The following is a 72089-nucleotide window of genomic DNA, read 5'->3' as shown; positions in this document are numbered from 1 at the left end:
ATGACAGTGAGGGCATCACACAGTTCAGTTCTGTGAATACATAAATAAGGCTGGGTGGGTACACTTAAAAAGGATCAAAACATCTTTTTTTGACTACATCTGAATGTCTAGAAGCACAAGTGAAGGCAGAAGAAGCCTTGAGAAGGCAGTCAAATGGCTGTAGGGTTACAGACAGCTACTCTACAAAATATTAAACATACTTAATTCAAAACTGGCCTTCTATGGTGCTCCCCATTATCTACATGTGACTTTCACCACTGTGTGCTTTTGCTATTATGGAGATTCAGGCTAGATCCAGAAGTGAGCCTTAGCACATCCTACACCAAGAGGGAGAGTGACAATATGGAGATAATTAGGAGCAATGCAATTGTTTGAAGGGGTTCTCATGGAGACAGAGAGCTGATTAGCCTACTCTGGTTAAACTGTATGTTTCACATTCCATTTTCATTGAATCCTGCACCCTTCACATTTGTATAAGTCATACTTACCAACGTTTGTACACGCTGGGAGATGCATACTCACCAAAAGGAAGACACGAGGAGAAGCAGATGCATGTATTCATATAAACACAACACAACACACGCACACACATTCATAGCTGCCTCTACCAATTCAGTGACACAAGTTTCATGGACTTCCGCCCAGTGTTTCTTAGCAGTGGCAAGTTAACTTGTAACTTACTCACCTCTTCTTAGACTAAAATATAACACACCAAAAAAAGCAAGCCATGATAACTAATGCACACTCCACCACAATGATTTAAATCCGCCCTCTTTGTTCCTTTTACTGTCCTACATTTTTTTGCTGTATTGCCATCCTGTATAAGTTTATTTCTTGCACCACATATGCCCCATTCTAATGAGGAGTGCGTTCATCAGCTGAAGGTGCGTGAAGTGTGTTAGATAATGAGAAGTGGAACACGAGCAAAGAATTGACTGAAGGACATGGAGGCAAACAGGTGAGTATGGGCTTATAGAGATCTGGGGTATATATACTCAGCAAAAAAAGAAACGTCCCTTTTTCAGGACTGTGTATTTCAACAATAATGTTTTAAAAATCCAAATAACTTTACAGATCTTCATTGTAAAGGGTTTAAACAATGTTTTCCATGCATGTTCAATTAACCATAATCAATTAATTAACATGCACCTGTGGAATGGTCGTTAAGACCTTAACAGCTTACAGAAAGTAGGCATTTAAGGTCACAGTTCTAAAAACGCAGGACACTAAAGAGACTTGTCTACCGACTGTGAAAAACACCCAAAGAAAGATGCCCAGGGTCCCTGCTCATCTGCATGAACGTGCATTAGGCATGCTGCAGGGAGGCATGAGGACTGCTGATGTGGCTAGGGCAATAAATTGCCATGTCCACACTGTGAGACGCCTAAGACAGCGCTACAGGGAGACAGGAAGGACAGCTGATCATCCTCGCAGTGGAAGAGCCCGGATCTCAATCCCATTGAGCACGTCTGGGACCTGTTGGATCGCAGGGTGAGGGCTAGGACCATTCCCCCCAGAATTGTCCAGGAACTTGCAGGTGCCTTGGTGGAAGAGTGGGGTAACATCTCACAACAAGAACTGACAAATCTGGTCCAGTCCATGAGGAGGAGATGCACTGCAGTACTTCAAGCAGCTGGTGGCCACAGCAGATACTGACTGGTACTTTTGATTTTGAGCCACCCTTCATTCAGGGACACATTGTGAAACATTTTTAGTTCATGTCTTATGGTGTTGACTCTTTTACTGTTACACATTTTACACATTAAGTTTACTGAAAGTAAAAACAGTTGAAAGTCAGAGGACGTTTCTTTTTTGCTGAGTATATATACCTGGATGTAATGTGGGGAGTAATGGTCGTAAGGAACAATGTAGCCAGGGGCATAACAAAGACATCTAATTCACCTCCTGGACACATGCAGTACCTACTAGTTTTTGTTTCTAGCAGTCATTGAATACCTTTAATTCAAGTCCTTATGTAATTTTGCTTCTTAGTCCAAGTCTTGCTATTACTATTATTATACTTATCATCATCAATAACAGCAACAACAACAGCAATAATAATAATAATTAGTTGATAAAGCATTAAGCAGCCCTTTGTAAAGCACTGATCATCATGAAGCTCAAATGCACATATACATTCAACTAGGTATCACAAACTAGTTGTCAAAAAATGAAAATATTTTCTTACTGGCTGCTACAGGTCTTCTTCTGTTTGGAGTGGCAGAGGGTAGGTAGCCTAGATGGTAGATAATGAAAAACTCAAGAAGCAGGGGTTATAACCTCTAAATTCTTCCAAACATGAAGTGCTAAGTTAGGTAAGTAACCCAGACTGTTCACTGTGATAATGTCAAGCAAACCTTTCCTAACCAACAGATTTGTTACAAGCAACACCCAGAAGAGTCTCGCTGGGACTGTTCAGGATCTAAGACAGAGGGTGAAGGTCAGAATCCAAGCATTTACCCAAAGAAATGAATTCAAGTCCCCACACTATGTAATTCTAGATATACTCCCAGCAGACTTTTATCTTTATATTTCATACTTATGGAAGTACAATTTGCTCTTCTTGTACTGTATAGTCTTTGTGCCCCTCCATGGTATTTTCCCTGTATGTTACTTAACTGAAATACCATGCGCTTTACACTCTGAGCAATACTAACACATCCTGGACTGTGTTTTATTTTCCTCTCCATAAAGTGTAGCTAGTTGTTATTCCCATTAAAATACATTTTCCTTTGTTTATTCCACCCAGTTTCTTATTATCTTTTCTCATCAACTCAGTCTTTTGTTTTCCCACCAGACACAATTTTTTTTTGTTCTTTCTCTGAGTAGACATTGAAATTTTCATTTGTTTGTCCACTAGGCATTAAAGTTTTATTTTATTCTATAAACCTCTCATTAAATGAAGTTCTCTTTCATTAATTAAAAAAGTTAAATAAATAAATTAACACAGAACTCTGAAGCCCAAAAGTACAGTATGTAAGTACCCCTGCAAGTAAGTAAGCTGATTGGGGACCTATTTACAATACTTTATTCATTTTCTGAAATAAAATAAAAAGACTGCTTTGTTAGCAGCTTTCTTCTCCGCTTTAGAAAGAAGACCAGCCTTTATAAAACAGAACCCTTGATGCCACACCTGTGATGCAGTCCGTTCATAACATAATGTGTGACAAATAAGCAAGACAAAGGAAAAGGTCCCAAGATACCAAAATAGGGAGAAGTCAAAAAAACTACAGAGCTCTGGGACCCCCTCCCTCATTTTAAGTCCTCTTTTCTGTCATTCTAATGTACATCTTTAGATAAACCAGGGCAGCTGTCACAAATCTGCCGAACTTGATGTATTCCCAGATGAGGGGAAAAATCCAAACCAAACTTGTTTTGATTAATTTGTTTGAATGGGAGAAAAAAAATAAGGATCCTATAAACCTATCAATAGTATTTAAATAAGTTTTATATCTTGTAAAGCATTATTTCAGAAATGGAAATAAGCAGTGTAATTAAGCACTTGGTTTAATTAAAGGTCTATAGTGGCTTCTTGATGACTGGAATAAAAGCCTGAACTTCTTTTGGCCTTCCAGACCAAAATTACCTTAATGATTGTTACCAGCATACTAGAGAAATAAGAATGACTAGTAGTTAACATGCAGGACTTTCATTGGTAAAACCCAACCTTGCCTGCTCTTTTCTGTAGAAGCAGAGAATAAACCCAACAATTTAAGCTGCCTAAAATCAGCATCCAGTTGCTTTGTTCTGATTGGAAATATCTGACCCACAATGGCTTTAAATGATTTGCCTGAAATTCATCTGCTCCATTCACAAACTCTGAAGAGTAGCCCACATACTCAACATGACCAAGGAGTGTGCACACTCACATACATCACTCTCTCTCTCATACATATATACACACACAAAGACAACAAGGGCTCATCAGTGCTCCACTATCAGACTCATCCAGATCCTGCTCCTGGGAATAGTGATTCGTCCTTTCCTTGCAGATATTCTAGGAGAGAGGATCGGGACCTAAAACTAGATGTAACATAATGAAATATTGGTCAACAATGGCCTGACAGAATGAAACAAAGTAAGTACTAGTAGATAGGACTGAATGGGCAGTGGACTGAAAGAGAATAGGCAGGTAGCTCGTGAGATGTTGAACTGAACATGTTCAATTCTCAATACTGACTCAATACATGCCCTTAGCAAGGCACATAGTCTACCAGCATCTATTGTATTCCACATTTGTTAACTGTAAGTTGATTTGGATAAAAAACACAGCTAAATAAAAATAAGCACATTCAGAAAAAAATCAAGGAACTAATTACCTGGAAGGTAAGATTGAAAGAAATGAGTGATAACAATCAACCAAATAGAATTATGGCAATCATCATGGGGAATAAAGAGCATTAACATTGAGACAACAAATGGGATTTTATAGAGAAAGGGGAGTCTTAAATATAAAAATATACAGGATGAGTAACTTGGAACAAATCATAAAGAACACATCAGGTCAATCTTTCCTTGGAAAATCAAACAGGGCCGGATAAGAGCAGAATGTACAACAGGATTCTTTAGGTGTGTCAGGAATAGAGCAAACAATGGCAGACTGTCACAAACACCTCTGAACTTCTCCTCTTCCTGGTTGCGCCTATGCCTCAGGTTTTCTTCTTGGTAGTTCTAAAAAAAAAAAGCCACCTACACAGAAAAGAGAAAAAAGCCCAATTCAATTCAGAAATCACTATGTCCATTGTTAGTTGCAGCCTAAATGAAATCCAAGCCTGGTCTGCCTGTAGGAAAGAGTACTCTGGAAGCGATTCTGGAGACAATTCATTTCACACCCAGAGAACTGACCTTGGAGGACAATGTACAAGTCATCAACAAGGGAGAGGAGCAGATGGCAGGGTTGAGGGATTTAAGAGAGACAGAAAAAGACAGGAGGTGAGAAAGAAAGACCTTTTTCATATTGTATTGGCAGATAAGTAGATAAGACACCCTCAAGAAATAGACAAGGGTTCACCAACAGTTTAGGTAGGCCTCGAGAAGCTATAGGTTTGAATCTGTTCATTATTACATTGTGATCTTCCAGTGTTCAGTCCTCCCTGTGTACTCCTACAGGCAAAGCAGTCACAGAAGAAATTAGAAAGATCAGAAGATGTAGAGAAAAGCTCGAGTCAAAACTAGCAAAAAGTCTAACCATTGAAGTCAGCTTGCCAAGGAAAAGAGAAAAGATTAGGATATGGGGAAATTCCGCACATATCTCTATTATAAAAAAACAAACTTGCAATGAGACAAGATTTTTTTCCTGCGATGAGATGTGATCTTTTGAAGAGAGACATTGAGACTCTTACCCGTCCTGCGATACGGTCAAGTCACGTCATACTTACAACCTTTGGATGCAAGTCCCATGATATACATGCAGAGCAGGTTAGAGATGATGAAAGTCTCAGAAAAATCAGAGTAAAGATCGCATTAGTGCAAACAATTGGAAAATATTACTTGGTGAAATAGCGGAACAGCGAAAAGAGATTGAATAGTGTTTGAGGGTGTCTGGGGGAGAAGAGATACAATGCAGTGAAATAAAAGAACAGCTGCCGTACAGGCTTTTAAACATTTGAAGCACCTCACAAAATGCAGATCACTGCAAGCCAGCAGCTGATCGAGCAAAGAGGAGATAAAAAAAAAAAAACAATTTGTTTCACATTGTATCTCCATTTAAGAACGGTTTCAGAGGCGTGGCTGCGTCTCCTTGGCTTTTCACAATGGCACGTAGCGCGGGGGGGTAGGGGTTGGCGAGCAAAGCAAGCAGGTGGTTGAAGCCCCCTAGTATTTAGTAAGTTTGTCAACAAAGTCAGATGATGTCAGCTTCTAGCCATCACAATAAACTTATGCTTGATGAGGACTTAATGAGAAGCTGCGTGTGAGGGCCATGTGACTGTCACACCACGTCACTAAGGAAACAAACTGCAACCAATCAAACCTTATGCAAAGTTATGGTGAAATATGGAGGTAACAAAAGTACAACATGGCAGTGCAAATGTGAATAAAATATATGCTTTTGAAATCAAAACAAAGTAAGTAAAAAACTACAAACCATATTATATATACACCGGTATATATAATTCACTGGTGTCCAAATCATAACACCCTGTAGTTATTTAAATTTTTTTTATTTAATAAAGAATGGGGGCTGTGCCCCTGCATGCTTTGCTGGTCCACCCACTTCCCCTCCACCCCCCCAGGGGCGTGCCATGTGCCAGCCACTTCGTGTCTCTGCTGCTTGCATTGTGAAGGGGGTGAGCTGAACACATATTAAGGAGATGTGGTCGGATCAGCTGCTGGCTTGCTGCTGCCGCCGCCGAGCTACGTGTTCTGCTTGTCACGCTGCGCGTAGATCATTTAAGCGCCTGTACAGCAGCTGTCCTTTTGTCTCACTACCTTGTCTCGCGGAACGTTAAAGTGCCTCTCACGTATCGCCTCCTTGCAAGATTTTTTTTATAATAGAGAGACAATCTCTTCATTCAAATGGCACCTCCTGTGTCTTAATCCATGAAGCTCCCTTACTGTCACACAGTGTTTCAGCATAGTGCTTCCCAATCTGTTAATCTAGTTCACTGTTCAGCCACAAACACAATTCAGTTAGAAGTGGCCCACTCTTGCACACATATACTTTTACACTCAAATTGAGAAAAATTTTGACTTAAATATGCTAATCATATGCAATATTTAGAGAAGATGACAAAAGCATTGCAGAAATTGCAACATTTAAATAACAGACTGAAATACACAAATAAAACTAAATAATCTGCCTAAAATGCAATCCAAGATAAACAAGTCCAATTCTTCAAAATCCATTGACAATAGCAATACTTCAGAAAGGCAGAAAAACCAACTCTTGAAATAAATGAAGCACTCTGGAAATGACAATGAACCACTGAAGGACCTGCTGTCAGCTTCTGAAGATAAAGGCTGAAGGCGGTCCTTTAGAGGTGACATCAGAGTGGGCCTGTCTCTTGGAGCTCAACCAAGGAACATTAAAGATTGTAGCATAATACATGGATATAATAAATAAAACAGTATTAACAAAAATATATATTTTCAATAATTATAAAAAAAATAATAATTTCAGATTAACAAAATCACTAAAAAGAAGGCTTGAACATAATACTCATTAGGCATAAAATGAGCCGCAAGGTTGGACGTGGGGTAAAAATCTTTGACAAACCCGTAAACAAACCTAAAAAAGGAGCTATGAGTGAAGGTTTTATTGTATGATATCCAAGGCCTTGTTTCCCTCACTTGGCCAAAACTTCTGAAAGGTCATGCAAAAGGACAATTTCCCCTTGGGGATTAACAAAGTATATCAAATCTTCAATGTGTCAGCTAGCAGTGGTGGAGCACAAGAGATGAGCACAATGCTGTTAAGATCAACATTACAGGAATAGTGTGCCACAAGATTGATAAAGTAAAATGACCTGGAGGAGATGAAAGGCAGAAAGGGGTTCTGAATGATTTTGGAGGTTAACAAAGGAGTTGCCAAGAAACAGGAAAGTCAGAACACTAACAAGAAATTCATAAAGTCACTTTTCAGAATCTGTAAAATTATTAGTTGTAATCTTCATCAGAATACAGATCAAGAAGTGCAGAATGGAAATAAAACCATTTACAAAAGCAATCACTAAACACACAAGATGTTTATTTTAGAGAGAATCCCAAAGCGAAGAAGTGGGGTCATACAGGGTACATCATTTTTTATAGAGACAGGGTGTTGACATCACAGATCATAAGTCATTTGATTAGCAACCAGGTTGTTTTTATAAACAATATAGTGGCATGATGTGGTGTAACTATAGGCGAGGTGTTGTGAGTCGGGGAGTTGCACAAGGGCTTATCAAGATGTGGGGTCCACAGTGACCATCTGCATGGCTGTTGTTATACAAGACATTATTATTACCATAATTACCTATTACAGCAAGATTAAATGTTAATGGTGTTATCATTGCCACAGATTTGTGGCCTGCTTGACATCTTATTAATGTGGTCATTTTTAATTTGATTAAATTTAACTTCAAATGAGTCTGATTTAATTTTTTTTTTTGCAGAAAGCCCCATAAAAGTTTTGTTACAACACTGGCAGCACCCATGATCTGCATTACAGAATGGTGGTACCTAAGCAAAAAAAAAAATCTCCAAAAATGGGTGTGCTAGTGATGTGAGCATCACAGCGTTTCTCAACCTTTAAGTATTTGCGACCTGAGTTTTCATAACAGTTTTAATCGCGCCCCCCCCCCACATTTTTTTGAAAGGAGCCCACTAATACCAATTTGTTCTTTTTTAATTAATGATATATCATAGATGCATATTTTATTATACCAACTTAACTTTTATCGACATTTATCTAACTCTATATTTATTTTTCTAGTATCAGAATGTATTTTAAGTTAATTTGTTTGATTTCAATAGATGTACTTTTCATATTTTCGATTCTTGTTTTCTTTTTTTCACATCTTCGTGCCCCCCTTTTTGTTGCTTCGCGTCCCCCTAGGGGGGCCCACCCCACAGGTTAAGTACCACTGCAGCATCATATTATTAACAAAACAAACATGTAACAAAAAAAAGAGAGAAAATTACAACAAAAGTAGTACATGTCAATTTTTAAAATGCATGTTTCTTGCAAAAAACTCCAAGTCATGGTATGTACCAGGAGAAATAATAAACCATCATAGAAACATGACCATAAGTTCAAAATATTTGTACAATAATAATCATCTTGCAATAACAGAAAGGCACAAAAAGCATAAAAAATTGTCTGCTTAATCAGATCATCAATTTTGACAATAGTGCTGTGTTTCTCTTGTTCAAACCTGCAAATCTAACAATAGCATACACAACACCGGCCATCAGAATGATGTCATAACCTTGCTGCTATTTGTCAGTCTTGCTATAAATTACTTATTTCCCGGCAACACAAAACTTTTGTTAAGGTCTTCATTATACAGAAATAACTGACCACTAGATGGACCAGGAGATGAATTGTAACCTTTTAGACCGGAGTTATACTTCACGCGGAGCAATGCTGCAGTGGACGCTCCTGCTACGCAAGCGTTGTAGTGTTTATACTTGCGCGCGTACTTTACGTAAATCTGGAGGAATCCACCAGGTGGCAGTGCGAGATATTATCACGGTGAGAACATGTTTGGCTTCTCTGTGTTGTGAATTGCCTAGAACACTCATTAAATTCTGATGACACCTTACCGCAATATCTCTGAAAATTATGTTTATTGATTAAATCCATCAATCCAGGGATGTGTCCATTCCAGCAAGCATTGGGCACGAGTGAGAAACAATCCCTGGACGAGGCCTCAGCTCATCGCAAGGTGAATACAAGCACTCGTATACACTAGGGTCATTTTAGCGGCACCAAATCCCCAAATCTACATATCAGAGCCCAGTGTGGAATACAAGCAGGAAATACCAGCAACATAACTCCCTGCAAGACAGCAGTGCTATTGCTCCACCACCGTGACACCCCCATGTGTGTAATTATTAACAGTATTCATTATTTAAACGAACTTATATGTAAAATGTAACATACACACTTTAATGCATTTCATCATGAAAGTGCTATCAAGTACAAATCTAAAGATTCTAAATGTGCAGAGAGCTGGAATATCATACATTTAATTTGTTCTGTGTGGTGATCTATTGCTGCTTGCCGCTGCTGTCAGGTCCAAGAAGCTCGCAGCGATTAAAAACTGGGATGACGTTTATGATGGTCTGCATTAATGATAAAGTAAACTACGAGGTTAAAGTGGACATTTCGAGATTAAAGCCAAAATTTCCACTTTAATAACAAAATACACATTTTCACCGTGTCCTTTATTTTTTTCTCAGTGGCTCAAATACAGTGCTATACATTATGTTGCTGTTGTTAAGTTGCAAAAATAAAAAAAGACGGCACAAAAGATGGTATGTGAGACTTTTAAAATGTATTGTGTCATTACGATCGGGAATATGCAATGCTTGAATATAAAAGCACCACGAATGCATCTGTATGTCGGCATTTTGCTTCACCACATCGAAGCATTCATCCCGTAGGATCTGCAAAAAGGCTTTCTGTCACATGTAGATAGTAAACAGAGACACTGACGTCACGTTCCGACTTTTAGCACACTGCGCCCCCCGACTTTTTGCTTGTACTGCAACTCGCGCACGTGTCGCACTAACTTCTGAGGACCTGCTCAAAGGATTTGTGAAATGAATGCTGGGAACGCGTGGCAGCCATGATGCGGGCTCGTACGTGTTCTGAGCGTGAAGTATAAATGAGCCCTAAGTGTTGATGAGTTGATACCCTGATATTGCAATATCTGTCCTCAAAACCAAAACACTAAGCCTAACTTGCAGACAACATAAGAATTACTATAATTCTTAAACCAAAAATCCACACCAAAAAAAAAAAATCCACAATCTGCCAAACACAATTAGTAACTGTACAACACGTCAGGGCGTCAGGAACACAGTATGTCGGCATCTGTGGAGATGATTATATAACGAAAATAAATATGATAAATAAGCACAATGCCTATAAAAAGAATTCAGCTCTTTGGTGGTTTTCACTTTTTAATGTTACACAACACTAAATCACAATGGAAACTGATCAGCAGAAAAAAAAATCTTTAATGTTAAAATTGAAACAATCTCCGCAAAGTGGTCAAAATTACTTACAAATATAAAACACAAAATAACAGCAGTTATGACCGAGATGGTAAATGGAAAATCTAAAATTATTTATTACCAGCGGTTTCCCCCTGCTCGCTTCGATAGCCACTTCGCATCTCTGCCACTCGCATTGTGAAGAGGGGGGCTGAACGCACCCCAAGGAGACGCGGTCACTCCTCCAAAACCCCCTCTCAAACGGTGATACAATGGAAAACACATTTTTTTTTACCTCCTATTTGTTTGGCTGCTGCTTCCATGCTGTGCCACGTGATTGGCAACGCAACGCTTCGAACATTTAAAAGACTATACAGCAGCTGTCCGACATTTTGTCGGACCACCAAAAAGTGGTTAGATCTTTTGGCACAAAGTCCCGTCTCGCAAGACGTGAGTTCTTGATATTTTTTAGTTTATACTTTAAAAACGGAATAAGAATCTGAAAATCTAACAACATCACATTACAGTTCGATAAATTCTGAAAAGAATGATACCAGACATATATATGTAGGTTTTAAAATAAGCCAGATTTACAGCATGACAAAAAACGTGACATAAAAACGTCACCTTTGGACTTTTAGGCTTAGGCTTTTATATATAGAGTACATTTGGTAACTGGAGAATATTGGAAGAAATAGCCATTAATCAAGTATGGCTCAAAAGCATGAGACTATTTAAAATTAATTATTTAAACCTTAAACAGACCCAGAACTTAAAGTCAAAGGCACATATCTAGAGGTCCATATATTCATTTTTTATTCATCAAGAAGATCCAAAAACTTGGTTTGTGCACGTTGCCATTGGCAAAGCATGTGGCTGTCAATGGACATCAATGTTAAAATAATGATAAAAATAAAACTAGAAAATGAAGACAAATACACTCAGGACATTTTCCAATGAATTTATAACAACTTTGTAAAGTGGTATCGACTCTGCACTGTTTGTAATGAGTGACGTCTGGCACATACCAGCCTTGCAGCCTTAGAATCTACCATATATTGTGCTGTGGAGTAGACTTTCAGCTTTAGTATGGCACACACAAAGCACATGAATGCAAAATCCACACACACCAATGTATCCAAAAAACTATTAACAGACATCAAGTAAATGTATGAGTGTGAAAAAATGTTTTGTTGAATGTGAATATTTGATGGGTTTGTATAAAACAGGCTGAAAATCAAGCAAATGCAGATCATCGATGGACCACCTGGGAGACTGTATGTTCCTGAACAATTGTGCTTAGGACTATAGCCCATTTTCATGGGTGGTGTGAAGCCTTAACTGTTATGGGGCCCATTCACAAGGTCTGGGTAACCACTGTTATCCTCTTCAATGGCATTGCTCCACTGCAAATAGGCTAAGGATCTGCGCTGGTATCCCTAAGGCTGGCGGTTCGAATCCCCGTCACTGCCAAAAGAGATCCTACTCTGCTGGGACCTTGTGCAAGGCCCCTTAACCTGTAATTTCTCTAGGGGCGCTGTACAATGGCTGACCCTGCGCTCTGACCCCAAGGGGTATGCGAAAACTAACAAATTCCTAATATAAGAAATTGTATAAAACGAAATAAAGAATAGCCACACATTTTGTTTTATACTTTAATTACATTGTAATTACATATTTTATTTGTTTTGATACTTTCAAATCTTTTTAATTTTTAACTATTATTTTGCAGGAAATTACACTATATTATTAATATTATTTTTTAAAACTCCCTTCTCATACCGAAAACACCAAACATTTTAAAGCAATGTGGACCAAAGTTGCTTCTAGGGCTCCTCCAGGATTACGTTTAGAGGAAGCTTTCAGCTTCATCAGTCTCCCAGCCAATCCACCCCTGGGTGGCACAGACAATAGCTGTGATGACCATTTGAGCCAAGACTGAGGGGCACCAGCCATTAATAATTGGAAGCATGTGCTTTTCTCTTTAATTAAAGACCCACCTATTCAGTGTCCTACTTTTTCTCTGAGAAAGCTACAGTAGGATGCCATGGACAACCTATCAGCAAGATTAGAGTGTGGACTACTTAGGCATGGTATAATTAGCTAAATACCAATGCCTGCTTCATGTCAATATCGCTACCTTCATTCCTGTTTGTTAGTGCTCAATGTAAAATGAGCAGAGACCACGACAACTACAACCGAACACCAGCAAAACCAAGGAGCTGGTGGTGGATTTTAGGAGGCCCAAGCCCCTCATGGACCCCGTAATCATCAGAGGTGACTGTGTGGAGAGGGTGCAGACCTATAAATACCTGGGAGTGCAGCTGGATGATAAATTGGATTGGACTGCCAATACTGATGCTCTGTGTAAGAAAAGACAGAGCCGACTATACTTCCTTAGAAGGCTGGCGTCTTTCAACATCTGCAATAAGAGGCTGCAGATCTTCTATCAGACAGTTGTGGTGAGCGCCCTCTTCTACGTGGTGCTGTGCTGGGGAGGCAGCATAAAGAAGGACACCTCACACCTGGACAAACTGGTGAGGAAGGCAGGCTCTATTGTAGGCATGGAGCTGGACAGTTTGACATCCGTGGCAGAGCGACGAGCGCTGAGCAGGCTCCTGTCAATCATGGAGAATCCACTTCATCCACTAAACAGTATCATCTCCAGACAGAGGAGAAGCTTCAGCAACAGACTGCTGTCACTTTCCTGCTCCACTGACAGACTGAGGAGATCGTTCCTCCCCCACACTATGTGACTCTTCAATTCCACCAATGGGGTTGTAAGCGATAATATTATACAAAATTATTGTCCGTCTTTTATACCTTCATTGTTATCACTCTTTAATTCAATACTGTTCTTTATCAGTATGCTGCTGCTAGAGCATGTGAATTTCCACTTGGGATTATTGAAGCATCTATCTAATTAAGGCATTAGATGTGTGACAAACGACATGAGGTCACTCAGTCCACAAGCTCATTTGGTTAGCTCATAACCAATTAGTCGTAATAGCTCATCACTACACTTTCCACTTCATTCTAACTCCATGACACGGTAGTTATATTCCAGAATATATCCCAACACAGCAGCAAATTATCTAAAGTCTACTTTCAGTTAAATTAACGAAAAAGAAGAGAATAAACAGGGGGACAAAATGGGCTAAAAAAAGATTTGAATACTGTATAATCAAAAAAGGTATAATTAGTAATGAGTATCCTGCTATACAATAAATACACACTAACCACAAAAAAGTTACACCAGTGAAAAATATGTTATCTGAAATACCTTAAACGGACGGCGGTGAAACCTTATGCTGACTCCCCTCTTCAATTTGGTGCCATGACCTTTGTATCTCTACTTATCCAACCCCAGAAATGAATATACTTCTATAATATTCCAATTTCTGTAAATGTGTATATTTTTTATTCCAATAAATATGTTATGAATTCGTCAACACACTTCTGTTTTACTTTGACATGCCGTCCGTTTAGTACACAAGTACAGTACCACTTTTTTTTTATAACCTACGATAAAGCCACATAAACAGAATACAATCTAGCCCTTTTACGGCTGGTATGTCATTGGTGTGTTCATACAAATCTGACACGTTTGTAAGTGGGCATTAGACAACCATACCTTGCAATTGTGACGGCAGTGGAACATCACTGGGTCCTTGGCTGGCTCCGGTGAACCGGGAGGACCAGTAGCGTCCACTATTTCATCAAATACAGCATAGCGTGGATATAAAAGGTGCAGTATTGAAAAAAATAAAAGTTACTTTAAATTAATCCTCATAAGACGCTTTACTGTTAATGCTTGCGTCAAACGAGAAGCAGCTTTTTAGATTTCATAAAATGCTGCTGTTACTGAGTTTTTCATACAACTCGCGAGCTTCTACATAACATACTCCTGTTGTGGTGCGAAACGCCGGCAAGCTGCAGATTTCGCACAGACAAGAGCGGCGAAACTGGAAAGGGGGAAGGGGAGTAGCAGTACAGGTTAGTAGAAGTTTTAACTTAGTAATTCGTGGACTATTTTATTTATTCATTTTTCAAATTTAACAATAATCCCCGTGGATGTGTGAAATGTAGTTTTAGTTTATGTGCAGGCGTAAATTGATCGTAACAAGATTGATTCCCCCCTTTTTTAGAGTGGTACGAGTCCATTCCCTTTAGGTGAGTGTGGCGGAAATACTTAAAAGCCCCTGTGCTATCAGTTCGTCAATTCGGCAATCAGTGTGGAGGGTAGATTTCGCTATTGTGCGCATTGCAACATTTTTTTGTTTTCGTTCTCTTGGTTGTTTAAAAGCTTACGTCTCAACCTTGTTAAGCCAGAGTTTGGGAGTGCTTCAACACTGAGGAGAAAGATACATTTTTGGCTGCTACAGTGAGATTGATCAATTATCTGATTTTTTGTCATCATTTTCCTTTTTATTTGGCAGCTTTGGACTATCTTCATTTTCAGAGCCCTTGCCTGTAACTTCAGTGAATGAGTTTTATTTATTGATTTTTTCCTTTTTTTCAGATGATTATTTTTTTTCCATAATTGCTTATTATTTTTACTGAGTGTTACCTTTTTACAGCACCTTTTTCTTGTTGATTTTTTTTTGTTCATTTTTCACCAACAAATACTGGATTATGACTGCCCCTACAACAAACATCTATACTGGTTTCTAAGTACTTTGTGCTTCATCTGTGTTTTGGGATAACCTGAGCACCATCTGGGCACTGACAGACGCGAGCGTACTATGATTTCATTTCTTCTTTTTATATAGAACATGTAATAATAGTAATAATAATAATAAGTATTAGTGACCCTGAGGAACTCAAAAATCATCAGCAAAAGCAAACCAATTGGTCAGTCAATGAGACAAGACAAATTTTATGACCATTTACTATCTGGTCAACTGGTTGATTGAACATCTGGCTTCCTTTTCCAATTTTCTTTTAATTATTTTTGTATAGAGGATAGCTGCAAACCAATGTTTGAAATATTTATGTGTTTTCTTTTTATCACATTATTTTATTTTTGCCATTTTATTGCCTCTGTAGTATTAGTTTTATTTTATAGGTTTGCAACATCTTCTTTATGACCTGAGACATTATGTTCCTGCTGATTATTTGTACTTATTTCTTTACCTTGGATTCTATTTTGTTACTTTAAACATTTTGTCTTTTATTAGAACTGTGTATAAACTTAAATGTATGTTTATTATTATGTGAATTATTTTTAAGGTACATGCTTCACTCTAATTTATAAGTTGCTTAAACTTAGGTTTCATTGTGATTTATCAATCTATTTTGAAACTGTTAATTCAATATCTCATTTCCATTGTTTAATAGAATGACTCATCTTTTTGATTATGCTTCTTTTGATTGTTCTTTCTTTATCACATCTTCTCAACAAAATTTTTATATGTATTTTTTATATGTTCATTCCCAATTCCCATTACTCTTTGTGTGAGGAAGAATCCGGTGTTCTCTAGTACATGATTCACTATGTAATTGAAAGACTTCTGCTGGAAAGCAAGTACTTGGTTTATTGAAATTCTGCGACTTTATCTGCTTTCCTCAGCAGAAAGCTAAGTACAAATATTTTCAGAGTGACATTGTATGCTTCATGTTTGAAGTATAAATTTTGCACCTAGTTTTTTGACTATGGGAAAGTCACTATATAAATACAATAATTCATCGGCAGTAGCATCACTCCGAGCTCAAAGCCATTTCAGCTAGTTTGCAAGTAGGTCAGCTTATAAAATTCTGGTTGGCCATAACTGGCTGGTTAGACCCTCAAGTGGTGTGACACTTACCTTTTTATTGGTCACCCTCATAATGGCCAGGCCTGGCCAAGCTCACCCTGATTTTTCGTCTCCTTGGAGTGTTGCCGTATCTGATCATTGAGGATGTGGTATTCTTCTTGCAGTTTCGAGTGATGCGTTCGTTCTTTTTCAGCTGGGGTTCTTTCTTCTGCCACTGCTCCTGGAGTAGGCGGATCTTCTCGAGTTGTTCTTCAATTACCCGTTCATTCTCTTTTATCTGAGCATCTTTTTTCATGGCCAGTTCTTGCAGAAAGCTGATTTCCTGCTGCTGTATGCGTTCAGTCTCCTTGAGCTGGGTCTCTCTCCTCTGATCTTGCTCACGGAGCATGAGGATCTCCTCTTTCTGTTCCTCAATAATCCTTTCATTGTCCTCAATCCTCATGTTCTTCCTCTGTTCCATCTCATGCAGAATGTAGATCTCTTCCTGCATTTCCCCAAACAAGCGAGCATTCTCTCTGATCTGAGCATCTTTCTTCTGCCCTTGCTCTTGAAGGAAGTTAATGTCCTTCTGCAGGTCCTCAAATCTCCGCTTATTCTCTTTGCACATGGCTTCAATCCCTTCAGAGTACAGCTGGAGTATCTGATCACATGCTTTGATATCAGTATTGCTCATTTGCCCCTGTTGCCCTATGGACCGCATCTCCGAAACACATTGTGGTATGGTGTCAGTCCGTACCTGCAAGATCAGTTCTTTCAGTGCTGCTACAGTGGCATTTTTTTCCTTTGACTGGCCCGTCACATTAACATTTTTGGGCTCTGGTAAGGCTGACTGTGTCTTGTTACTGATGCTCCAAAGGCAACCTGGGGAAATGTATGTAAGGCACTGCTGCAGTTCTGTCCATGTAGGGATCCAAGTTAGGAAATCAAACAAACTGTTGCAAGGTCGAAGCATTGTGAATAGTGATGAAGCTCTTGTAGGAAATCACCCAGAGAGCACATGGAACCCCTGAGACACTGTAGCCCTTAGAAGCTCAATTACGAGTGAAGTGACATGAGAGGCGCACAACTTAAGTACTCACTCTGTTACTAGGGAGACAATTTAAAAAAACAATAAAATGTTCCACTGTTGGTCCACAGGTGCCCGCTGAAACACAGACCTGCTGTTTAAGTGTCTGGTGGATGGGCATTAAGAACATTTCAGACTACACAGTTACCTACTTGTTAAATTCTACACTTTTTCCAAGTGCTCTTCCATTCCTCCATTTTTTTCTTCTTTGCATGGGTGTGACTGTGCACATGTACACCCCTTTAAGACTGCTAACATGGATGAGCTTGGCTGGGGACTATGATTTAACAGAACGTGCTGGCCACCTGACATTTCTTCTCTTTGCTGTCACTCTACACCTAGTAACGTCATTGGTTAGCTTGGTTGGCAGGTAAAAGTGAGTAAGTGTGTGAATGTGAGTGTGTCCTGCGGTAGTACCCCAGCCAGTCTAGACTCACACCCAGTGCTCCCAGTGTAACCAGTGGCACCCTACAGACCTTATCTGCATTTGAAGATGGATAGATGCAAAGTGCAAAATGTGTGGAGTCCAAGGTGGTTGGGGTGTCTGAGATGCCCCATTTAACACTTTAGATTCCCTGAAAGCCTGGAAATAAATTTTAAAACCATATTATGGTGGTACAAATAACTCGGCGCTCATTACTGGGTTTGCAAGAAAGTGTTGGAGGATTTGGGAGGGCAGCTGACTCTCATCTCTTCAGGTTAGGTGTAGCTAGATGGTTGAGTGGCAGCAAACTGGACTGGAGAAAGATGTTTAACTGACTACAGGCTGGGCAGGGCTAAATGCCAGAGAGGTAATAGGCTAGACATCACTAGATGTTTGAGTTGCTACTGCCTTTTCAGTAAAACATCAGAGCATAAGCCACAAGGAGCTGGGGTCTTTCAGAGAAAAACTGTCAAAAGGAGCCTCACATAACCCCCTTAATGCATGTTTTTGCCTTGGTGATGCTGAAGAGTGCAATGGTGGACAGCAGAAAAGATGCTGTGACACTGACAGTGTTTTATGTAGCAGTGTGAATCTAGTTGCATCTTATTTCTGGTTCTCATTATTATTTTGAGGCATTTCCTATAACCCATGATGAAATGAAAGTGAAATAATGGGCCTTGTTAGGCAGGACCTCCTAAAATCCTGTGCTGTTATTTGTTATTTAGTGTGTGTCTCAGCCTTTTCTTTTGCTGCTGACTACAATACACTCAAATCCAAATGCAGAAAAGGGCAAACATTCACATTTTAAAGTGTTTTTCAATGAAAAAAAACTCTATCCACACATTTATTAAGTATTGCTGAGTTACTAGAATTGGCAAAAATGTATATGATGTACAGTAGCTATTTGCCTACAATAGCTGGGTGTGCAATGGCAGAAACGGGAAAAGTAAGTGCTCACCATGCTAGACATTCAATTTCAGCTTGGGTTTTCACATAGAGAACAGCAACAATGAGTAGAAAAAAAAATAATTTAGATGCATAGAGTTAAGCAACATAACAAGCACCACTTAAAAGCAACTTTTCTATGTCTACCATATTGGAATATGGTTTTCTTCTATGAAGGCTGACCAGTTAGGGAATGAGACTTCGGAACGACCAAGATCCAATTAGAGAAGAGCCAATTAGAGAAGAGCCATGTAATAAGCACAAACCAATCAGAGTGTGATTAGGGTCTGCATTTTCAAAACACATTGCTTTCATCCATCCACACTGCAAAGCTGAGCCTGTGTTTCCAGAAATCTACAGCTCTGGGTGGTGTTTTCAAAAGTTAAAAACACTGGGTGGACTGAAGTTGAAAATGCGTTTTTCAAAAAAAAAACTAGTAGAGGGGATCTTGTCAGAACTACGAGGTGACAATATTTATTTTATGTTTTTCTTTTATTCTATTACTGTAAAGCACTTTGGCCACAACATTCCTAAGTTGTTTTAAATGTGCTATATAAATAAATTGACATTGACATTCTTTTCATTTTTAACGTATGCTACAGAGCATATGCATTATGGAGGATTATTTTAAAAAAATATATATATATATATCTATACTAATAAAAGGCAAAGCCCTCACTGACTGACTGACTCACTGACTCATCACTAATTCTCCAACTTCCCGTGTGGGTGGAAGGCTGAAATTTGGCAGGCTCATTCCTTACAGCTTACTTACAAAAGTTGGGCAGGTTTCATTTCGAAATTCTACACCAAATGGTCATAACAGGAAGCTATTTTTCTCCAAATACTGTAATGGAGTTAAGTTCGATGGCCGTGGGGGGCGGAGTTTCGTGTGACATTTTCACGCATCCCACGTAATCATGTGAACTGACTGTCAACGCAGTACGTAGAAAACAAGGAAGAAAACATGCATTATACAATTATACAATTGAGAAGGCAGCGAAACAATAAGAAGCGAGCGAGTGACACATACAACCATATTCATGAGTGCAGCTACTTCAGAAACAAAGCACGGTGTAAACCTAAAGTTTAAATTAAGTTCATAGACAGGCTGCCGTTGGCGTTTGCATTGCCCACGGCTAATGTGGGATACAAGTTTAATGAGAGGACGCAGTATATAAACGAGAGTTTTGATCACTTTATAACTAAGTTAAAATTGCTGGTGAAGGGCTGTGCTTATGCAAATTCCGAGAGACTGTGTTTGAGGGAGGATTAACAGTTAAGGCGGGTGGGGGAGTCACGTCATCATCTCCCCTCCCATTCACCTCATTACGCTCTGAGCTGAGCTCCGCAGCTAACGCAGTCTTGCGGAAGCAACTTTGTGACGCTGCCACCAAATACTCACAGAAAAATCCACAAGTTAATACACACGCTGTCTCTAGAGTTTCTCCACACTCTGAATCCTCCAGGCATTACTTACAAAAGGTTACATTGACAATCGTGTTACGTTATTTTTAAAATGTTTCCTTTTCTTTTCACAAGCACAGCTAAAAAGCTTCGATGCATGTGCTCCATAACGCGTTAAAAAATAACGCATTTAATCACACTTTGCATTCCAAGCAAAGGGGAACTTTTGTCAATGCATAATTTCCTGTTACACCAATTACATTGATGCACACATCAGAGCTGCAAAAATGTTAGAGTCGGAAGAAAGCGCATTGCTAGGACTGATTTGAGGAAAGTTTCGTTTCAAAAGACTACCCTACGGAAGCCTTGATAAAAGTGTGGTTTTGTGCAAACTGTGCAAAAAGGAGTTTCCATACCACCCAAGCACTTCAACCTTATGGTACCATCTAAATACAAAACATGTTACAGCGAATACAGAAACTGTGTATGCTGTTAGCACTAGCAGTAGCAGTTCGAGTACCAACAATAGGTGTCGGCAGCCCAAACCTGATGAAATGACTGGCTTCAGGACCAAAATTAGTAAGTCAGCATCGGTCAAACACATACAAGCATATTCATGAGTGTAGCTACTTCGAAAACAAAGCACGGTGTAAACCTAAAGTTTAAATTAAGTTAATAGACAGGCTGCCGTTGGCGTTTGCATTGCCCACGGCTAATGCGGGATAGAAGTTTAATGAGAGGACGCAGTATATAAACGAGAGTTTTGATCACTTTGTAACTAAGTTAAAATTGCTGTTAAAGGGCTGTGCTTATGCAAATTCCGAGAGACTGTCTTTGTGGGGGGATTGACAGTTAAGGCTGGTGGGGGAGTCACGTCATCATCTCCTCTCCCATTCACCTCATTTCGCTCTGAGCTGAGCTCCGCAGCTAACGCAGTCTTGTGGAAGCAACTTTGTGACGCTGCCACCAAATACTCACAGAAAAATCCACAAGTTAATACACACGCTGTCTCTACAGTTTCTCCACACTCTGAATCCTCCAGGCACTACTTGCAAAAGGGTTACATTGACAATCGTGTTACATTGTTTTTAAAATGTTTCCTTTTCTTAGCACAAGCACAGCTGAGAAGCTTCGATGCATGTGCTCCATAACGCGTTAAAAAATAACGCATTTTATCACACTTTGCATTCCAAGCAAAGGGAAACTTCTGTCAATGCATGATTTCCTGGTACACCGATTACATTGATACACACATCAGAGCTACAAAAATGTAACAGTTGGAAGAAAGTGCGTTACTACGACTGATTGGAGGAAAATTTCATTTCAAAAGACTACCCGACGGAAGCCTTGATAAAAGCGTGGTTTTGTGCACATATATATATACATATGTATATATATGTGGATGTATATGTCTATATACTCTATATATGTGCGTATATGTATATATATGTTTATGTGTGTGTGTATATATATATATATGTCAATCATGTTAGGTTATTATTAAAATGTTTCCTTTTCTTTTTCATTACTTCTTTCGGGTATTCTGCTAGTAAATAAATAAAAGTGAAATGTGAGAATAATGTATAACAGCATGGTATGTGAGCATAAATAATTAAATGTAACAAATAAGTTTTTTATTATGTCTTTATGTATTTATTTAATGTCTTAAATCAGTGGTTCTCAATCTGTGGGGACCCCCGTAGGGGGGCGCAAAGTAATAAAAAGAGGGGCGCAAAGATGTGAAAAAAAGAAAAGAAGAATTAAAAATATGAAAAAAAAATCTGTTGAAACCAAAACAAATTAACTTAAACTGGTTTCTTATACTAGAACGATAAATATAGAGTTAGATAAATGTTGATAAAAGTTAAGTAGGTATAATAAAATATGCATTTACATTTCAAAAAAATGTTAGGGGGGCACAATTAAAACTGTTATGAAAACTCAGGTCGCAAATACTTAAAGGTTGAGAAATGCTGTCTTAAATTATTTATTTTACTTACACTGTGTGCAACATTAAATAAGTGTTGAAATGGTAGGTAGGATGGTAGGGAGATAGATACATAGATAGATAGATGGATGCCATGGTTAACACTACTGCCTCATAGCTCTAGACAACAGCAACAACATATTTAATATTTATAACACATTTTCATACAAACTAAGCTCAAGGTACTTGTGGAGTAGCGGGTCCACAGCTCACATCAAAAAGTCCACTTTTTAAAATAAATAATTGCCGCACTCACGGCTTAGTGAGGGGGCATGGTGTGTGTGTGTGTGGCCGAGCGGTTTCCCAGGGAATTCGTTTTTTGGGTGGTTCTCGCTTAAGTGCACAGGTGAGGAGTCATCTGCATCCGCAATTGTTACCGGGAGCTACTGATTGCCACAGCTGATCCATGTCTTCGTGATAAATAGAAGCGTGAGGCAGCTAGCAGGGGGAAAAAAACAACAACAAACAGGTAGAGGAAAGCTGGTGCAGGAGAGAAGGAGAGCAGGCTTGCGTTGTATGCAGGCAGCTGGAAGAGGCGAGCCCGAGTGGGGTGTTTGGCCGACATCCAAGGGCCAACGGTAGTGGTCGCTGCTGCTAAGCGCTTCTTGGAAGCAGGAGTGACCAGGAGCAGGTTGGCTCACCGCAGCAAAGGCAGTGGGAGTCTGAGATTTGGAGCATCCTGGCTGTTGGGGGAAGCCAAGTCTCGGTCTGGCAGGGGCTAAACAAAGCCAGGGATCGGGAGGCCATCAGACCAGTCGAGCAGACGAAGGTCAGCTGCATGTAGGGTGACTCCCCTGGTGCATAGCTTGGATGGGAGAAGCAGGGGAGTCATCAGTAAAAGAAGGAACCTTGCTTTGTGTTTTTAAAGAGACTGCTTCTAGCCATTGTTTTAAGCTTGTTTTTTTTAAAGGTTGTTTTTTCTAATGGATTTTAACCTCCACGATTTCACCTATTTTAATGGATTATTTAATGACTTATTTTGAAGCCCTGCACTTTATTTTGAATACCTTGCTTTGTTTGTTGTTGCTTTAATAAAAGCACTTGGCATGTTTTGCACCATCCCCTTGCTTTGTTGTACCTCACTGCCTAGTGTTGGGTTCAGGGCTCCCGGAAGGAAGATGGGAACGTGGAGTGAACCTACATCGTCACAGTACTTTGCAAAATGTTATAGAGAAAGTTGCAAGAATAGAAAAACAAATTAAGATTAGGCAAGAATATTAATGAATAACAAAAAAAACAAATAAATCTGTACAATTTTATAAAACAGATATGTAACTAAAATCTGCAGGGGGTCCAATGCCAAAGGACTGTCCAGGCCGCATGGGGGATTCTACGTAACCTAAATGTTCTCAAGTCATTCCTCTTAGTTTTCAGGCTGCAGTGGGTCTCATGGATAGCTGGGGCACCACCTTCATGCCAACATCAGAACTGGCTGCATGATGTCTTCATCAAAAAGGCAACAGCTTGTTCAGTTTGTGTGCCATTTCTCCATTTTCCTTGTGTTTCCATGCCTCTCGCTCACGTCCAAGACTTGCAGGTTAGGCTAAATGGCAACTCAGAATTAGCCGTGTGATAAACTGGCTCCCACTAATGGCCGATTGTAGACTACAGCTTTTTTCAGTTTCTGATTATTGGTTGCATGTTAATTTCTAACTGACATCCTTTCCCTGGTTGTTTCCTGTCTTGTGCCCAATGATGTTGGTTCTGCCCCATTGTCAAGAAATGTGAATTCAGCAAAGCTTTGAAAACCAGATGGATGGAAAACTGCGTATTAGGGATTTTCCACTCTTATATGTAACTCAAACAGAACACTACACCATATATATAAAAATAAATTGAAAAATATTTGGAAATCATTTGGCTGATATTTTCCTTTTAATTTACAGTTTTTAGCATGGTACAACATGGTCAGTTATGTTTTTGAATTGTACATATATGTATATATTTTTTTTCCAAACATTTTTACACTACTTTGTTTATCCATACAGTATTTGATGCAGAAAGCTCTTGAAGTACATATTGTATCTTCAGTTCAGTTTAAAAAGAACATACAAACACATTAGAACAAACTTATGTTTGAACTTATTTCCTGCAATGTGTTCTGCTGTGATTACTATCATTATGACAATATTTACACAGTAAAGCCATTAGGCAAAGTAAAATACTAACAGGTATGATGACAGCGGTATGAGCAAGGAAAATAATCAAAAGCCTGGCTTGTTTTATAAATATGAAAAGTAACAAAGTGTTTATCAGCTGGCTTTGTGTTGGGCTGGGTGGAAAATGAAGACATCAAAGTAGGGAATGACAGCACAGCAATGTAGGGCCCAGCAAGGCTGAGGAAAAGTGCAGGATGGAAGGCACTCCCAAGACATACTGGCCACTGCTCCTGGGCACTGCCTTGGCAGCCATATGTCCACCAGGCTGCCTGTCGCAGTGGGTCTAGACTAAAAGACATTAAAAAAGGAAATTAATCACTCTGAACATGGAAGGTCAAGCTCAGAGAATTACACATTTGGCTTAGGTCTGTAGTTAACAATGTATCATTTAAGACATAACTTATTCCTTTCAATAATGCAAACTAATTTTCCCTGACAGTCCTACAAAAGTAATAGCTATAAACTGATTCATTTAGTCCTTTTTTTAAAATAAATGCATTTCCATTAGGATATGTCACAGCTGTCTGCAGGATATGGGTAGCTCACAACGAACATGCAGTTTTTATCTTTGCTCAGCAGTTCGCTCAGTGAAATGCCCCACCTCTCAGCTACTGTCTCCCATTAGATGGCAGCAATGGGGCATGAACTCAGGGTATTTGGGTTATAAAACATTACTTTTAGCCAATGGAGCTAAAGGGGAAACTCTTCAGCCAATCAGGCCTCTAGCTTTGGGGCTGTTTACTCCTCACTCAGTCTCTCGAGCGCCCTGATCAGAGCCTCTATTGACTCCGTGAAGATCACAGCATCATCAGCAAAGTCAAGATCTGTGAATCTTTCCTTACCAACAGATGCCCCACAGCTGCTGGACCCCATGACCTTGCCCAACACCCAGTCCATACAAGCATTGAACAGAGTAGGAGCAGGAACACACCCCTGAGGAACACCAGAATCAACTGGGAAAAACGCAGAGGTCCTGCCTCCACTCTGCACAGCACTCACAGTACCAGTGTACAGGCCAGCCATGATATCCAGCAACCTCGAGGGGATCCCGTGAACCCTCAGGATGTCCCACAGGGCAGCTCGATCAGCTGAGTTGAATGTTTTGCGAAAATCGACAAAGACTGCAAAGAAACTCTGCCGATATTCACGTTTGCTCTCCATGAGAACCCTCAGTGCCAGGATGTGGTCGATGGTAGACTTCTTAGGCATAAAACCAGACTGTTCCGGTCACTGGTAGGTGAGCAAGTGATCACGGATCCTATTGAGGACAACCCTAGCAAGGACCTTTCCCAGCACCGATAGTAGTAGTATCCCCGCTGTAGTTGCTGCAATCCAGGCGATCACCCTTCCCTTTCCAGATAGGGATGACAAGTGGAAGCAAAGATTGCTTGCAATGCCAGGAGGACAGCCTTACCACCACCCTGGAGAAGTTCACCCCGGATACCACAGATCCCTGCAGCCTTTCCCCCCCTCAGCTGGTTCACCACCTGTGCAATCTCAGTGAGATTGGGTGGTTCACAGCTAAATGGAGGATCAACCTCAAGAACTGTGGACCCAGAAATATTCAGTGTCCTAGCTGGAGGATCAGCTGCTCAAAGTAGCCAGCCCAGCGGTCACAACTACAGTGTCATCCGTAAGGACCATTCCATCAGCTGCCCTGACTGCGACTCTCTGAGGAACAGATTTAGATGTGCGAAATGCTTTGATTCCTCTGTAAGCAGGACGTGGGTCGCTAGACCACAGATGGTGTGTCACTTGCTCACAGATTCCTCTAACAAACGCCTCTTTATCTGCCCTCAGAGCTGTCCTTCTCAGTTACCGGTACAGATCAGAGTTGCCATTGAGCCATGCGCTGCGACTCCTCTCAATGATATCCAGGGTGCCCTGTGAGATGAAACACCACCTTCTGGGAACACCGTTAACACCAACACAACACTCAGCAACCTTCAGGGTCTTGTCACGGAAGGTCTCCCACATCACATTAGGATTGGCAGTAGTACCCAAATCTGAAGGTTCCTCACACAAACTGCGTGTAAACTCATTAGAAACAGCCTGGTTTTGGAGTCTGGTCAGGTCCAGGCTCATTTTCTTAGTAGGTGGTAATCTACAACAAGTCTGTGGTCAGAATTCACAAACTGGGCACTTCTGTAGACCCTGAACTACAGCAACAGTTAATCCTGACAGTGTGGAAATAGTATGGGATTTGGAGTATTTTTTTATGGATTACACAATAGAGCATATAAAGGGGAATAGGGTTACCCAAGGACCCTACCAAAGCAAAACACTGTCTCTCAAAATTCCAGGGTTGATTCCAGCTGTGCACCCTGCTGGCTGGGATTGGCTCCAGCAGACCACCTGTGACCCTGTGTTAGGATATAGCGGGTTGGAAAATGACTGACTGATTCCTGCCTGCCAGTCTGTTTTGTCATATTAGGTTGTATTTATTGACAAACTAACTTTTAAGCGGTTACATATCCTCTATGGTCTATTTGATTTTCTTTTAATATGGCAAGGTATTGCTTCAGATCATTGTTTCATCAAAAGTCTGAGGACCATTCAGCCTGGCACCTTTATTAATTAACTAAATTAATGGAGGCACAACTAGGGAATGCAATGATACTTTAAGTAATGCAGATATGTGTAACAAAGAGATGAAGGAAAAGGTTTTCTTACTTTGTACATTAAATACAGGGCATACAAAATAAAAAGTATGTATAAAGTCTACTACAAATATAAAAAGGATTAATAATTGTAACTTTCACTTAATAATGAGATGGGCGTTTACTGTAAAAGACAGAAGTAGATTTCTGGCAAGCAAGCATATGAGTGAAAACTGTAAAAATGTATAAAATGGGGTATGTTTTACTGACAGAACAGCTATATTTTGTGATGTTAACAAACTTTACTAAACCTTCCCCCGAGTCTTCAGGAAATTCTCCTAAATGCTAATTCAGGTTGTACAATGTAACCAATTCCTTAAGAACACTTTATTTTAACACGAACTGCACCATTTCTGAGATAGTTCTGACCTGGACTGGAAATCTGGATTGAGAAGGCAACTTTGATTCAATTACTTGAACATCTTGACTTTGTTTTCCTCGAAACTACATTTGTGCATCCTTTGAAACTGCAGAAAATTCTTACATGCAGAAACAGAGCAACGTCTGGACTGGAGGACTGAGTTATGGCTAAATGAGACAGGTCACCGAATCATGAGTTACCCTCAATTGAGCCACTCCATTAATCTACGAGGTGTGACAGGAAACCAAAGGAAGGGCACAAGTTAGGTCTCTTTCTTTTTCTCTGCCATTTTCCATCCTGAGGAGACCATCTCTCTCTCAGTAGCCATATTCCTACAGGTTGTGCTCTCTGACCAGAGGAGACCAGACCAGAGGCTATTCAGCATAGTAAGACAGAGTGCCATCTGGTATCCTATGAAAAAGCTAACACTTGTTGTACTCTGCTATTTTGGGGATATTATCTATAATGCATAAATAAATGTGTAACTTTCTCTCCTCCCTGTTCTGGTATTCTATTTGCTTCTGTTTACAGATGTTAAGAGAAAGGAGAAAACTGTAGAACTTCAGTAGCAGTTAACCTTAGTAGTGTGATAAGAGTATGAGATTTAGAATAATTTTCAATAAACAAGTATAAAGGGGAATAGAGTCACCCAAGGATCCTGCCATGACAACAGACACAATTAAAACACTGCATTCAACAAACAATTGCATTGTAGAAATTAATGGGAGAAGAAATACATTTCCTTAAACTTGGCCACAATCCTGTTTCATATCTACAGTATAGTTGTGTAAAATGGCAGTGCACACAACTCCACATGACAGGGCTTGAAGTCTGGTATAGCCACTTGTGTGGACTTCTCATTTTCTCCGCTTGTATGTGAGATTTCGTTCCAAATTTCAAAGACATGCAGGTTAGGTTAACAGATGACACTAAAACCCCAATGTACAGTATGTTTTCACAGAAACAGGTCATTTACTCAAAGCTTGTTTGACAATCTCTCTTCACCTCACTTATTAAGTACAAAAATGCCAAATGAGGAAATGAAGGCTCCCAAAATTCCAAAACCTTAGTTTATTACTCTGCATTATAACTTATTCCATGTATTTTGCATTGTTACAGACTTACCAGCATCCAAGCCATTATAGACACTGCTCCCTTACCTGGGCAGGAGACCTTGATAATGAAAGGCCAGGGAGGGAGTAATATCTCAATTTCAGGCCAAGACATGGAGGTGGAAGGATGTTACGGTGGCCTTATCAAGAGTGGTGTACTTACAACCACTGAACAGCATCCGGGATGGACTCAGGAACCTGGAAGGTCTGCACAGTGGTCGACTGCCTGCTAAGGGCAGTGTGTCCCCCCCATATACTAAGTGACAGTATCCTGTATGGACGCTTGCAGTGCAGCATGGTAGTTGTAGTTCAATGGGTCAGCTCTGTCATGTTTTGCAGGAGCTGCCAGGAGAAGCTGTTAGATACTGATGTTACAAGGGCAGTGGTGGTCCTGCATGACCCAGAAGTGATTCCCAAGAGCAACAGATTAAGCACCAGAAGTATTCCCAGTTCCAGAGTTAAAAGAAAGCCCTCCATTCAAACCAGAAAGAGTTGGAGTTGGGTGTGGAGAAGAGAGTGAAGGTGGTAAAAAAAGAAAAAAAGGGGGAAAGATTTGCGCTGTACTGTGAACAAAAGAAGCCTGTATGAAGGTATTGTTCAAATTAAAAGCACTTTTGTTGAACTGGGACTGTTGTGTCTCTTGACGCCGAATGCAGGTCACAGCTATTCCATCTTCCATTTTTCCCCCGTGTTCTTGCAGAAACATTTGTAATGATTATTGTACAGTACATTACTGCCTGATTATTGCCTGTGAGAAGATATTTTAGTTAAATAGAAAACAGCGTATTTGAACCCAGGATTTGCATCTGTGTAGTAGTGGTCAGGAATTAGGGCCTGTGAGACCCCCTTACCTCAGAACAAAATCCACAGCTGCAGTTTTAAAAGAAGGGATCTTCTGCATTTGTTCAGGTTGAATTTACAAAATGGTGTATACATTTGAACCAAGTTTATTATTCTTCTTTAGTGGAAAGATACCTTTAAAAGCCAGTGTGATATACAGCATACAGTGCCTGTCACTGACATACACACATGCAGTGTTCATTATTGGAGCTGTAAATTCCACTAAGCACACACACAAGACACACACTCTCACGCCCATTTATTCAAATTCAGGAACACAAAGGGCCTGAGAAAATCCTGACAGAATCAGGTTTAAGGCAAAAAAAAAGCTATAGAATGGCTGCCCATCCATTGCAAGGCCCTCTCTTACCCATGCTCACTCTACTCACTCCTGTAGGAACAGTTTTCAGAGAAGCTAAAATGCACATATTTGGGATAAAACCAGAAAGAAACTAACTAGAACACAACAGAACATGACAAATTCTCACAGGTGGTGACAAGGCACAGCATTCACACACCTAGACAGATGGATTCATTGAGACAGCACCTCATATGTGTGAACATGCCCTGCCGAATACTAAAGAAAACTCCATCTTTTTAGCTTGAAAATTCGACAGGAAAGAAAAACTTTTTAGTTCATATCTTAATAAGTTGTGATGCGTACACCATTTATATGCCAGTGGACAAAAGTGTACTGGTCAGCTTCTCCCTGTCTCCTGTCAGTCACACCTGACATCATAATTGTTCATCCTTGACAGTTCACTTGGAGCATTTCTGTTCATATCACATGTACTCAGTATCTTCAGAACAAAGAAGTGTTATATTTGGTGTCCTGGTCAATAACCAACTGTCAGTAGTAGGCACTATACAAAAGACTACATAACACTACAATTGCTCCTCTGCACGTCTATGTATAATATTTTTGTACTTTTTCATTCTCATTTGGCTCTCTTCTTTTAAAGACACACCACAGACACATAGTTTACCAGAAAGGGTATTCTATGGAGGCCAAACATTAATCCCACTTTACTTGTATATGTAAATGACAAGGTTCTAATATTTGTGGATGGTGAAAACCAAATATGAAATATTGTGCAGTGCATGCTCCCAACCTATTGGATTTCTAAAAATATGTCTTTAGAGATTCATCTATGCCTAGTCAGAATGTACCAGGACGAGTTCTCTTCATATGTCACAGTTAGCAGATAAACTGCAGAATTTTAACAGGATGTCACTCAGACGACCCAAGGTCTGACTGGACTTCAGTAGAAGAAGAAAATGTTACCACTGTGGAGCAAATTGTAATGGAGGAATTGATAGTGCATAAGATAAGAGGCACTAAAGTGATTAGATATGGGCCAGTTGAACTCATTCTTCATGAATAACTAAACAAGAGCATTTGATTTCTGAAATGAAGCACCACAACATCCAGTGTTCCAGAGAGAATCTTAATTAATGACTTTGGACTGGGAGAAATTCAAGAAGCATTTTATAACTGGGCATATATCACTGGTGTAAGTGTCACTGAAAACACAGGAAGCATGGTGATTCTCTGGCACCAAGAAACTCAGGGTACAAGACCATGTTCACATTTTTTTTTTATTATGTTGAGTGAGTACTGTAGTTTCTATTCAATACACAACCCAACAAAGTGAGTCAATATTAGGCAGACTTTTTTTACATTTTGAGGTAGTCAGTCAGCGAACAGCGGAAACACCACCCGTCTCCTTCCTACCTCAACACAAAGTCTCAACTCCCACTGGCTGGGCTGGACAGGCAGCTGTGCTAAGCTCTGGCTTTGTAGACATGCTATACCCATCTTAAATTCCAAATAAATTATTAGTAGGTTAAAATTTATGCAAATAAATATAACTGACTATTAGATTGGTATTAGAATCAAAACTCTCCACCCTGTATATTCTCCATAATATAATGTTGTGACTATAGTTTAGATAAGATCTATTTGTGCTGTAAAAATGCTGGTATGATTTAAGGTCAGTATATTTTGTCTGTGTTTAAAACATTGGCTCAATGTTATGTTGTATATTTTTACTTTTTAAGCAATATTTGCCACATATCAACCCATACTGGTGTCTAATCCACTTTTTTTCATTGTTTTTTTATTTGTCCCAGCAGAAGAGTAAACTGCAGCCTGTAAGGCAGGTTTTACTACTGTAGCTCTCCTTATAACTTCCATTAATTTTTTGAATCCCCTTTATACGGCAGGAATAAACTCTTATTGGGTTAGGGTTAGGTGTAGGGTTAGGTTTAGGATTAAGTCAGGTCCATCATATGACACTCTCGCAAAGACACATTTGGGGTCAATAAATTACTTTGTCTTTGGAATAATAAGAGGATTCCACAGGACTTGTGAGCACCTCAGCTTAAGCAAATCTTCCATGTTTGCGGTAAGTGACTCAAAAATGTCATTTTACAATTTTTGAAGGAATTTTCATTTCATTGCAGATCTGGTACATATAATATAGGATAATCTTTAAAGCTCTCTACTTTATCAGAAGGTTAAATGAGAAAATAAAATATTTTAGTGAACTGTGAGCCATGGCCAGAGAAATACCACTTATGAGATATGCATCAATTATCAATCCTGCTGAGTTCAAGTTCAGGGATATGGGACCTGGAGTGCAACCCTGCAACACCAGGCACAAGGAATTATTCAACTGTGGACAAAGTGCTAATCCATCACAGTGCATGTTCACTTGTAGAACCACATGGTTCTTCCATCCATTCAATTTCTACTTGGCTTAATCCAGTTGAGGATCAAGTGGTGAAGGTTGTGGGTGAAGCCTGTTGACAACAGCATCATGACCAATGTGGTAATCAATCCTGATTGGGATGCCAGTCCATCGCAAGGGACAGACAAACATGGAAACACTTACACAAGCCAATGTATGATTCCTAATATTTGTAACACATTTGTTTATGATGTGGGAAGAAACCTGGAGGTAAAAACAGGCAGTCAAATGAAGAACATGCAAACTCCATATATACAGAGAACATGTGAAGGATTTAAATCTAGCATGGTGAGCCACCAATGCTAAACAATGAGTCATCATCCCAAACCCCACAGGAGATGAAGCTAAACTTTAGGACTGCTATATTTATATGTTCAAATGTTTTCTTATATTCCCATCACATACCTTTCATTTAGTGCATTGCTTGTCTGCAGCTCCATGACAGAATATCACACTTGTGCGATTCTATGAGATGCATGCAGTTAAACCACTTTGACATTTTTCTGGCACCATTTCTGTCTCTTGCTGATATGTTGAACTATTAACAGGCTCAGCCGTTACGTTTCAAAGCAGTAATTAAACTTCTTGGGAAGTTTTCAAGTTCCCTCATGTAAAGGTAAATCACATAAAGCTTTCAAATGTCTACATGCATACAAGTGTATGGGCAGGTCCTCCTGTGCTCAATGAGTCTGGAGTCTTTGGGATGCTGCTAATCAAGATGGTCTCTTGAATGACAATCTCTTTAAATCTTGATTCTCACATGACGTCCAGGTTTCTTCATTTCGTCCCTTGGCGATTTCACCTTTAGTGATTTGACTAGCACCGACTACAAAAGAGACATAATGTATTAAAACATTAAAAAAATGTGATGAAAACAGGCCAATCAAACCAACAAACCCATCTATCGTATTCACCTAGATTGCCCAAAATAACATCAAGTCAAGATATGAAGGTCCCTAAAGTCCTGCTCTCCACCACACTACTGGGTTCTTTGCATAAAGACAAACTTTCTAACATGTGTGCAAAATCTGCCCTTAAGAAGTGCCCAAGTGTGTCCTCATGTTCTTGCTGTAGAATGTATTTTAAAATAACCACTGGGAGCCATTGCACTATTTCCTTTCAAAATTCTAAGCACTTCAGTCATGCCCCTTTAAATCTGTTTGCTCAAACCAAAAAGGTTCAACTCTTTTAGTCTTTCCCCTTTGCTCATACCTCTCAGTCCTAATCAGCCTAGTTCCTCTTCTACTATATTTTCTTTTTTGTAATATGGAGGCCAAAACTGCACACAGTACTCCAGGTGAGGCCTCCATAGTGTGTTACATAATTTAAGCATAAATTCCCTTGACTTACACTCCAAACCTCATGGTATTGAATCTAACATCCTATTAGCCATTTTGATTGCTTCTGTTGACTCTCTTGCTATAGATAATGAGAAGTCCACTTTCACTCTTTTAGGCCCTTTTCATTAGATGCACTTTCACATTTCAGACCTCCGGTTGTCTATTCAAGTGTAACATTTTTACCTCCCACATTTAATACTTTAAATTTATGTACATTAAATTTCATCTGTTATAAATCTGCTCAAGCCTGCATGCGGTCCAAATCCCTCTGTAACAATTTAGCCGATTCTACATTAAAAACACCAGAAGTGACTCTACTCCGTTGGGCCCATGAGCAAGGCTCTTAACCTGCAATTGCTCCGTCCTGGGTATGACGTTAATCTGCATCCAGCTTTGCAAGCAGGCCCTCCAACCTGCAAGGAAAAACCTGGGGGTTGGTGACAGAATTGGCACTCCAGCCACCATAAAAAAACCTCACACTGTTCCATTCCATCTGAACTAGTGTGGTACTGAGGTGTCACCCGTTGCATGGCTGCAATTGGGTCCTAATCTGGGATCCTGAGTTGATTTGTCATGTGGTGGGTGTGGCAATGTGCTGTATCAGGGCATGCTTCTACTCTCTCTCTCTCTCTCATCTGACCTTCAATCAAGCCTCTGGTGTCATCTGTAAACGTCACTGGCTTATAGACTCAATTCTTGTCCAGATCATTTATGAAAAAAGCAGCGACCCCAACACTAACACCTGAGGGACACCACTTTTAACATCATCTGATTTGGAAAAGTTCCCCTCACCATAAAAATTTGCTTTTTGTGTTTGAGTCAATTTCGAACTCACCTACAAACAGTGCCCTGAATTTCCACTTCACCAACCTTTCAGGCTGGGCTGGCACCACAATTAAGGGAAATTAGGCATTTGCCTAGGGAGCAGATCATAAGGAGTGGGGTTGGGGGGAACCAGCCGCACATATTAGCTCCTGAACAGTCAGTTGGTACACTAATAAGTTTAGTCTATTGGGCGCAAAATAACCTATGACTGGCATTGTTTTCATGTGGTACCTTATCAAAAGACTTCTGAAAAATCAAGATAGGTAATACTATATGCACCTCTCTGGCTTCATGCTTTTGTTGCTTCCCAAAAAATTACCAGCATATTAATGAAACGTCCTTCCTCGTCTTAACCCATGTTAGCAGTCAAAATGCTGCTGCGCAGTCCTTTCAGTTGGCCAGTGAAGCCACCACTCAGTTTTTTTTTCAAATAGCCCTGAACTTTACTAATATTTCCAGTTCTGTTAATTTATTTGCATGTGAAAGTGGACACATAATGCTGGAATCTCCAGACCCTGATCTAAACGCGTTTTCAAATGTTTTTTTTTTTTAAACTGTGGTGCGAGTTCCCTGAAAATCCGATTTCGGCAGATGTCAACATGCCAATCGCATTAGGGTGCATACCAAAAAAAGAGACCAAGACCCTTTGGAAAGGGTGGTCTCGTTGCAGTACAAAATTAATTGATATAGGTAATGCAGTTTATATTTGATACTCAAATATTTCTTAATGAGGTGGTTGAAAAAAATATTGAAATAAACGAAAATTACGGAGTATGGAATGTCTTTATTGTGAATAAAATAATCTGAACCGCATCACGTTATTTTAAAAAGTTATAACAATATAGAGTCCGATCGAGTCGTCGATCAGCTACCGGGGAATGGGATGGAGTAGGAGGTGGTGAAGCCTTTACCAGGTAAATTATATAATACTACAAAAAATACAAAGCGTCCCGTTTACACTTCAGTGTAAATAAATGTAAATTATGACGTAATAAAAAACCTATATTGTCTTGTTAAATATTGTAATCAAATAGCACATAAATTACTTAAGAACTCTTTGTGAGACGGATTCGCTGTGAAGCTAACAGTATGGAGGTGATAATCAGTATCACGTTAATTAAAACAGTCGAAGTGATAAGTATTGTATCGATCGAAATGGCAACAGCTACGAAGGAAAATAAAATGTGGTAAATCGAGGTGCAAAGCACCGCTCATTAACTTTCGCTATTTGCAAGTTGACAAATGAAAATGCAAAGTGGAAAGTGAAAGTTCAATGAGCAGCAGGTGGCGCCGGTACTTATTTGCGTTTTACTTTTCATTCTTGACAGTTTATTGTTCTTTAGGATAAAAATAAAATTGCAAATGCTGTTATTCCATTTTATTTTTATTTTCTGCAGCATTCTTGCGCGTAGACTTTGAAAATGTAATTGAAATTAGAGATTGCATTTTCATTTTATAATTTTCATTTCCTTTTATACACAAAATACCTCTCATATATGACACCGGCCCCTTGCGCGCGCGATCGTGCAGCAGTTGAAGAAGAAGAAGAAATGTGAAAATTCACTTCTGTTAGGGTCGATGAAAACATATACAGAAGTGGAGAGAAACGAACATAAGTACCCTGAGATCAACCCTAATCTTACACCATGAAAGTGATGCCGGGTGGTGGGGGGTCCTCTCAAAGCAACCGCTTTTCGGGCGCCATGCTAATACACTTATTTTGACAGCGTGTCTTCCTTTCCCCATTTGAAACGCGTCTTTTTTCATACCATGCACGCATACCTTTCAAGTATTTTTCCAGATACTGTAAAAGAGGCGTTTTACTCGTAGAGCTGTGTCTGGTAAATAAACCAAATAATTATGTAAAAACGGCGACGGACAAAAACAACTATTGTAGTTCCTCAATTACATTTTCCCGTGAAAAAAAAATATTTCAACCCAATGAAAGAAGTCCACGACATGACGGCGGGATGTTCATCGATATGTTTAGTTTGCTTGAAAATTTGCAGTACGAAACGTAACCAAACTAACTGAAAATTGAACGCATCGTCCTCTGCTTCGTAATAAAGCAAACGTATTAGGAGTGCGGAAAGCCCATTATATGCTGGTTCAGGAATTTACCTGTTTCTGCTTGCCGTCCTCAAAGACTGGACCGCTCAAGACGAACTTCTGCTTCTTCTTCTTTCCTTGGCCGCCGCTTGTGCTCACTGAGAATGTCGCCTTTCTCTTGCCATCTCCGATTTTCATTCCGCTTTCCCTAATCTGGAATTCCTTCCTCTGTCCGTGCTTTCGGTTGAAGCATATTTTCACTTGCATTTCCCGTTTTGGGCTTTCGTGCGAGTTCGCCTGCATATCACTGTCTTCTTGCTCCCGTTCTTCATGGCTCCGTTTGCTCTTGGTCTTCTTGAGTGCCGGCACCAGTTCTCGGGATGCCGACCTCGTCACATAAACCCTTTTCTCTGGGCCACTGTCCTGCCCTCGAATCAGTTCCCTTGAACTGCTCTCTTCGACGTCTTTCATCCTTACCTGACGAGTCGTGTCCCGCGTCTTACCAGAGGAAGTGGAGGCGCGGGCGGTGATTTCTTTTCCTTTCCGCTTCATGCCACCCTTGTGATCTGACAGGAGGTCTAAAAACAGCGAGTATTCAGACTGCGACTGACCGGAGCCTTCAGGGGAAGAAGCAAACGAAGTCAGAAACCTCAGGGCACTGCGGCAAAAGCCAAGCATCTCGCGACTGGCGCTGCGGGGGCCTGTAGGGCACACCGAGAAAGACACGATACCCCAATACGATTGAGAAACTCCGCCACTAGTCAAGAGCGGCATTTCTTGTACAACTTATATAAGGCATTAGGAATAGTTGCTAGGAAACCATTAAAGACACGCGACAGGTGCTGCTGAAATAGAGACACATTCTTGTCATTAAATTGCCGCTGATTTTATGAACTAAAACAAACCGCAGCGCTTTTGATGATCTACCAGGACTGGATTAACCATTGAGCAAAATAAGCACATATTTAGGGCATCGAAAGAAGGTGGGCACTACAGAAAATTTCCATTGCCAGATTTACCATTGACCATGGCGCAAAACTGCAAATAGTGCAGCTGAACCAGGTTCCAGAAAAAGGGGCTCCTACATTAAATGAAAAAAAATACATACTAAAATAATAATGCAATATTAATAATAGAGGTTAATGATATGTATTAATCTGGGGAATACAACAAAATTAGAATCTGGTTACTGCCACACGGTCCACCGAGGCTCAAGTGATCGTGCTTATCTTGATCACATCGGTTGTCCCGTTGAGTCCTCCACTGAGAGTGCGTGCAGCTCTTATATATAATAGGCCCACAAAAACTTTTAAGTGTTTACGGCCACCAAAAAAGTCTTAATCCCGCCATGCGATCTACCATAACCTTGGAGATTCCGGGGATTAATTACACAACATTGGGAAGTCACGCTTTTAGCCAAAGGGCCCGAAGTTGTAGAACAATCTGTCTGCTTGTGTTACGATGGATACCTCAGTGTGAACACTCACTGTAGAGCTGTTCTTATTATACCTCTTTATTAGTAATTTGTACAAAAATATTAGCATTAGTCTGTATGAAATGTGACTCTTCTGTGTTCTGCTTCTCATTTCAGTATCCCGCTGTGTTACCACGGCTGTACTGCCAACTCCTGCCAATGGGAAAGACATCAAAAACCCGAGAGCCTTGGAGTCCAAAGATGATGGGATTCTGTCTTCCGTCTGAGCATTTAAAACCTACACGTTATTTTAAAACACACAACAGGAAGTAGACAGCATAACTGCAACTAAGACTTTTAAAACCTAATGTGGACCCAAAATGGTTTATTTTATTCAGGAATTCTCCTGAATGAAAGAAATGTTTGTTTCCATATTCTCCATTGTCAAATTATTTGACAACTATGGTGATAAATGTCATGTCTCTGGTTAGAAAAACGTGGTCCCTGCCTAAATAAGGAATGGTTGCTCAGAGTTAAAGTATCTGCACTGGTATCTGTAATGTTGTTGGTTCAATTCCCATTATTGCTCCAGGGGCACTGTATATTTGGCTGAATCATGCAAAAAGACAATTTCACCTTGGGGATAAACAAAGTATGTCAAAAAACAAACATTCAGCGGTTGTTTTTTATACAGAGATTGCACTCTGGTGTCATTTGATAGTTTCTAAGAATAATAAAGGAAGGCTTTCACCCTCATTGCTCCACAATTTATTTCAGCAGGTGGTAATGCACCTTCATAAAGTAGATTCAGGAGAATTCTTTCAACTTAATGGTGAATTGTGTATTGAGGACACCAGTGAAAATTAAGGGGGATTGACACTTAGGACTGAAGTCAGGAAGTTTACTGGAAAAGTTTCCCACCATTAAAAGGCTTTACTTGCAGCACTTGTGTCCAGACCCCATCTCTGTCAGGTGTTTAGGGAGCTGGAGTGCCCCATGGTGGCCTCATAACACAGATAAAAAGATCTAAAAAAAAATGAATGAACACCAGCCAGGGAATGAATCCTGGCTGAAATATAGCTTGGCAGGTGAAACAGAGAGCAATATATTAATAGATTTTGCAATTCAGTTGAGTTAAAGTTTATTATATTCCTTGTTCTTTTTTTGTTGAGCCTGGGTGCAGGTCCTCCTAACACCACAACTGGGGGGCTGACCTCAGCCTTATATAAGTTGGTGGTTAGCACAGTACTATACATAATTTTCTTGGAGACACTTTAATGTCCCGTAAGACAAGGCAATGACGCTCTAGCATGTAGATCTCATCCCTCTACTTGTTTTTTTTTGCCACATGTTCTGATCATCCTTGTTTACACGGTACTTTAGAGTGTTACTGATGTTTTACCACAGTGTAGGAGGTAAGGTCAAGGTAAACTTGTTTTATCCGTCCATCCATCCATCCATCTTCAAATAGTCTAAACCTTACTCATGGTGATGGAGGACTAGAACCTACAGTATTTTAGAAGTAATGGACACAAGGCAGAAACCAGTTCTGTTCCTCTTGTGTATTATAACTGATTAACAAACAGAAAAAATAAATAAATTAAGATTGATTAAAATTCTATCTACTCACCCATATTTTTCTCAGTGCCCACTTTTCCATTGCAGTGTCATGGGAAACTAGAATATGTGCAGTCAAAATGGTTACTGGCAGGAAGTAAACCTTGATGGGTTGCTATTCAGCTGCACAGAATTTGAATGAGTGAACTGGAGCCCTGGAGTTTGAGGCGGCACCTCTAACCACTGTGCCAATAACCCAACCCATATGTAGCCAACAACTTGGAATTATTTTTATATTTGTTCTCCTAGTAATAATGCAATAAAAAAACTATATTGTTAAATATGTTATATACACTATTGACATATATAGCACAGAATTTTAGAAACAAAACAAAGCACTAAGGCAGAAAACGTCTGTTATTTAGAAGTACCCTTGATATGGGCATTGATGAAATTCTTAGCTCCTTGCTTTAAGTGTTCCCTTCAGCTCCTGTTCCAGGTATGTTGCCACATTAATCAACTGTTTTACCAGTCTAAAGAGTTCTCTACGACTACTGGTCTCTTCCTGTCATGACTAAAACTGCACAAGGTGTTTAGTGTGCTCCTGGACACCAATACACATTGGGCTTTACACTGGTTGGCTGATTCACAAAACCCTTTTAGCCATCAAACTCTACTGTAAACATCAAATGGCTAAAAAATGCAAAACACATGAAAGAAAAAATGCTACCCTTGTGCTTACTGGGAACTTTAGGACCAAACTATTGAAGAGATCTGCTGGGGGGTGCTTAGGAGATACTGCCTCCAAACACAAACACACTGCAGTATAATAGCCCCATGTGAGGTTGGGATGAGTCTGAGGTGCACTAGAAAGCCACTGGACAGATGTGTGGATGCCTCAGTCCTGTCATGACGGAGTCAAGTAAGGATGACTTTTATTATATGTATAGAACTTCTCACCATTAAAACACTGCAGGGCACTATTGTGCAAGAATTTTAAAAGACTTTTTAATTAGTATATAAAAAAAGAGATTTAAAAGCCATTTTAGATTTGTGTATTTCTGAAAGGTGTGTTGAGTAGCAATAAGAAATTTATTAGTGTATAAAAATAATATGTAAAAAAATAAAGGAATGTATTGTATAAGCCTTTTTAATTTGTTAATGTTGAGGTGAACAAAAAGAAACATAAATATCTGCACATATACTATGAAAGTGAATAAAATATGCCATTTAACATTTGCAGTGGCATGCTGAATAATAATAAGCAGCATACACTTTTATATATTTTTATATTATTATTATTATTATTATATTTTTTATCATATGTGGACATACCAAGATTTGATCTTCATTTTAACAGTATGTTTAAATAAAGGTGATGTAAATGGAAAAAAAAAAAAACTATTTAACAGAAGTTGAAAAGATATACCCTTTTTTTTTGTCTGTGGAAAAAGTAAGCCCACCCTTGATTCTAATAGCTGGTGTTGGCCCCCTCAAGTAGGCATTTCCTAAAATATGTCTACCAGTCTGTCCAGTCTGTCACATTGACTGGGAGGAGGTCTTTTTTTCCTCCATACAGAATTACTTCAGCTGGGGATGTTTTGAATGCACAGCCGTTTCAAGTCTGTGTAGGATTCAGATCTGGGCGTTGACGTAGTCATTCCAGAACCCTCCTTTTCCTTCTTTTCAGCCATTCCTTGGGGGATTTACTGGTATTTTTAGGATCACTGTCATGTTGCAAGGTCAACTTTCAATTGAGCTTCAATCTTCTGACAGATATTCTGACATACTAAGCATCCTCTGGTACAATGAGGAATTAATAGTGTATTCGATGGGATGATGCACTTACCCAGGCCTTGTGGCAGCAAATTTCCACCACTTTGCTTCATGTTTGATATGATGTACTTCTGGTCAAATGCTGTCTGGTTTTTGCCAAAAATGTCTTTTGGTACCGTTGTTAAATACATTTTGTCTTTGCTTCATCAGTTCAGAGAACATTACTTCAGATGTTCTGCTCTTTGCCTAGGTGTTTATATGCAAATGTTACTCTTTTCTTGATGTTCTTTCTGGACAGCAAAGGTTTTCTCCTGGCAACTCTCCCATGTAGATCTAATTCATACAGCCTCTTTCTCATGCACTGTTACATCAACAGTGGAAAGAGCTACCTGTAGGTCCCATTAGGAAACTTCTTTCAACCTCTTGCTGGCGTGGTCTGACCTGGAAAAGTTGTCAGTAGCTTAATGTGCAGATGATCTTCCAGGCATTACAACAGTTAATTTTCAATTTTTCTGGAGATCATTTTAAATCCCTTTCCATACTCATATTCATCTTCTTTCTGAAGGCCTTAGAGAACTGTTTCAATCTTGGCATGGTGAAATCTTAAAAACTACAAAGGGCAAACATAACAAAATTCATAAGGTTCAAATAAAATACACTCAGACAAAATCCTATCTAATAAAGTTTTAATCCTTTGCACCTCTATCTAATTTTAGGTATTTAAGGTAGTGATACATAGGAGTGTAGGGGTGAACTTACCTTTTCGATATGGGAAAATTAGATTTATTTTTATTTAAATTACGTAATAGCTACAACATGTAAATGTTGCATGATGCTTGTTATATCATATCACCTTTACCTATAGATACTGTTTAAATAAAAAATATTAAAATGATATAAGTAAGCTAATATATTTGCCACTAAAGTTTCTGTTTTGAATTTAAATATAAAAATATTTTATTAGTATCTTAACAGCATGTACTATGTTGACTCACATATGTATCTTTTTCCTGTTATCTAATGATATCGCATTTTTAAAATGTGCAGAGTGCAAGGGATTGGCTGAATAAACTCTGCTGAGATGTATTCACAGTTAAATTATCCTGTGTGGCTGCCAGGGAGCACACCAGCCACCCAGCCCCAACACAGACAGACTCCAGGCACAAGTCTCTGGAACACACATATTTTATTTCCCAGTGGCAAAGTGCCCCTTGCTCCCCACAGCAGCGAAGCACAATATCAGCCCAAAATACAGTAAACCAACACTTTCCTTCTTCCTTTTCTCTTCCTTTCATGGAGCCCTGCAGGAATCCAAGGTGCTGCTGCAACCCAGGGGGGCTCCAGGGGAGGCCGTGCCCCGTGCATGTTTGTTCCCATAGTCCTTCCAGTTCATTGGCCACCTGGCTGGAAAAGGGCTATGGCCGTCCGCCACACCTGATAATATGATTACATTTTCTTTTTTTATTTATTGGCCATATGCCACATGCAACCTTGGAAATGGTTGAAATCAGGAAAGATTAGCAACATGAATAGTTCAATATAAAATACAAATGAAATGAAAATAGATTTGTGTCCAGATAGTGTTATTATCATATAGGGCTATGGACCTCACAAGCTGCCCACAATGCATGCTCTCTCCTTTATATGGACAGGATTGAGGCATTCAAATTTCTGGCGCCTTGAGTGAATTTAGTTTAAGTTTATTAAACTGAGTATCTGACTTTCTTGTTGTTCATTACAGATTGAAGCATGCAAATCTTTGTGAAAACTCTAACAGGCAAGACCATCACCTTAGAAGCAGAGCCAGACGATACCGTTGAGAACGTGAAGGCCAAACTCCAGGACAAAGAAGGTATTCCTTTGAACCAGCAGAGGCTGATCTTTGCCGGCAAACAGCTGGAAGCTGGTCACACACTTGCTGACTACAACATCCAAAAGGAGTCCACTCTTCACCTGGTCCTGAGACTCCGGGGCGGCATGCAGATTTTTGTGAAAACACTGACCGGCAAGACCATCACCCTAGAGGTGGAACCTAGTGACACCACAGAGAATCTGAAGGCTAAACTGCAAGACAAGGAAGGCATTCCTCCTGACCAGCAAAGGTTGATCTTTGCTGGTAAGCAGTTGGAAAATGGCCGCACCTTGTCTGATTACAACATTCAGAAAGAGTCCACTCTTCACTTGGTACTGCGTCTTAGGGGTGGCATGCAGATCTTTGTAAAAACCCTGACAGGCAAGACCATCACTCTGGAAGTTGAGCCCAGTGACACAATTGAGAACGTGAAAGCTAAAATCCAAGACAAAGAAGGCATTCCACCAGATCAACAGAGACTCATCTTTGCTGGCAAACAGTTGGAAGAAGGCCGTACGCTGTCTGACTACAACATCCAGAAGGAGTCCACACTGCATTTAGTCCTGAGGTTAAGGGGAGGGTACTGATGCTCTGCTTTTCAGAGATCCCTGCACTCAAAACCCTCAACAAATTAGCAGGACACTTTGTGTTTTTGCATTCTGAAGCAGTGAACAAGAAGAGGAAACAAAAACAAGCTGCATGGCCAACTTATTTCCAATAGGTGCTATATCAAAGTCTGATGCTTAGTTGTAGAAGGGGATCATATGAAAAGCAGAGCAAGTTACACTGGCTAGTTTAACTTGAAGTTCCTTTTTTAGTCAAGTGAATGTCTCCATTTTTTAATTTTTTAACATTGTCTAATTTTTCTTGTAATTATTGAACATATGCTGGGTGGCAGAGACTGCTACCTCATAGATCCTGTACCTTGGATTCAAACTCCATACTTAGTCACTGGCTTTGAAGAGTTTACACATTCTTGTTGTGTCACTATGGGTTATAGACCAGGTGTGCTGGTTTCTGCCACAATACCTGCAGAAATTATTAATTTGAAATTTTTAATTGGCCCCTGAGTGAGTGTAATTATGAGAGAGTTTGAGCTGTGATGTACTGGCATCACAACAAGGGCTGCTTCATACCTTGTGCCTGGTGCTGATGGGGATAAGCATCAAACTGCCATAACCCTGAACTCGAGTCAGATTGAAAATGTTGTGTTATGGAGAGCCACGGAAGGCTTATGCATATCATCCTTATCCTTCTCCTTTAAACATGCTAAGGCAGGGCCATTTAGATCCAGTCCTGGCTGCATTTCATAATTAGTAGGCAGACCTAGCAGAAAATGAAATTTGGTATTTAATTATATGGCTTGTTACTGCTTTCATTCTTCCAAGACAGACTTTTATCATAATATAGATTTTTATTTTCTGAGAACATTACCCAAATATTGAACAGATTTTTTTTACCTCTTGGTCCTTCCCTTCTCTCTCATTTATTTCAAAACATTTTATTAGCACAGATATTTTATGATCCATTTACGCTGGTCTAAAGAGAAGCACATTAGATGAAGAGCTGGATGTTCCTTTATCATTTGCACATCATTATTAATGTATGTCCAGCTTACAAGACAGTCAATAATGAATACTTTAATGTAGCAGGTTAAAACTAAAATAGGCAGTTAAGGGTTCTGAATTGTAATAAGTGAATTATCTAAAAATAAGAACAAAAAACATATTGGCTTAGTTATAAACAAATAGGCTCTAATTAAAAATTTGGTAAAAGCAGAGCTGAGTAAACCTGTGCTAAGAGTATGAGTGGTAAGGTATATTCTCAGTTACTTGGTAACACAGTAATGTGTTGTAGTAAATGATTCCAAATGTCATATGGTGTGTATATGATTAGCAGGCACCATTATTTAAATGGCCACAAGAAACTGAGTGAAAGCCACTTTGTCCAGTTCACACCACAGTGCAAGCTGGCCTTTCTTGGTGTGAATGAGTGGATTCTACATTGAATTGGTGGTCCCTCTCCAGGGTTAGCTCATGCCTTGCAACCTAACTTACCATTGAGCCACAACTGGATTAAGCAGCTTTACTAAATATCATTTTATATGCTCTGGAAAACTAACTTAATATTTGAACTACAATTGAGTATACCAGCTAGTTTAAGATGAGTCATGGTGGTGGAAAATCTGTGAAAAGGTGAGTGTCTAAAATATAAAATGAAGCCTCAGCCCACCAACCCACCAAGTTGACGTCAGAAAAAAAAAGATCTTTATTAGTGTGGACATTTTTAGGATAGTTAATCATAATTTCCACTTCTTTTACAGTAAAAAGGTGATGTACATTTGAAGCCAACAGTAATAGATATGCTAGTGTCAGAATTAATTTCTTGCATCCTGATTTGATTATTTTAATGGACATCAGTTTGCTGGAATATTAACATATGCATAATACTAAGGTGTGCTGTATTAAGCACATTACTGGAACATTTTCAGTTAATTTACAGGTTTCGGCTTTAACAGAATTGCATAGGAAGTAGTTTTGTCCAAGGTGGGGTATAACCTAAACTCCATATATTTCACTTTATTAAATTCTGTTTTTTTTTTATCCATCCATCCATTATCCAACCTGCTATATCGTAACCACAGGGTCACAGGGGTCTGCTGGAGCCAATCCCATCCAACACAGGGCGCAAGGCAGGAAACAAACCCCGGGCAGGGCGCCAGCCCACCGCAGTCCACCTTTCCAGAGTTTTGATATTTGCTTCAAATGGAATTCCAAGTGTAGTGGCTAGGATTTTGAGGTATTTCATTGCACACTTTTCGCCAAGTGCATCCTTTGCCCAGATTAGATTAGATTATACTTTCTTTATACCCAGGGAAAATGAAGCTCAACACAGACAGAAATGCCTCCAGTGTATTGTTGCCTTCCTTCTGCTTCTGGCCACTCCCATCTGTACTTGTTGCTAAGAAACATTTATGGTGCAGCACACCATTACAAAAGGTCAGGGGGCATAAACTGGGGAACTTAAATGGTGCTTGGCTCAAGCATTGGGTGTTTATAATTTTGCAGCATTTTGTCATTTTAGCATTTTGACATATTTTTGTTGTCTTATTTTTCCAAACTAGTTTAGATTGTTCTTTTGTATAGATTTCCTGTTTTTTGTGTCATTTCTTTTGGATATGGCCGCTGTATTCTTCTGCTATACCATGATTGATGTCTTGTTTTTTTTTGGGTTACAAACATTGTCTGTACTCTTTCACCATGTATTCTGCATTGTTGGCTGCCCTGGATGCAGACAGTTGAGTTTTATGAGGTGGTAATAATAATAATAATAATTATTTGCATTTATATAGCGCTGTTCTCACTACTCAAAGTGCTCAGCAATTGCAGGTTAAGGGCCTTGCTTAAGGCCTTCCGATTGCCAGTGCAGATCCCTAGCCTCAAATCCACCACTCCGCCACAACGCTTGTGTCCCTGCGAGCCCCTGTGCTCTGTCTGAGTGTTTTGGCAGTGGTGTGGTCTTTAACTCTTTAAATCCTTTTCTGCTACTGGGGGGGCAGGCACTGAGTGGCTGTGCTGCCTGTGCTTTCACCCTGTGGGTACATCTGGACAGCCTCTGTATAACAATGATATATCCATTACAGTGAAAGGTGGAACTACAATGGACCTTGCTTTGATTGGGTGCACAAAAAATAGAGAAATAGGGTGAGGCCTTGGGAAAGTCCCATAAACCAGGCCAGGGTCTACCCTAGCCTACCCAGAAATAGGCCTCACCTCAAATAGCCTGACCCCAAACTCCCAAGGGAAAGGAAATTGTTAAATAGAATATTGGCTTGAGAAAAACTCAAGATAGGGATATTTATAAATTAAAATATTAAAGTAAAAAAATGAACAAAAATTGCAAAAGGGCAAAAGAAAAGAAATAAGTGCCTGAAAGGCAATCCAAAGCAAATAAGTTGTAATACATACACATTTGCAAAAACCAAAAACAGAAGCAAAAAAAAAAAAAAATCCACAAAACAAGATACATTAAAAGAAAATGGAAATATTACAATAGCCTCCTCAATGCTCTACTGCTGGATCCTCTTCTTTGGTACAATACATAAGCAGAGAGAGGTCTCAGGAGCAGAGATGTAAGGGTGGGCCTGCCTCTTGGGGTACCACCTATAGAACACATGGAATAGAAAAGAACATAAAAGAATACCCTGACACTAAAAAATAAACAGAGCAATAATAACAAAAAACATAATAACAATTAAGATATGAAAAATATGAATCATTTACACTGCGGTGGGCTGGCGCCCTGCCTGGGGTTTGTTTCCTGCCTTGCACCCTGTGTTAGCTGGGATTGGCTCCAGCAAACCCCCGTGACCCTGTAGTTAGGATATAGCGGGTTGGATAATGGATGGGTGGATATCATTTACAATGAACAAAGGAAAAAAACATTAGCCAGAAACGAAACTTTGACTGTAACATAGCAAGATCTGTGATGGGGTCTCACTTGGGACCTTTTAATCAATATGATAAAATGTCTTGTATGTAAAGGTCTACAAGATTTTAGCAGTTTAGATTATTATTGAATTTACTTGCAGCACTTACTATTAAATCAGTGGTATTGAACTTGTACCTGAGCCCATTCTGACAAGCTGATTGGCCTTAAATGGTGAGTGGCTAGTAATACATTGAAGAAGCTGACAGAACTTATCTCATCTGGACTGATGGTAGTGTAGAATTCAGTAGTAAAAAAGGGGGTGCGCAAAAATGTTTACTTTTGTTTTGGTGGTCAGTATTCATGTTTTCAGTTTGTAGCTTTTGAATTGATCAGTTTGGTAACCTCAATGGCTCTTTGTGTAGATTAATTATGCCAGCGGTTCTCAAACTGTGGGTGCGCCACCTTGGGGGTGGGGTTGGATGGCGCTGAAGCTGTACAAGGGGGGTGTTGAATAAATGAACAAGACATCAAAATACATTTTTTACATTTTTATTTCAAATTTAAATTTGCAAGCATATAATCACAAGGAATGCATTATAACTAAAATGAAAATAAACTAAGCATAGATCTAATGACTAACTGATGAGTGGCGCCACGGCCGCTGCTTTTATAGTCACATATTTTCAATCCAGAAAGTTCGAGACGTATCGGTATCTGTCGCAAACATTCGGGTAACAGAAGATTAGGTGATAATGCGGTGCAACTGCACCACATTGGCAGTGTAGCCAATATTGCCAAATTGAGTTAAATACGAAAGTTTGAGAACTGCTGACTTATGCCCAGAGCAATCTCAGAGTCTTCAGATTTGGAGTGACATGCATCAGCAAGCAGTAACAAAAGATCAAAAGTTTAAAAATTACCAAAACCATAGTGGAGATGTTGAAGAAAAGACAAAAATGCTTTGGACCTACACTTCCAAAGAAAAACAGCTGAAGTAATCTCACTAAGCACTGCATGTAGGAAGTTCTTACTCCTTTTGCAGGGAAGCAGGGGTCATTATCCTAGGAATGGACATCAATGGGAATTGATAGGGTTTTGTGTAGGCTACACCCATGGTGCCTTCCCTATTGCCATTTTTGACATTAGCTGTGCTTATTTTTATAACTGTTTTAATAGATTTGTTAGGGTTAACCCTATAATAATAATTACCCTTTGGAGGTTTGTCTCATTCTTAATGATAAAGTAATTAGAAAGGGCTGGAGTCTTTACTTAAGTTCTTAAATGAAAGGAAGATTAGTCCTCTAGTGTTCACTGAGGCATCTTGCCCTCTTCAATCACTAGAAAATTAAGTTATTCAAATTCACTTGGCCTGCTTCTTCTGGATTTGAGGCTGTGTTCCATTTCTAGTTTAGCAGACATTTTGAATTCAATTTTATTTCAACAAAGCGTTTATCTAACCATTTTCAATTTCCTCCTTTTGTCTGTTATTTGGCTTCTCTGTATTTCTTTTATTTCAATTTTGTATTCTACTTCTTGATGTGTTTCCTTACTATGTATTTCTTTCATTCCACTTTAATTTCTGTTTCAAGGGATTTGTTGCATTGCCGTTTGTTAATTTCTTATTTTGTTAACCTTTGTTAAAGAATTCCAACTATTCTGTGGTATTTTGTTTCTTGAAAATTCTTCCTTCTTTAATGTGGAAAGTAAATATTATAGGGTACCTAATTTGATTTATTTAAAAGTTCTCATGTGGTGGGCTGGCGCCCTGCCCAGGGTTTGTTTCCTGCCTTGCACCCTGTGTTGGCTGGGATTGGCTCCAGCAGACCCCCGTGACCCTGTAATTAGGATATAGCAGGTTGGATAATGGATGGATGGATGGATGGATAAAAGTTCTTAATTACAATCAATATTTTTAATTAAGTACAATGCTGAGATCTCAGGGATTGAGATTGCTGTTTACTGGTTCAGCCTCTTTTAGGTGTGACTTGAAATTGCAGCCCAGTACAGGGATTTCTTTGTCTGTTGGATCAGGGTCCATTACTAGTTAGTTCCTATTTTGGACCATTCCTTGTTGTCAAAGTTCACCCATCATATTGATCTCAAGCTGATAGATACCATTCACCTTCTAAAGCAAAATGTCACTTGCTGGCACCTCCCTACCTTAGGTGCATAGGTCCTTCTGTCTTTCCATTAACTTTAACCAAACCTTCCGTTATTTTTTGGAGCTGCTTCTACCCCCTTAATCCCAGTTAATACTTAGGCTGCTTTAAAGCAACTTGTGTCTACCTTCTTCTCCTTTAACATAGACAACTAGCTTCATGTAATGTGCTTTATATTTCATATAATGAATTTTGCGGCTAAAATACTGTATTTTGTACTTCAGGGGCCCCAGAATGAAGCAATATGCATAAAAAAATTGTTTGCTCTTTTTCCAGTTTTCCCTGAGGTAACTCCTCCATTGCTAGGTGCACAGTTTACATGCCTCCTGTGAACTGCAGGTAGTAATGGCAGCAGATTGTTGGGCCATATTTATTGGAATGGAAAACGCATGTAGAAGAAAGCAATTTGTTGTGTTATATATTGACAGTTCTTCAGCATTGGCCAACGACAACATGACACATTCTAGTTCCAGTGATAGTGACAAACATGCAATAAAATCTGATGGCACTTCTAAATATGTGTGGTGTAACATGAGCTTAGGGCAAATATAGAAGCTGCCATTCATTGATCTCTGGGGCACATTCATATACAGATAATAGCTTAGGGGATTTCAGTGTGCTCATAATTTATAACGTGTTAGATGTGATTGTGACAGAAACCATTAAGAAGGATAATAGAGTCCAAGGTGGCCATGCTAAATCTTTATAACATACTGGTGAAGCCTCATCTGAAGTACTGTGTGCAGTTTTGGTCTCCAGACTAAAAGCACCGGAAAAGGTCCAGAGAAGAGTGACTAGGCTCATTCCAGGGCTACAGAGGATGAATTACAAAGACCGCTTTAAAGAGCTGAGACTTTTAAGTTTAATAAGCATACGAACATAAAGATAAGACATGATTGAAGTGTTTAAAATTATGAAGGGAATTAGTTCAGTGGATCGTGACTTTTAGTTTAAAATGAGTTCATCAAGAACACAGGAACAAAGTTCAAAATTTGTTAAAGGTAAATTTCAGAAAAGCAGTTGGGATTTTTTTCTTTACACAGAGAATGATAGACACATGGAATAAGCCACCAAGTAGTGTGGGAGTCAGTAGGACATTAAGGACTTTGAAAACTCAACTTGTTTTTACTTTCTCGTATACATTGTATAGAGAAAGTATAGGAATCGTGAAAAAATTTAAACTCAAGATTTTGATGAATGTTGACGTTTTAAACCTTCCTGAGTCCGAAAATACCATTAAGAAATTATCTCTGTCTTTGTGTCTGTGTGTCTGCATATAAACACGGTAACTTGAAAATGCTTTGTAACCTCGGTCAATGAGATTTTGTATACCTGCTTTATATTAGAAATAAGGAATCCTATCAACTTTTGGGTCACTTCCAGCAACCAGAAGTGGAACTTTAACTGAATACCTTTGTGAATTTTCAAGTAAACTATGGTTATAATTACAGATAAATGATTAAAATTTTGTATTGATATTTATAATGATAAAAAGCAAACAGATATGAAATTTGAGAAAAATTACTTGAGTGGAAGTAGTATTTTATTTAAATAATCATTCGATTTTTTTGTATCATGGAAATATAAATGTGCACACAATATTAAAAACTGCATACAGTATAATGCATATTCTTTTGATAACCATTATTAATTTTATTTTACTTTATACATCAGTTTAACAATAATGTGTAAACATTGAACATGCCATGTAAATATGAACATGCAATGGGAACAATAAACCACTGCATTCCTATCGTGTTCCTGGTAGTACATTTAATTTTATCATTTTTAATTTCTGTCATCCTTATCAGAATTAAATGCTATATGTAGTTCAATCCAGTTTTACTTATAGCAATGTATTGCAACAAATATTATATAATAACACTTTTTCTATGTTCTTAGGTGACTATAAATCTTTTTACTTTGCACATAATCTAGGTAATGCATATGTAATTATGAAAAAATTCCACCACCGTTTTCGACCTCCCTAAGTGCGAAAATATCATTTTAATATAAAGTTTAATTGCAAGTAGAGATAAATGATTGTGTATTGAGATTGTCAATTAATTATGATGAGAAACAAAGAGATATATGAGAAATATTGCACAACTGGAAGCGGTTCTGTTGACCTTTATCTCTTGTCTCAGTATGCTAGAAAGTTGAGGGGATCACACTCTTGATTTTTTAGAAGAAATATTAAATGACTAGGACTAGCCAGCTTTGTTGGGCAGAATGGCCTGTTTTCGTCTAGATTTCTGTAATGTTCTAAAGCACGGGTGTCGAACTCCAGGCCTAGAGGGACGCAGTGGCTGCAGGTTTTCATTCTAACCCTTTCCCTAATCAGTGACCAGTTTTTGCTGCTAATTAACTTGTTTTCCCTTCATTTTAATAATTAAGGATTCAGTGCTCTGAATTGATTCTTTTCTTCATTAAATGGCAGCCAAACAGAAATGAGATGTGAAACGAGCCAAAAGATGACCAGCTAAACTGGGGCTTCAAACTCCTGCCAATTTCACTCCAACCAGTTCTTTAATGAGAAGCCAATTCTTGCTGTTAATTAAACCAATTACTTAATTCCACGGCTTGTTGCTGCTCTCATTCTGCCACAGCAGACATTTCCAAAACTGTTGATTTTCTTTTTTTTCTAAGAACACCGTCAAGATGTTTTGGTGAACTGAGAGATCAACCTTACTGAGGCCCTCACCTTTCTTTATGTTCAGATAATGTGGTTAGCTGGTGACGTGGCAGCTTGTTGTGTTTCTCGTTATTGTTTGGCTCCTCATTAAGGAAAAAGAAAGAACTTCCGGCTGAGTCAAATTAATTAAAACAAAGGCAAATGAAGTTAATTAGCAGCAAAAACTGGTCACTCATGAAGAAGATGGTTAGAATGAAAACCTGCAGCCACTGCGGCCCTCCAGGACTGGAGTTCGACACCCCTGTTCTAAAGGAAAGTCCTTTATAAAATGATAATTTTCAGAATGTGGCTGACAGATGGAATTTGATCTGTGTATATATTTCTATCCTGCACGTAGTGCATACACTATATGTATATTTATGTACAGTATATCTTTCATGTTTTCCTGTTAATGTTTCAATATTGTACTTTCTAATATTTCAATATTATAATATATATTTTGTCACACCTCTTATTTTTCATACTATATTTGCAATTATTATATAGACTGCTGGGGTCATAAGTGGAAATGCGCTTAATAATAACAAAATGACCTCTAGCTTTAGCATCTCTCTTCAATGATTTGTGAGCTTGATTGACATCTTCTGAACATTGACATCTTCTGAAATTGATGGCCTTTGAGACATTGCACATTTCAGACATCAACCATTAACAAAGAAATAAAGACTGAAACAAGACAGCTCCACACCCCACTTGGGGCTCAGGTCATCTAAAATAAGCATCTCATTACTAAAACAAAATGCTAAATTGAAAGAATGAGCAACTTGCCAAGCCCAGCACCCCCACAAGAAACTAAAGACAACATTAAAGTGTGCCAGTAAAGTAAAATTCTGGTCATTGGGAGTTTTCATTCTCCACACCCCACCGTGTCTATATGTCTTAATCAACACCATAGTGCCTCAGACCAGACCTTCAACACACCCACAACATTTTGAGAGGTGGTCTGCTACCTGGTAGAGAAAGAGAAGAAGATGATATAGTGATTGCAGGTGATTTAAGAATGTTTACTATAATACTTCTATTTGAAAGACAGAAAAGGTAACTGTGAAATCCCATTACATACCAAGCGTATTTCCATTTGTAAACCCAGTATACTATATTCTGTTAAACTCTCATATACAGTAGAACATAACATTGTCAAATTCCTTATCCAGTTCAGGACTGTAGTAAGGTGGTGCCCACCATGACAAGTCTGGGTGCAAGGCAGGAAATAACCTGGATGGAGCTGTATGTAGCAGAGTTAAATTAAAAAACAAAGCGATATTAAACAAAAACATCACACTGAATGCAAAAATATAATGCAGTGCATGTGTCAAGGAATTTACTTTTGTGCATTTTTAAGTATATTTTTCTATAACAAATTTTATATATATTTATACTTATATTGAACAAAGGATTCTTTCAGTCCTTGCCAAAACAATGGCCTCGGTTTAGCCATGAGATAAGCTACTTACTTTTTTTTTCTAGCTCTTTCCACAGTCTACAAGATGACTAACTGCTTTCACGCCAGCAGTCCTCAATCTGGTATGTAATGACTCTGGATATCAGATATCTTTGTGTTAATAAGAGTGGCTCGAGCAGAAAATATAAGTATGTATAAAACTGTTGAAAAAAATGAAAGGAACACTTTGAAAGCACATCAGATCTCAAGGGGAAAAAAATGATGCCGGATATCTGTACTGATATGGACTGGGTAATGTGTTAGGAACGAAAGGATGCCACATAGGTTGATGGAAATGAAAATTATTAGCCTACAGAGGGCTGAATTCAAAGACACCCCGAAAATCAAAGTAAAAAAATGTACGGCAGGCTAGCTCATTTTGCCGAAATTTCATTGCAGCTACTCCAAATCGTACTCAGTAGTTTGTATGGCCCCCATGTGCTTCTGTGCATACCGGACAATGCTGGGGCATGCTCCTAATGAGATAACAGATGGTGTCCTGGGGGATCTCCTCCTAGATCTGGACCAGGGCATCACTTAGCTCCTGGACCATCTGAGGTACAACCTGGTAACATTGGATGGACCGAAACATAATGTACCAGAGATGTTCTATTGGATTTAGGTCAGTTGAGTGAGCATGGGGCCAGTCAATGGTATCAATTCCTTCATCCTCCAAGAACTGCCTACATACTCTCACCACATGCGGCTGGGCATTGTCGTGCACCAGGAGGAACACGGGACCTACTGCACCAGCATAGGGTCTGACAATGGGTCCAAAGATTTCATCCTGATACCTAATGGTAGTCAAGGTGCTGTTGTCTAGCCTGTAGAGGTCTGTGTGTCCCTTCATGGATATGCCTCCCCAGACCATCACTGACCCACCAAAAACTGGTCATGCTGAACGATGTTACAGGCAGCATAATGTTCTCCACAGCTTCTCTAGAGCCCTTTATGTCTGTCACATGTGCTCAGAGTGAACCTGCTGTCATCTGTGAAAAGCACAGGGTGCCAGTGGTGGACCTGCCAATTCTGGTATTCTATGGCAAATACCAATCAAACTCCACAGTGCCGGGCAGTGAACACATGACCCACTGGAGGATGTCGGGCCCTTAGGCCACTCTCATGAAGTCTGTTTCTGATTGTTTGATTGTTTGCTCAGAGACATTCACACCAGTGGCCTGCTGGAGGTCATTTTATAGGGCTCTGGCAGTGCTCATCCTGTTCCTCCTTGCCCAAAGGAGCAGATACCGACCAAACATTCACACCAGTGGCCTGCTGGAGGTCATTTTGTAGTGCTCTGGCAGTGCTCATCCTGTTCATCCTTGCCCAAAGGAGCAGATACTGGTCCTGCTGATGGGTTAAGGACCTGCTACCGCCCTGCCCAGCTCTCCTAGAGAAACTGCCTGTTTCTTGGAATCTCTTCCTTCAGACTGCTGGGAGACACAGCAACCCTTCTGGCAATGGCATGTGTCGATGTGCCATCCTGGAGAAGTTGGACTACCTGTGCAACCTCTGTAGGGTCCAGGTATCGCCTCATGCTACCAGTAGTGACATTGACCATAGACAAATGCAAAACTTGTGAAAAAAAAAACAGATGAGAGAAAAATGTCAGTGGCCTCCACCTGTTAAACCATTCCTTTTTTGGGGATTGTCTCATTGTTGCCCCTCTAGTGCACCTGTTGCTAATTTAATTAACACCAAAGCAGCTGAAACTGATTAACAACCCCCTCTGCTACTTAACTGACCAGATCAATAGCCCAGAAGTTTCATTGACTTAATGCTATACTCTGATTAAAATGTGGTCCTTTATTTTTTTGAGCAGGATATATGTGCTGTTCCACCTCGCACCTTGCTGACACATACATAGTGTGCCTTCTCAGCACTAATCTAGAGTGACACTTGTAGCTTCACTGGTGTGGGGGCTTTACTTGGCACAAAATTAGTGATGAGTGAAACAATTTGTGTAGAATTAAATTTGAAGTGAAACTCTTCAAAAATCATGAAACAAATTATGTTTTGCCTCAAGCAAAATTGTCTTCATTAGTACATATATTTTCATTTATTCTGCAATCTGTTTCTTGATATATAAACACATGCTAAAATGTATTCTGATACAGAGCATAGAAATTGAGATTATGGCTGTAGAGCACTTTGGAAGTGCTGCTAAAATCCATTTCTCCTGGTGTGTGCCAGCAAGTGTCTGAAAAAAATCTAGCTTGGATCAGTTTACAGAGTTAGGGAATGTGAGTGCAGATAGTGTTATTGCTCACCCCAAATGAGTGGTGCTAAGCATAGCCAGCAGTGTGAATGTGCAGGCAGTGCATGGGGCAGATCAGAGGAAGGATGAAAGTAGCCATAGAAGATAGGGCTGCATTGAAGGATGGCCAAGGAAAGAGATAGGTGTTTTGACTGTGGAATGATGTTAAGGGTGTAATATTCCTTACTTTCAAAAAAAAATAAATAAATAATGCGATTGACTTTTGTATTTTGCAGTTGTGAAATGACATACTATATGAATTTTAGGGCAATTTCATGAAGCTGTATGTGAAATAAAAATCTGTTGCTTCACTCATTATTACACATAGTCCTTTGTTTTAGGATTTCTGTGATCAACATTTGCTGTAAACGTGAGTATGAGTTGTGCTTTCCTCTTACATCTAGTCAGGCTGAGTAGGGTGGGGGTATTGCAATCCCCATTAAAGGTGGCTATGAATGTTGTGCGAGTCTAGGAGTTCCTGTTGGTTTTCATCAACTTTGGATCATTAAAAAAAAACTTATATTGAATTCATTTTCAAACCTGTGAAGATGAATGCTGAACTTTAAAAAGTGTCATATCCACATTGAACCATACAAACAAAGTGTTCCTCATCAGAGAAAAAGGTAAACTGCTTAATCTGCTGATCTATAGCAAGGAGTTTGGGGTGTACCTTCAAAAGCATTATTGAAAAAGGTTCAAGAGTGGCTCTACTTTCTGAACAAATGGCAAAATGTGAAATTATAAAGGAGATTCTCCCTGAGTTGTATAGAAAAAGCCTTGACCAGCGTCATCACTGTGTGGTTTCAAAATAAAACCACACTGGGCAGAAGGTCTATTAAAAGTGCTGACCGATCTGCATTAAAACTCATAGCAAATGAAGATATATACACATAAAACTAAAACAGTAAAGCCTTCACCTACCACCCTGACAAATGAAGAGATTTACACATAAAATTAAAACAGTAAAGCCTTCTAAAACCTTCACCTAACACTCTGAATATGAACACTTTTCACCTCTACAGTCTTGATCAATAATTCTGGCCTTAATCCACCAGTTCTTATCCTTAATAGCACTTTCTATAGTGTACAATCACATCATTCTTGGTTTCAAAAGTTGTGGTGATCAGCATTCAGTGCAACAGTACACTCTCAAAAATCTTGTTTCTTTAATGGCTTTTTATTGTTCTTTACTAGGTTGTGTGGTTCCTTGAAGAACTATTGCTTGACAAAGTACCGTTTAATTCTGGGAAGAGTTCTTTGCATATGAAGTTGACTCTTCCTGCTTTGCAAAACTTTCTAATATGCAGAAAAAAACTGAAATCTTTAATATACTGTGTGCTACCTAGAAGGACATTAACAGTGTAACTAAGGCGCTATATAGGCGCCTGACCTGACACAGATGGACACGCAGGCACATATAAAAAAACAAGAAACCTTTTATTGTTCTTCACCTGTGGGGTACGTCTTCCCCGTAATCCCCACAGGCACAACACAGTCCCAAGTATACAAATAAGCACATCAAAACACACCACACACTTCTCTCTTCCGGCACCACCACTCCTCCTCTAAGCTTCGTCCTTACCCACCCAACTCTGGCCAATGAGTGGTGGTTGCTAGCTCCTTTTATTAGGCACCTGGAAGTGCTCCAGGTGCTTGATTGCCGACATCCGGCTGCATTTCTGAGTGCTCCCCTGGAACATATGCTGCAGGGGTGTCTCAGCTGGGCATGGGCCACGGCCATCCATCACAACAGATTAAGAAAACCTGAACTTAGCCTAGCCTTGCAGTTAGGAGACCTGGGTTCGCTTCCCGGGTCCTCCCTGCGTGGAGTTTGCATGTTCTCCTTGTGTCTGCGTGGGTTTCCTCTGGGTACTCCGGTTTCCTCCCACAGTACAAAGACATGCAGGTTATGTGCATTGGCAATTCTAAATTGTCCGTAGTGTGTGCTTGGTGTGTGTGTGTGTGTGTGTGCACCCCCTGCGATGGGCTGGCATCCTGCCTGGGGTTTTTTTCCTGCATTGCACCCTGTGTTGGCTGGGATTGGATTCAGCAGACCCCCGTGACCCTGTAGTTAGGATATAGCAGGCTGGATGATGGATGAATGGATGGATGAACTTAGCCTGTGTCATTGTATTGTTTTAAAATTACGACCCATTGGTATTTTACAAATCTGTTATCATGTCTCCATGGTTACTTACTGTATGTAGTTTGATCTAAACAAATAAAAGGTTCTTTCTGGAGTCTTTCTGCAACCAAAAATGGCTCCCCTATGGCATCACTCTGAAGAACCACTCTGGCATCTTTAAAAAGCGTAGAACCAAAACTGTGGATGATACTGAATTACTTCAGGACAATTCACAATCATAATGGGTGTAAAAATTAATGCATATGGAGTACACGGACAGAAAAGGTCAGTTTATAAAAGATTCAATTAGAAATGAAATACTAGGATTGTCAAATTGTACTACAAGATCAGGGTACAGAACAGAGGGTCAGAAAGCTTTAAGCATCCAGGACAATGTGTTATAAATAACTAAAATCAAACTAATTGACTTTTATACATTATCTTTAGATATTGTTGAATATCCTATTTTATACTGCATTTTCCACATATTTGGATACTATTGCATATTGGTTTGTATACAACATTGGCTCACTAACAAGAAATTATTTAGGGTCCTGCACCTCTCCGTTTCATGTCCTCACATGGGGAGGCGGGCTGTGAATTAGGCAGTATAGCATATATTTGAGGCTTTGGACTTCAGACCCTGAGGTTGTGGTTTCAAATCCTGCCACTGACACTGTGTGACTCTGAGCAAGTCACTTTAACTGCCTGTGCTCCATCTGGAAAACAAAAGAAAAGTAACTAACCGTATCACAAGTATAAGTCACTTTAGATAAAGGCGTCAGCTAAATAAGTAAAAGTAAATGTGAAGCACATGGCCTTGGAGTCAGTAAACAACTTCTAAAACAGTTGAGCTCTATAGGTACTCCTCTTATAAGCGCAAGTGTAAGGTAGTCATATTATGCAGCGGGCTTCTTCTCTCTCTATTCATTCTTAATACCGCTCGCTGCATTTTCTTAAAAAGCTCTGTATGGGGGTGATTGACCGCCTCCCTGGCCATTGTGGGTTCCTGCCTAGCATATCATGATGCTGAGATGGATGCCAGTGCTGTCACAGTAGGTTTTTACTTTGACTCTGCAATGGTGTAAACATGTTCAGATAATGGATAAATGCATGGAAGTTGTGGGTGGCACATTGGAAGTGCTGCTGCCTCACTGAAAGGACACCAGGGATCACATCCTGGGACATTCCTGCTTGGAGTTTGCATGTTCTCCCCGTGTCCTCATGGGATCCCTCTAGGTGCTCCGATTTCCTCCCACAGCCCAAAGAGATGCAGGTTAGGTGGACTGGTGACACTAAAATGGCTCCGATGTGTGTGTGGTGTGAGTGTGTACACCCTGTGATGGACTGGCGCCATGTCCAGAGATTGTTCCTGCTTTGCACCCTGTGCTTGCTGGAATTGGTTCCAGCGCCCTGGAAATCCTTAAGTGAGCTTAGAAAATGGATATTGTGAAATTTCATATCTTAAAACTATTCTTCAGCACTTACTATATATGAAAATGTTTTGTGGTTTCAGTTGCTGTATTCACTTTTATTATTTCCATTATTTCTCCCTCATGGATAGTCAAACACATAAGATCTGCAATGTTGAAGTAATACATATGTCAAATAAAACTGTTAAGTAGCTTTTTAGGCATATTTATTTACATGCAATGTTCCTTTTAATGGGTGAATATACAAACACCTAATAATAGTGTAAGAATATGATAAACATTTATGAAAGGGCACCAATCAGCTCATGAAGCTCATTTGGTTAGCTGTTAACTGACCTGACCCGATATCTCATTTGGATTTTTGAGTCTTTCTGGTTCCCTTGAACTGTACCCATACTTCGTTTTAAGTGTATTTATTTAATCTTCTTGAAGCTACGTTGATACTATAGCTTACTTATGAAATGGGGCTTCTGTACATTTTTAAGCCGATTGTGCACTCTATAAAGTAAGCAATCTTTCATTTTTTGCAACATAAATTAGCCTTTTGCTGGCAATTTGAACTGCCTCTGCACATTACTTGCTAGACACGCAAAGTGAGAAGTGGGACCCTGATCCCTGTTGTGATCCCTGTTGTGGGAAATTTCACTTTTTCAAAACCTTAAATATTAAAATGAAAACGTCTTGAGCATGGGAAAGGCGCTATAAAATAATAATAATAATAATAATAATAGTTAGAACTCAAATGATAGTTAATTAATAAATCTATTAACTGAAAACAGCAACATACTTGAAAACGTAATTCAGGAGACATGGTTTAAATACAATTTCCAGATCTATGCCAACGTGACATGCAGTTAACTCTTTCTGTTATTACATGTTACATTCGAATGCCTTACTTTAAATGTACTCATTAATTAAGTTTGCGGAAAATATGTCATCGGCGTTTATTCTATCAAGTGAAAACACCGTACAATTTTAAAAAAAAGTTATTAAAATGGAAGTGGAAAATCCTACGGCGCACATCCTGACTCTACAGGAACTGCGTGAACGTGAATGCTTGCTGCCGGGAGATGCCGGTTTATTAAAAGGAGGCTCTTATTTTATCGATCCAGTAGCTTTACTGAAGTGGGCGGAGCCATGCTCAGTTACTTATTGCAGTGAGTTGCGCACGCGATTATATTCCATCAACCCCCCGCAGTGCCGGAGGTAAGTAGGCTGATATTGTTTTGATCACTTTACCTTTTTTCCCGTGTCAACCATCCCTTCCATTGTGTACGCCGTTGTAATATTTTTACTTTAAATAATATGTACCGGCAAGCGCCACGCACTCTGGTAAGGATGGGGCGATGCTTGGTTAAGTCAAGAGCGCCACTTAGAGGATGTAATTATGCGGTGCTACGCGAGTCGGGCTGTTCCACGCATTCTCTGACGTCACTGTCTGCCCATCCGCGTCTTACTTTGCAGGTCGCCAGAATTACTGGGCGGCAGTGCCGGTCCTGATGGCTATAGTAAAATGCGTGAACTGCTCCATTGGGCAAAGTCCTGCGGTGCTTTAGATGTTATTTTAAGGGTAATACAAACTTTATTCTTAATATGCGCGAACATATATTACAAAACGAATCAAACTCTAAAAATGTTTGAAGTAATGGCTGCATCACTGGTATCGTCTTTCCCCTGGTTAGTGTAGTGAATGGCTGATGGTAAAAGTAGATGTTATCTTCGATGTTTAGATGAACAACTCCATGTCCCCAGTACACTTTGGGGGTACATCTAGGAGACTTTTTCGATTTTCTTTCATAGTTGACAGAAGCCTTGAGCCCATGTCGGCTCAATCTGGACAAGCAAGGTGTGGGTAATTCCCTGTCTAGCAGTTAGACAAGAAGCTCTTCGCGTGTATTAATTCCACACTTCCATCCCATAATTAGTAAATATACTTGCCAATTTCTGTTTCTCACCTCATGTACAGTGCATTCAGGTCTCTTCACTTTTCACATTTTGATATGTTGCAGCTTTATACTAAAATATTGTTTTTCATCAAGCACATCTTGATACCCCACAATGTCAAAGCAGAAAGGCTTTAAAAATAAAAAAAAAACCTTAAATATCACGTTGACTCATGTATTATATATATTTATTTGAAACATCTTTGGTGGCCATTACAATCTGGAGTCCTCTCAGTTATGATGAGATAAGCTTAGCACACCTATTTATGAATTTGTCTGCCATTCTTCTCTGCAGAATCTCTCGGGCTTGTTCAATATGGATGGGAGACTGTTCTCAGGTTTCTCCAGAAATGTCTGATTAGGCATTAGACCAGGCTGTGGCTGGGCCACTCAATGGCATTCACAGAGTTGTTCTTAAGCCTCTCCTGTGTTGTCATTGCTTTGTGCTTAAGCTCATTGTCCCGTTGGAAGGTCAACCTTGGGCTCAGTCTGAGGTCCAGAGAGCTCTGTGGAAGGTTTGTATTAAGGATATCTCTGTACTACTCAGCCCAGTCTAGTCACTCAGTTCCTGTTGCTGAAAACACCGCACCAGGTCATCAAAATGCATCACAGTTGGAATGGTATTGTGCAGATAATAAGTGCTGCCTTGTGTATTGTGCAGATAATGAGTGCTGCCTTGTTTCCTACTTAAATAATTGGTTTCATCAGACCAGAAAATCTTGTTTATGACATTTTGAGAGCCTGTTAGGTGCCGTTTTGCAAACTCTAAGCAGGCTTTCATGTGTTGTTTACTGAGGAGAGACTGTCTGACCACTGTGTCATAAAGCCCAAATTATTGGAGAGCTTTAGTGATTTTTGTCCTTCTGGAAGTTTCTCCTGTCTTCAGAAAGGTTATGTGGAGCTCATCCAGAGTAACCAACAGGTTTTTGGTCCCCTTTCATACCAAGGTCCTTCTCCCCTGATAGCTGAATTCGGCCAGGTGGCAACTGCAGGAAGAATGAGAATTGTTCCATCAGGGGTCTTCCATTTAAGAATTAATGGCTGCAACAGTGCTCTTGGAAACAGTCAGTACTGTACATTATTTTTTAGCCTTCCCCTGGTCCGTGCCTGAGCACAATCCTGCCTCTACGCTCTGCAGGCAATTCTTTCAACTTCATGGCATGATTTTCTTGCTCCAATGCACATTGCCAACTGTGGAACCTTCCATAAACAGGCATGTGCCTTTCCTAATCATGTCCAATCAATTAAATTGACCACAGCTGGATTTCAAACAAGGTGTTGAAACATCTCAGTGATGATCAATAGAATATTAATGCACCTAATCCAATTTCAATTGTCATAGCTAAGGGTCTGAATACTTGTGCCAATGTGATATTTAATTTTTTGATTTTTAATTCATTGTCAAAAATTTCTAAAAAATTCTAATACCCCATTTTCACTTTGCCATTTTGGGGTATTGAGTGTTGCTTGATGAGTTAAAATAAATAAACGTAAATGATATTAGCATAAAGCTGTAACATAAAATGTGAAAAAAGAAAAGTGTGCTGAATATGTTCTGAAGGCACTGTGTATGTAGTCATGTTTACTTAGATTTTCATCACACAAACGTCTGCATTTGTCTGTCTTTGAAAAGCTTAATGGCCAAACGTCTTATAAGGGAATGTCCTACTGTGATAAGATCCAGACCTTTAAAGACCTCTTGAGCGCAGCCGTCAGCACAGTGTGTCTGTCTGCGGAGAGAATGTCGAACTCATTGAGAGATTTATTTATCTTCATGGAAACGACATTCATGTCTCATGTGACTTTTCCTTTGAAGTCTGTAGACAGATTTGGAGAGCATGGGGAGTCATGAGGTCCCTGGAAAGGGGTGTGTGGTACTCTCAATATCTTTGCAAAAGGATGAAGGTCCAAGTCTTTAGGGTCCTAGTGTTTCCATTTTTGCTATATGGTTGAAAGACATAGATGCTGTCCAGTGACCTGAGATAAAGACTGGACTCCATCGGTGCTGTGCATCTTTGGAGAACCCTTTCATATTGCTGGTTTGACTTTGTGTCAAATGAGTGGTTGCTCAACTGAGTCCCAAATGAGGCACATTACCTGCATTGTGAGGGAGCATCAATTACAGCACTATGGCCATGTGGCGCAATTCCCTAAGGGTAATCTGGCTCACAGAATCCTCACTGCACCCACGTAACACCTTGCTGCAGTAGATAGATGGTCATTCCGGTGTGGGGGGGTCCTGGTGGTACTGTGGGGGACTGGACCGCTTATCTGCAAGGGGAATTTCCAGCTGAGATCCCGAGCTGTTTCGTCATGTGGTGGGTGCAGCAGTGCATGCTCCCCAACCTGAACCTGAACCTACTGTCATGGGCTAAGAAAACTGAAAAGAGCAGGGTGAATGAAGGCAGATATTAAATCCTTAAAGTTTTACCAATCATCAATAACTAAGGAACATGAAAATGTCAGGAAATGTTGCTTAGTGGCCAAGGAGCTGAACTTTCAGCAATAAATAACAACAACAACATGTATTTATATAGCACATTTTCATACAAATAATGTAGCTCAAAGTGCTTTACATGATGAAGAAAAGAGAAATAAAAGACAAGAATTAGAATAAGACAACACTAATTAACATAAAATAAGAGTAAGGTGTGATGGCCAGGGAGGACAGAAAAAACAAAAAAACTCCAGGTGGATGGAGAGAAAAAATAAAACCTGCAGGAGTTCCAGGCCACGAGACCACCCAGCCCCCTCTGGGCATTCTACCTAACATCAATGAAACAGTCCTCTTTGTATTTAGGGATCTCATGGAAGGACTTGATGATGGTGGTCATGTAGACTTCTAGCTTTTAATCCATCCAAAGCACATCACGGTGCTTTGATTAGGTGGTGATGACGCATATCGCCACCAGAGAAAACGGGAAAAGAAAATGAAGAGAGAGTAGGTGTCAGTACGGATTTTAGAGCCACCATTAATAGTTATTACGATGAATTGAATATACAGAGTATCAGGATTAAATGAAGGTGAAGTTATCAAAAAGCCATGTTAAAGTAATGTATTTGCGGCAATTTTTCTAAGTGCTCCACCGTATCAGCCTGGCGAATTCCTATTGGCAGGCTATTCCAGATTTTAGGTGCATAACAGCAGAAGGCCGCCTTCTTTAAAAAATATTAACAAAGCAAAGCAGCCCTGTATTCCAGTACTGCTCATCGGATCTTTATAATCTAATGTGTCCAGAAACTGTGAAGATCCAAAAGTCCCTGAGGTGTTAATGCTCTGAATACATGCAACTCCCTTCATAATTATGAATAATTTCAGCCTAGTCTGCTTGCTTAATAAGCTCATCCTGCCAGCTCATACCCTGCCATCATGACAGGTTCATCACCTCTTTGTCCAGTGTTGTTAGGTCTATTATGGAGTATTCGGCATGTTTTTCACATTTCGTACTGTTACTCCAGATGCATATTTAGTCCCTATGATCCTTATTATGCACTGGCCAGTTATGTAGTGTGATGAGGATTTCCAAGTCTTTATAATAACATACACTTTTACCCCTTTAAATATTTAATTGATTGCTATGTTTCATTGCAATGGATGCATTACATATCTATAAAGCATATAGTAAAACATTTTATTTAGATCAGATTCACCCACTCCATAAGATTTAATTACTGGCAACTTTCGACCCCTTTTGTGTGATTACGTTTTCTTCCCACAATTCCCTTCTTGTATTAAATTATGTTAGTATACATCCCAGCACATTGTGACCTTGAATAGGAAGAAACCATTCTGCAAAATGGATAGACAGATGGGTAGATTTTAATATTCTATGTTCCCCACTCCCTTGAACTAAATAAGTGGGTTACAAACCAGCAAAAAACCGTGACATTAAACTTTCTTCTTGCCAATATAATTTCTAGAAATTTATCAGAATTTGTTCTTTTTACTCTGGTATGGTTAGTCCCTAATTTAGTGTTATGTGTATGCTTGTTAGTGTGTTTTCTACCCAACACAATTTATAGCAAAATAAGATGAACCAAAATCAAAGAGGATACTGTGAACCCATCTGCGACACTCTAACTTGTAGTACAATGATAAGTCACACATGGATTACCCTTAAGTTAAATACAAGCCAGTGGATTCAGAAAGTATTCAGCCTTCTTCACTTCTTGCACACTTTCTATTGTAGATTTAATTTTAGATAGATTAACTTGCCATTTCTGTTGAAAAATCTACACTCAATAACCCATAATAACAAAGTGAATACATGTTTTTTTAGAAAAGTTTGCAGACTTATTCAAAACTAAAATGTCTTATTCACTTTAGCATTCAAACCTTTAGTTCAGTACTTTGGCAAAGCCTCTTTGGCATCAATTACAACTTCAAGTCATCTTGGATTGTCTCTAAAAGTTTTGCACACTTGGATTTGGACAGTTTACCCAACTCTTCCTGGCAGATCCTCTCAAGCTTCATTTAACTTCATGAGAACTGTCTCTCCTCAGATGTTCTGCAGGGTTTAAGTATGGACCTTGGCTGGGCCACCTTAAGACAGTCAAAGACTTGTCCCAAAGCCACTCTAACATTTTCTTGGCTGTTTTGTTTCGGGTCGTGGTCTGTTGAAAGGTGAACCATCGTCCCAGTCTGAGGTTTTGTGCACTCTGGAACAGGTCTTCTTCAAAGTCTTCTTTGTATCTGGCTTCATTTATCCTTCCTTCAATTCTGACCAGTCTCTGTCTGTCCATGCCACTAATGAAACATCCCCATATTATGATGCTGCCACAACCATGCTTTATGTAGGGATGGTGTTAGGCAGGTGATGAACTTGAAGTTCTTCCCAAAGAGTGCAATTTTTGTTCCATCAGACAAGTGAGTTTTTTTTCTCATGATCTGAGTCTTTAAATGCCATCTGGAAAATTCCATACAGGAGCTAGCCACTTTACCATAACTGCCTGACTGATGGAGTGCTGCTGAGAGAAGCTCATCCTTTCGAATGGTTCTCCCTTCTCACCAGGGGACCCCTGAAGTTCTTTTACAGTGACCATTAAGTTTTTGATGACCCTCTACTTCCCCAGCTACTCAGTTTGGCCCAATGGCCAACTGTATGAAGAGTACTGGTGGTTTCAGACCTCTTCCATTTCACAATTATTGAGGTCACTATGCTTCTGGGATCAGCCTAAGCTTTAGAAATGGTTTTATCCCCTTGCCTTGATCTATCCCTCACCACAATCTATTTGCAGTGGTCATACAGAGATTTCCTTGGAATTCATGGCTTGGTTTTTGTCTTGACATGCAGAGTGAATTAAAAGACCTTGTATACAAAGGTATATGCATTACTAAATGATGTCCAATCGATTCAGTTTGCCACAGGTGGACTCCAGTCAAGTTCTGGACTCATCTCAAGGAGAATTGAAGGAAACATGATACATCTGACCACAATTTGCAGTGCCATAACAAAGGGTCTGAATACTAAAGGAAATGAAAATTTTCAGGTTTTGATTTTTAATAAATTTGCTAACCTTTCTGAAAACATGTCTTCACTGAACGTTTTGTCCAGTTGTCGTGTAAAGATCTGTAGAAGTTAAGAGTGCTCCCCAAATGAAGACATTTACCAGCCTAGATGAAATCGCATGAGCAAGCAGGCACAGGACAAACAAATAAATCCTGAATGAAACTGTAATTTAATAGTGGTTGTATTCCGGAGGTGGTGTGAGAAGTGTAGGAATGAATTGACACAGATGACTGCAACCCCCTTAGCATCTTTTTGCCTCTATTTTAAAGAAAGCACCTAATTAGCTTTCTTCCCTGCAATCTCCGCACCACTCTGAAGCTGCCCAATGGTGTAGTACTGCCAAGGGCGCTGGGAGTAGTAAGCAATTTAAGTAGCACTTTTACAAAGTTGTATTCTGTTTTATTTTCAAATAAAGGAGAAAAAAACTAACAAAGTCTAAAATGTGCCCCAAGGTTGGCAACAAGGTTGTCTTCTCTGTCAACATTTCACTATCTTGTGCTTCACCCTACCCCATCTTATCGATTGTGACACATTCTTTTGGTTGCTCTCTTTAAATGTGTGCACAGAAGTCTCAAATTTGTGTTTTAAGTGTCCAGTTTTGAAATTTTGTTTCTCACAGGCTTCATGTCCAAATGAAAATGGAATCCTCGTCTCTTGAGCAACTTGTGGACAGTGTCAAGAGCGAGCTGTTGGCAGTGAAGACTGAAGGAGATTTTTTGCAACAAGTGTCAATGTCAGCTCTCCAAGGTGAGCAGTGGCATTAGCTCCAATAAATACATTTGTTCTTGTTTTCTAAATAGTAATTTATATTTCAGTATTTCATTTGCACGTGTATGTCAGAAATCCCCATTGTAGTGGTGGTGCTCAAATGTAATGAGTCCTCTGCATAGAAGTTTTTCTTTGTCATCAGGAATTTGATTTGTCTGTTATGCTCATGGACTTCTTCTTTGGTTCGACTGGCTAAATCAGTTGCTGTGCACAGTGTGAACGTGGGGTTAGGTTCTGGGGGTTTAGTGTAATGTTTTATAGATTTGTCATAAAATAATGCTGGCAATCTTGCCTTTCACCTATGACTCTATAAGGAGTCACTCAATATTAAGATCTCATATGTCTTCTTTGCCAAGTAACAATAGAGATGCAGCAAAATATTATGTCATTCTTCACAGCATCGGATTGCTCAGGTGCCATAAAGTCTCATCCAGTGCTTTCCCCACTCAGTTACATAAGATTTTTCAAAAGTGACACTCATAAAATCATAAAATCACATAGCATATGTCTGCTTGCAATCAGTTGTCAACACAAATCAATCATTAAATGTGAGATGGCACACTAACTCCAAAACCTGTGAATGTGCCTTAAACTGACGTCCATCCATTTTGTTTTCTTAATTGGTGCCACAGCAAACTTGCAAGGGGTTATGTTTTAATATCCCACTTGCGAATGCAGATTTGTGCACAGAGCCATTGAGATGATTCTGAAATGCTACTCCAGTGCTTCAAGTTTAAGTTTTTTGGTACCGTTAATCCAATCTTCCCATACAATTTCACATGTGCTTGCTGCAAAAATACTGTTAACATTTGCACTAGAATGAAGGGGTACAAAATTAACTAAAAAGTGTATGTCAATTAATAGCACAACTCAGATTTACAATTCCTTTTTTTTGTGATCAACTTTTTTTTAGCAAAAACAAATTGACAGGAATAAATGGACATAGCATACAAAGTAGATTTACAATTCTATGTTTCTTCCCACTCTACACTTTGGAATAAACACTCATAGAGGGAGTCATTGTCATAAATCTTGTTGTCTTTATTATTTTCCAAATTGAGCCTGTGGACCACCCCAGGCTGGCACCGCCAGCTGAACCTGACACAGACAAGCATGGGACACAAGTTTAAGGCACACACTGGTTTTTAATTTTTTTTTTACCTTGTGGGCAACGCCTTCCCTGTTCCCACAAGCTCAACACAGTCCAGCGCAAGCACAGCACCCAAACAGTTCTCTTCCTTCTCTTTATCTCCTTTCTAATCCACTCCTCAGGTCAAGATTTGTCACTCTGGCTCCCTGATTAGTGGCCGCTGCCTCCTTTTTATAAGGTACCCGGAAGTGCTCCAGGTGCTTGATGACTCATTTCCAGCAGCACTTCCGGGTTTGGCGGAAGAACCGCCCATAAGAGCTCTGCAGCTTCTGCTGCAGCACTCCCTGGTGGCGCCTGCAGATCCCAACAGAGCTGCACCAAACTCCAACTCCCATAAAGGCCTGCGGGAGTCTGAGGCACCGCAGCAACATAGGGGGCTTGCCATCTAGCATCCCAGGGGAGGTAACGCTCTGGCTATGCTTGCTGCCCAGGTCCTTCCACTGTGGAGGCATCCCGGCCGGGCAAGGTCCCCAACTGCACGCTACAGGGCCATAGCAGAACCAGACTTCTGGGTACTGAACACCACTGCTCATCCACTCAATCTGCTCCCCCTCTTCTTGAACACACCAAAAAATGGCTGACTACCCAGAAACATATATATGAATATTATACGGTGCAAACCTTCTGGATTCAGACATTGAATCTTAGAGTATCCCCTTTGCACCAAAGAAATGTGCTCATTTTTAATATTAATATCTCAGAATCAGAGCATTAATAATGCTGTTAATTTATACAAAACCAAATAAAAGTCTTGAAAAATTTTTGGAAGATTTTGGAAGCAGCTCTCAGCCTCACTCATCCAGATGCTTAATTCTACTCTTTTCTGCACTCGCATCAACTTTTCATTTAATTCATCTCTGATTTTTATTACTTAAAACAAAGTAATTAATGAATTACAATTGTCATTAATGAATTCTGATGTGAAGCTGCTGGCAAAGCTCTTTGCATGTTGACTATAGAAAGTGATTTCTAAACTGATTGATTCTGAAGTCCCCCTATCCAAGTGACAATGTTCACCACTTGTTGCACAACTGGCATGTTGCTCCTTCTCTTTCTCAGTGTGCACAGAAGACATTTGACAGGATTAATTGGTTATTTTGGGGGTAGATCCTGGGTAGAATGGGCTTTGGCCCAAACACACACATTTTGTGTTCCTCAAGGAGCCACAAAGGGCTGTCTTCTTTCCCCACTTCTATTTATTCTCTCATTAACACCTTTGGCATTAGCTGTCTGCAGCTTTCACAATGTTAATCCCATATTGATTACAGAAATACCTCAAAAAGCTCCCTGTATGTTGATGATGTTCTACTCTACCTTGGTAATGTCCTCAACTTCTTCAACATCTATGAAGCTCTATTTAGCTGTAAGATTAACTGCTCTAAATGTGTTCATTTCCTACTGAATAGTTCTTGTTATCTCTCTACATTTCCTTCATCCGTTCCTTAAATCGAGTTTTTCAGATGCCTGGATTTGGACATCTATGCTACAGTTCAGAAATTTGCAGCTACCAACTTTTGCCACATTTTGAGGGATGACTGAGACTCCCCAAATCCAATCCGGACTGGCAGTCATTAAAATTAAATCACTCCTTAGAACTAACTTTGTAAGCTCAATGTAGGCCTTCTGGCAATCTGTTCAGTCTTTGGTGTCCTCATTTATTTGGAATCACAAGAGACCATCTATCAAACACTCACTTTGACCCATGACAGGTTGGGTGGAGGAGCCATTCCTCCCAAATTTTGAGCTATACTACCTTGCCTTTACTTTGAAGTTGGGTCTCCCCTGCCCATCATCCTCTTTCCTGGTTTTCCATAGAAACACTTTATATTTTCCGTCATTGCGCAAGTTCATTTCTGATTTTATTTTTTCAAATAAATTAGTTACTTTATCCTATTGTTGGCCTTATCGTATCTTGCCTTATTAATAAGCAATAGAAATACCTGTAGTGTTACTTCTAGCCTCACAATCCATGAGATAGAAGATTCAACACCCTCGCATGTAAGTGGTGCAGGGAGTTCAACACAGCTGGAGCTGGAAACTTGCCTCTCTTTATCAACCATCAAAGTTTGATGGCTGTCACTTCAAATGCTCTCTCTCTCTTTGCTAGTTTTCATTTATCTGAAGACCCCGCTGCTTCCTGTGTACTTCAGCTAATAGTGCTACTCACAACTTAAGGTTCTTAATTTCTTCCTCTACACTTCAGAATAAATAGTCAAAGAGTGTGATATTGTCAGGAAGTGTCTGTTATTTTCCAAATGGAGCCAAAATTGAATTGCCCTCTTGGTTGTAGCTGAGTACAGCAGTCTTGGCCTGTTCCGAGTTAAGATGAGCCACTGAGCAAATTTCTTGCCAGGGACAAAATGATAACGATGAGTGGTCAATACATCTTCTTTAAATGCTTTGCTGGTTATACATGTCGTCTTTTTTATTTTCAAGAGTACTCTTAATTTTATCTCATATGTTTAACACTTTTTCATAGCGCTAAAAATTAAAATTGCAAGAATATGTGAGAGAATGGGTGTGTTTTCATTTTTTCCAAACCTGTGTCCTATTTTCAGGTAATAAAAAACTGCAGAGGAAGAGGCGATATGAAGAAGAGGATTCAGTGGAAGAGAAAGCAATGGTACATGTGGATTCACTGATAGATCTGGATGGCTCCAAAGTGAACTCGGACTCGGATAACTCGGAGTCTGACTCTGATCTGAATAGGCCAGAGACTGACTCGGACTCTTGCAGTTCAAAGGCTGACTCTGAATCTGAGCAGCCAGAAAGTGACTCCGAATCAGATAGGACAGAGACCCTCTCTGACTCAGATGGGTCTGAGACCCTCTCTGAATCGGATGTTACAGATACCATCTCAGAGTTGGACACATCCGAAAATGTCCCCCCATTGGCCATGTTAGTGAATGTCACAGGGTCAGATGGGTCAGAGACGGCCACATATTCAGACAGCTCAGACAGCGATTCAGATTAGGCCAGATCTGAATAGGTGTGAGCTGACTGTGCTTTAGGTTGCTGTGTATTTAAACTGACAAAGCTTTTTTTATAATAGGAAGGAGACATAGTCAAGTGGTAAATTGAATTAAAAGAACACCTTGCTTTTTTGAGAGGTCCTGAACAAGCAAACTGTCATTCCCAGCTACACTCTTAAAAAACAAAGGTTCTAAACCTTTGCACACCCCAGTAAATGCCATTGTGGAGCCATTATTTTTAAGAATGTAGTTTTAAAAACAAGTACAAAAATTGCAGT

The 72089-nt window shown here is 39.6% G+C and overlaps 3 protein-coding genes across 4 annotated transcripts in view; 2 read left to right on the top strand and 1 right to left on the bottom strand.

Moving 5' to 3' along the window:
* Positions 1-24098: 24098 nt before the first annotated feature.
* Positions 24099-37188, bottom strand: LOC120537564. Of its 2 annotated transcripts, XR_005635345.1 has the most exons (3): positions 36401-37188; positions 32520-32940; positions 24099-24676 (listed from the first exon to the last, which is right to left on the bottom strand). XR_005635345.1 is itself a non-coding variant. In XM_039766594.1 (2 exons), the coding sequence occupies exons 1-2, from the start codon at positions 37100-37102 to the stop codon at positions 32857-32859; spliced, it is 786 nt and encodes a 261-aa protein (XP_039622528.1). In that variant the 5' UTR covers positions 37103-37188; the 3' UTR covers positions 29527-32856. The 2 variants fall into 2 exon arrangements, 1 of the variants encoding a protein (XP_039622528.1); XM_039766594.1 differs by lacking the exon at positions 24099-24676 and having other exon boundaries at positions 29527-32940.
* Positions 37189-42796: 5608 nt separating this feature from the next.
* Positions 42797-43514, top strand: LOC120537563 (polyubiquitin-like). The gene has a single exon (XM_039766593.1). It carries the CDS (start codon positions 42825-42827, stop codon positions 43512-43514), a length of 690 nt encoding a protein of 229 aa, XP_039622527.1. The 5' UTR covers positions 42797-42824.
* A 16948-nt stretch (positions 43515-60462) lies between these two features.
* LOC120538243 (lisH domain-containing protein C1711.05-like) overlaps positions 60463-72089 on the top strand; it is a 12196-nt gene continuing 569 nt past the window's right edge. Inside the window, exons 1-3 of the mRNA XM_039767695.1 lie at positions 60463-60674; positions 67541-67668; positions 71398-72089. The exon at positions 71398-72089 is cut by the window's right edge and continues 569 nt beyond it. Coding sequence (XP_039623629.1) covers positions 60463-60674; positions 67541-67668; positions 71398-71813 — 756 coding nt within the window. The 3' untranslated portion in view covers positions 71814-72089. The remainder of the gene's footprint in view (positions 60675-67540; positions 67669-71397) is intronic.

Source organism: Polypterus senegalus, chromosome 10, assembly GCF_016835505.1.
Source record: "Polypterus senegalus isolate Bchr_013 chromosome 10, ASM1683550v1, whole genome shotgun sequence".
NCBI classification, from domain to species: Eukaryota; Metazoa; Chordata; class Cladistia; order Polypteriformes; family Polypteridae; genus Polypterus; species Polypterus senegalus.
The sequence above is the reverse complement of the archived record's forward strand: the minus strand, read 5'-3'. Positions and strand labels throughout refer to the sequence as shown.

Excerpts from the sequence above, each read along its gene's own strand:
- LOC120537564 (XM_039766594.1), bottom strand. The coding sequence starts at position 37,102 with ATGCCGCTCTTGACTAGTGGCGGAGTTTCTCAATCGTATTGGGGTATC. Across the intron at positions 32,941-36,400 it reads AGGACGGCAAGCAGAAACAG|TCGGTGCTAGTCAAATCACT; the intron begins GTAAATTCCTGA and ends TCTCTTTTGTAG.
- LOC120537563 (XM_039766593.1), top strand. The coding sequence starts at position 42,825 with ATGCAAATCTTTGTGAAAACTCTAACAGGCAAGACCATCACCTTAGAA.